Source organism: Fundulus heteroclitus, chromosome 23 (genome assembly GCF_011125445.2).
Source record: "Fundulus heteroclitus isolate FHET01 chromosome 23, MU-UCD_Fhet_4.1, whole genome shotgun sequence".
Classification (NCBI taxonomy): Eukaryota; Metazoa; Chordata; class Actinopteri; order Cyprinodontiformes; family Fundulidae; genus Fundulus; species Fundulus heteroclitus.
The window spans coordinates 22,527,234-22,599,322 of NC_046383.1; the positions used below are offsets into that span (position 1 = coordinate 22,527,234).

Genomic DNA, 72,089 nt, shown 5'->3' on the forward strand with positions numbered 1-72,089 from the left:
CAAACTGTCTTACAAGTTTATGAAAAGAAGAGGAAGGCATCAGTAGAACTAAATAAGACCAGATTGTATTTTGGAGATTTTTTTCATGTGATCAACCCTGAGAGCAGGAGAAATGGTCTTGGGCTTGCACAGTTATTCAAAAGGGACTTGGTCGTTTCTGGAACAGTCATTCGCTCTACCGTTAAAGTAAGCAAACTTCAAACATCTAATGTAAATTCTCTTTTAGTGATCCGTACCCTCTGTTTGTGTACAAATTAGTTTGGCTGTATAAAAAAGTATATTTTATTCTTCCGTTTTTGTCACCTTTCAGAAATTAAAACTTATTTAAATGGTTGTGGAGAACTTAATGGCCTTTGTGACACCCAAAAAAATGGTGAGTATCTTATTCATTAAATGCCCAAAACAGTCTTGTTTGTAAGTTTTACACATGTTTTATGTATAGAAAATTAGAGTTCAGGGTTACAAGGGTGCACTTTTGTCATGGACACAAATTTGCGAAAAAGAGGTCTTGTCCTTAAATAAATTGCTACATGTAGTGGCTGCAAAACAGCACCAGGCACTATCAAATAGTCTTTGGACTGAGTTTACCATTATTTCTCTGTGTCTGATTTGTGTGTGTTTTTCCACATTTTTACTGGTTATTTTTCTATTTTCTTTGTGAATGGCCACCTTCCAGCAAGGCCTGGTATTTTCTAACTGAGCTCATGGCCTAATTGCCCAGATGAAAGTGATGGACTCAGTTTTGACTGACATGTTTAAGGGGATTCTTTAAGCTTAGGGTAAGTTCCTGAAAAGGCTGCTTATACTGCTATGTGGGTTACCGTGTTACTTTTGGTTTTAAAAGAGGAGTATTATATCTCCTTGCCATCCATTAATGCAGTAGCCATTCTTTTGAGTTCAAGCGGACACACGGTTCCATTGGTGTTTAAGTGCTTCTGCTGCTAGTCCTGTCATTGAGCATTTTTTTTTTACAATTTTTCACTGCAACTGGGAGGTCACAGAGCCAATTGGTGGCATGTGTATCATTGTGTCGCCTGCCGTTTTCTTTCACCTTACAGCACAGCACCAACTGGCAATTCGAATACCACAAAACTACGGGACAAAGGTGTCTTGTTTTTTTGCCAGTATATCACAACTGAAGCACTGTCATTGTAAGATAAAGTGAGTCATTCTGACACACTGCAAGCAACACATAGGCAGAGTTTTATGTAACAGATTTGAGGGAATAAAATCCTAAATATTTTTTTATTCAAAATGTTTTTTTCTGTTAATCAGTTTACTCAAAGCAGTAGAGCTTACTGCTTTACAACACATGTCTGCAAATAAACCTGGAATATTCTGGTTCTGGGATGACATCTTGCAGAAGGCTAACTGTTCGGTAGGTGATTTTTCGTTTTTTCTTTGCTGCCTCAATCCTCTTACCTTCCTGTCTTGTCTTTTCTCTTCCAAAGGAAGCTGTTTGGCTGGATGTGAACTGAACCCACTGCTGCCTTATGTAAGGTTCCAGGAATAAACGGCCTGCGGTGGTGTGTGGAAACCTCAGCTCAGCTTCCAGGTGATCTGTTATTGTAAACAATTTCCCTTTTAGGTGATCCAGCTGACAGAATTCACCCAGACCTAAAATGGTGACTTACACACTGTGAATCCATCTTTATTTGCATGTGGGATTTAAAAGGTTCTTGGCTCGTATTTTTCTGTATGCATATTGGAGTGGGAAGGAATCTGTGCCGCAGCTACGCTGTGATTCCTTTTTCCGTGATCGCACACCTTCAGCATCTCTCACCTTCTCCCACCGCTGCTCTCGCCGTTAGTGGACTTGGCAGGTCAAAATAAAAAACATGGCATGACCTTTATTGTGCCCCAAACAAACAAGATCATCTTCAGATGTTTGTCACATCTTGGGACCAAAGTACACTGGAATGCAAACGTGTGACCGGATTAATAAATCCTTAAAGGTCAGATCATAGTTTTTGGTACAATTTGGTAAATAAAATAGTTTCAAGCACAAAACTAACTGAATGCATCAAAAATTATATTATACTAATGATATAATATAACTATAATAATATAATGCAACAAAATGATGCATCATCTTTCAATTTAAATATCAAAAGCAAACATAAACAGAAATTAAAGCTGCCCTGGGAGCTCCTCTCGCTCTGTGCCTGAACTGTTTGTTTTTGCTAATAGATTAAAAGGTTTAAAACATGAAAACTGTATTCTAACAAATCTGTGCACTACACAAGATATCAGCCTTGCCAGCTGAGAACAGGGGAAAAATGTGCATCGACTTGCAATGCTTGGACAATGACAGATTGTGAAAGGTTGCCTGGCCCAATATATTTCAACCATTATATTTAGATGATTGGGTCAGAATTTGGCTAAGACAGCATGAATCTATCCTGACTTGTATCAGACAGGTGGAGGTTATGTAACGTATTCAGGATGTTTTCTTGGCACACATTGGATCCCTTAGATTCACCTGAGCTTTGGTTAAACCCCCGCTCACAGGGAAACAAAATTAGGTGCATGTGCAAAGCTATTTTGTTACGTCTGCTGGGCTGTGTGTCGACACGGTGATCCGGCGCTTTGGGAGACCGTAAACGATCGTTTTTGAAAACGGGTCCCAGAGGGAAAACATTTCAAAACTGCTGTTTTGTGTTTCGTGTGTGAACATGCGAGACGCATGCATAACCAATTACGTCATAAAATATGTCCCTCTCTCCGTAACCCGCATGTGCCTTACTCTAACAAATAACAACAAGATGGCACTGTCCAGTGTTGTGCTCATACTAAGGCAAACATCGTCTTTGCTGTGGCTGTTAGTAGCGTCCTCGGACTCTCTCTTTCTAACAGCCCGCTCTACACGGCCTGTGACCTGCTAACCTACAGAAAAATCATGTTTAGGTAGTTTTTGCATGTTTTTGTTGCAGTTTCACAGTGCCACCGATGGGCCTTGCATACCTACTAGCAGCGTTAGCAGTGATGCTGCATCCTCTCTGGGATACGAGCATTTTTTTTCTTAATTGCTTATGAAAATTTACTGTGCTCGTCTTCATTTGGACGAGGCCTTATTACCACAGCCTACCTTTGCATCCATCTTCATTATTAGGTTCACCTTGGATGTGTTTAAAATGTGGAACTTAATCTTGTTTTTTTTTTTTTAGCAGATGCTAATTAGGCTAATTAGTTGGAAAATATCTGTCAAGTTGTCAAAATAGCTCTATTAAGACAGCACTAATGTACTTTCTGTTTTGAGATTCCTACATTTTTGGCTGTCTAGAGTTGTGTAATTTTTAGAGTATTTTGTGATGTGGATAATGTGTAGAGGCCTCCTTGAGTTGCCTTAATTAACAACATGGATGTAAAATAAGAATAAACTAGAATGAAAGAGGATGAAGCAAAATGAGAGTTCAGCTGTTGGATCAATTTATGCAGGACGTGGCATGATAATTGACCCCCCCCCCCCCCCCCCCCCACACACACACACACACCTTAAAAATATATCTACTGGTTCACTATAAAGGCACTGAAGGGTTAAAGTAATATTCAGTATTCAAAGATAACTCAAGCTGATTATGATGCCCTCATTTCACAATTATAAGACAAAGATCAAAGGGATAATTAGTTAGAATTACTAATCTAATGGGATTTAATTGCATTCCTTTTCAGATGGAGCATGACAACTTGAATGTGATCATTTTAGTATGGAAAGATTTATAAATTGAGGAAAATTTAAAAACAATACCCTTTCTTTAAAGTTGGTTCCCACACTAAGATCTTTAAACCTGTAAAATAGGAATCATTTTTTACAAAAATCCAATTTGTACTTTTTCAAAGATTAGTTTACAAATTAAAGACAGGCCAAGCATAACTTTTAGCTAGAGGGGCCAGAGGACAGAGGAGCAACAAATCATATCCTTACAATACATCTGTGACTGATGACTAACATGCCTGCCAGCAGCATGACTAGGAAATATCACAGCTCTAATGTGATTTGCTGAAGAGCAATAGCAAGATTCTCTGATTAAAAATTGCAAAGCGCAAATCATGTTGCGGGTCAGATAACAGATGACTGCATGCAGACAGATACTGACATATTTAACGATAAGGGGAAAGCTGGATGATCCAAAGGCTAGTGGTAAGCCCTTACTGCATAACTGATCCTTAATTCTCTTAAACAAAAGCTAAACAACTTTAAATTAATTACTTTAAACAAGCATTTTATTGATGAATGCAAGGGCACTGGAGATGTTCCGATTCACCCCCAGAAATGAACCATTTCTAAAAGGGTCAAAAATAAAACCACTTTGCATGTTTTTAATCAAGATCTAATATAAAAATATGCTTTCACCAGCATGGTAGTGCCAATACGTTGAAGTATATATATATATATATATATATATATATATATATATATTAAAATATATGAATGCTTCAAACTTTTTATGCAATTAAAATTACATTTTAAAATAGTGTAAGCCAACATAAATGCATTGAAAAACATCTTTACATAAGATTCAACCGCCATCAAACATTAATTACATGCTGACGTACAAATGAAACGGGTAACATACTACACTATACTACACCCATTCTTATAATTTGATATATGGCATTTTGATTGTTCTATCAAAGGAAAAATATTTAGAGATAAGAGAGGCTGCATTTCTTGTTGTTCTTTGCTCCTTCTGTTTATTATTTTAGCCAAAGTTTGCATATTTCTCTTTCTCTCTCTTTCTTGGTCTATAAATATTCACAACTTGACTAAAAAAAAAGGAGGAGGGTGTTCTCAGCTTCAAAATGAATCTTCTTCGGTAAGCTTTGTCAGCACTGTCAGTGTACAGAATGATGACATCTAAAAGAGATGATGTAAGGACTGAGAGCAAATGGATCACCCAGATGTGGAAAGCATAGGCTGCATGTCGGTGGAGGACTTTGTCACACACCTTTAATGTAAAGTTTGCCTAATTTCCCCACATTCGGTGTGTATGAATTAGTTTTCTGTGGCCCATGTCCTCTAGTGACAGCTGTAGCTGAAAGAGAAGTAATTTCTCTCCAAACATCTGCTGTCGAGTCTTAATCTCCACAGTCTTCTGGCTGCTGTAAGACCAACTTTAAAAAGACTACTTAGTATTCGAGCACGCTCTCTAAATCCTGCTGGCAACTCAAGCATGAAGCTCTGATTCTTGAGTGTGACTTTGGTCCCGGTCCATGTTAATTGTTAAAACAGACGGAGTTAGCTTCAGATCCATACGTTCACCTGCGTGACTACAGTAGACTGCAGCTTTCTTTGAGTTACTGTTAGAGCGTTTTGTAGCCCGTAGCTGTTCTGTAAAGGATCCTGGTATGACACTCGTCACCCTCTGGGGTCACAGATTGCAGAATGAGTCACTGGGCACTGGTCCACAATTAGTCCCCCCTGTCTGCCAAACTGGCATGCTCTGCCATTCAAATAAACCCTATTAGGTGTACTGAGCTGCTGCACAGGCACCTAAAATGGGCCATAGTGACACACTTCTGGATTTGTGTGGCAAGCATGCTCTAAGAGCTCAACAGCATGATGTGGCTCCCGGTAACAATGCAGGAATGTGAGAATGTGGCTGCTGGATCGTATCACCGGTGTTTTTTGCTTCACAACAGCTGGCACCTGATGCCTCGGGAAGTTGCTATTCCACTTCACCTCTCTACCTGCAGATTTATCTCACTATCTTACTTGTGTTTTTTTTGCTTTTCTTCCTCACATCCCTGACCATCTGTTGGGGTTTTGTGGGATGCTCTGCCAGTCCTTCGCCCTGTGGCAACAAACAACAGCTACACATAATTCACCAGACAGCCCAGGAATGCACCATGAGCCTCCATGTGCAAACAAGCCAACTGTGCCTTTTGGCATCAGAATTGCTTTAATACTTGTTGTAAGGAGTTGTGTTTTTTTATTGTATTGCTTTTTTTTTTTTTTTTGGTTTGTATGTTTTACCATAATGTCTGATCAAGCATCAGAAAGGCTTTAGGAAATTTAATGAAATGGAAACCAAACGCGGGCAAAAAAAAAAAAAAAACACATCACAACATTGACTGATTAAATGCATCAAGCTTAAATGCTTTACTGAAGCATTAACACAACTGAAGCACCACGCAATCAACATGATGTGTTTGTTTAAACCGGAACAAACAGTCTAATATACCTATCTGAGCCAGAACTAGCTTCATGCAGGCCGATGCTGCTATCAGACCATTAAATTCAAAACATCCAACAAGCTCTTTGTGGGCCCAAACGGGGAGTCCATCAATTTGCTCTGTTTTAACAAACAGAGGAATGCAAAGAAGGCATGACGAATAGGGGGGTTTTGTGGCATAATGATGCTGCGGAGGGTCCAAAGTCTGTCTGCGACAGGGCGGGACAAACACAATTAATCCTGTTTGGTATTGTCACTTTTTAAACAATTTTCTGTCTTACTTGCTCATCCCTTTATCTTATGTAGAGTGAAACAAATCCTCATTAAGTTCATTGGCCACCTCATCCACTGATGTGAAACCTGCTTTTTTTTTTGCTCTAGAGTTTATTCTACACTACATACAAACAGAGGCAGTTCTTGACACTGGTCGCAGTCTGCTGATGCCAAGAAAGCCCTGACTCTTTAGATGTTTATAATCAAATCACAAGCTTTAAATCAGGCAAAAACTTTGTCACAACAAATATTTCCTTATATGCAAGAGCACAGGCGATCGCCCAGTCCGATTGATAGACAAAATAAAAATTGACACTAGATAAAAATAAAATGACAACCAATAGTATGGTACATTTTCAAAAATAAACACAGCTGTATATCATACATCTTGTCAGGTTTTGTGTTCATATTTGGACCAAACTGCAGACGGGCACTTGGGATAAACATTGTGGCAGTTTAATGAGAATTAAACAGAAACAGCTACAGATGGTATGGCAAATGGAAACCGATAAAATGTGGCACAGATGAAGGAATGGAACACTGGGCATGGTGCACTGTAACAAAAGAAACCATCAATGGACAATGACAACCAGACAGCTTGTGTACACGGGGGAAGAGTGGAGAAAGCTGGGAGTAGTCAGGTGGAAAATGAGGAATAATGAAGGCCGAGGGAACTGAGGGTAGTAGAGTAAAACCTCACACACACAGACTCCTTCCTCCATGCGTTTTTTTTTCTCTATCCCAAATAGAAGTCATTTAAACCAATGCAGTACCCCCCACTGGCTCCGTGGTGCTGCAGCATGACTCCTCCTTTGACCGTCCGAAATACGGATCAGGTCTATTTTTTATGGCTGATGGAGGCGTACATTTCTAAACACCAGAGGAGCCAGATAGGAAGTCAGGCAAGGGAATAGTAAAGCATATTCAGAATATTCAGAGGGGAGGCGGTCTGCATGAACGGATCCAGTGTGGATTGCTGCATGGCACATTTTGGGACGATGATGGAGCAGACACAGAACATAGTCAGTGCGAAGCCGACTGGATGAGCAGGATCTGAGCACAGAGAAACGCAGAGATGTCAAACAGAAATGGGCTAATGCAAAATATACAAACAACGACAATGAAATAAGAACCTAACCACAAACAAATGATCTAAAACAGTCGCATAAACATGAACAGCATGGAAGAAACAGAGACCTAAAACAAACTCCAAAACTGAAACAGCTAGGAATGAAGACCTTTTTTTCAAACACTCCCTAAGATAAGACCCTTTGTGGGGGGGGGGGGGGGGGGTTGTAGAACTTAAAGGTTGTAGAACTTAAAGTGTGGTTGCATGTAAGGAACACTTATTTTTTTAAGAATTTTAAAAGAAAGGAAAAAGGAAGGAATGTTGAAACTACATGAACATGTGCAACTTAAATTACGTCCAGTGACCTTATGTGCTAAATGTTAACAAAGCATAAGAATGAGTTTTTTTATGAAATATGGACAGAACAAATAATTTTCAATGTGATGGTACTTTTTACTATAAAGTATTCTGCTTTTGCTGTACCACAGAGAGGAGAAGTAAAGGTTGTGCTTTGCTAAGAACATAATTTATCAAGAGTCAAGGCTGAACTTATATTCAGAAAGAAATTAGCTGATAGGACCCTTTTTTTTTACTCCATGCTAATGATTTGTTCTTGACATTGTTTTTTTATAGTGGCAGGGAATAGAGCCAGAATATGACAGGGAAACTTATTGTCTAATAACAAAACATAACAGATTACAATAGAAACATAAAAAGGAATAAGAGCAAAAGTCTCAACACGTGTTAAAAGCCAAAGAATAAAAATGTGTCTTGAGGCAAGTTTTAAAAGTGGACAATAAAGGGGCCCTTCTAATAAGTAACGGCAAATCGTTTAAAAGTTTAATTTAGCGGGGTCAGTTAAACAGAGGCTATGGATGCAGCCCCTGAATTGGGACACTGCAATGAAATTGTGTCTAAAAGATGGATTGCTTACTATCCCTGTCATAACTGCATACTTTAATAAGTGTTTTTATTTGAAAAATAACTGTTTTTCTAACAGTTTACTAATTGTGAGACTGTCGGTTTGCTGTGCTTTATCTATTGTGAAATGTCAGTATGAATACTACATTACACAACACTCTCCAAAAACACATGACCTCCGGAGGACGGGGAGAGAAGTGGAGTCTAGTGGTGTCGTGACACCTCGTAAAAGCACCTGTAAATGAGATACCTCTAATATCGGCCCCATAAGTGCTTGATTCTGTAATCCTGTCATGTTTCAGCTGTTTCATATTTCCTTATTAGAATATTTCATCTTGTGAGAAGGAGGGAAGGTATGTTTCCTTCAAACGACCTGCATTTTATCCTGTTTATGGATTTTCAGAAACCTTTCGAAATCTATCTTTTTCATCGGAAACAATGGCGTTTCATGTTGCAACAAATCACTGATGGGTTCCAGCACACCTTGGTTTACCCTCTAGAACAATACGCTCTGTTGCTGATTAGGGATTCCATCTTCAATTTGTTTCCATGATGGATAACAGATCATTTTTAACAGGTCCTAAGGCTGCAGTCACACAGTTTCTTAGCTCAACATGCTGGTAGGCGTATCTAAACGCAAGTATTACAATGATATAAACAAAGACATTTTGTGAAAGGTTGGGTCTTTTGATGTATATGTAGTATTATGTGTCAGTGATGATGAGCCCACGAGTTGTATAGTACATGTGGAATGGAGCAAAGGGCTTGAAATTTTCAGTGTGTCGCTTTGTCTCGAATGAGTTACTTTTGCAATGATGTCACTTTTTTTTTATCCACATATAGCGATTGCCTGACCATCTGTGTATGAAAGTTCCTTGCTATATACCTGAGGTGTCCAAAGTGCAGCCCGGGGTTTGTTTCCTGTCCCTCGACTGGATTACTATGGCCCTCAACTGCAAGTCAAGAATGAGTTGGCCCTCCAGCACAGCTGGTAGATGCAAACATAGTCTTTTTTTTTTTTTTTTAAGTCAGGACAAAATTATTACAGACATGTTAAAATCTTGAAACAGTTTAAAGGTTTAGGTATGGCACAAGTTATTTGTCTTTTATTAATCGCACTTTTAACATTCACTTTAATTTTATAATGTAAATAGAACCACAGCTATCCAATGACGTTTACCCAAATCATTTAGTAAAGTAGGCTAAGAAACAGCAAGCGTTTTGAAAGAAAGGCTGACCACAATCTTGTTCTTACTGCTGAGAATAGACAATATACTTATATATATATATGATATTATATATATATATATATCGATATATATAATATATATATATATATAAGCTATATATAATATATTTATATATATATATATATTTATATATATTATATATATCTATTATATCAAGCCCAAAAAGTTAGCAAACTGGATTATCATTGGGCATCAGGGCAATGTGTAAAACCCTTTTATATGTTGATGATTTCTACATCCCTTTCCGACAGAAAAATAAAATGTTGCATGCTCATATTTTGTGGAGTAGGTAAAAAGATTTCAATATAAAGCAAAATTTGGAAATTTTATTATTCTTTTCTTTTCTTTTATTTTTGGCCCTCAAGTAATTGAACTACGATAAGTGTGTCAAAAATGCAACTTTAGATCATATTTTGAGCCAAGGGTTTATTCCTACCCTTTATTTAAATTCACTCTGCGGGAGGACACAGCCTACTTTGTTGGTAGAGTGCGATGAGCTGAGGGGTTGTAATTTGTTTGCATTAGGATCCATAAATACATGTTTTGTGTTTGCATGGCACTTTGTTTTGTTGGAATATGTCACAAATTTGTGTTGCTTATTTTTTTGTGGGAACAATAAAGAATAGTGTGCATCTAAACAAACCGACCCTCCACTTCTGTAGTTGATATTGAGATTACCTCACAGATGTGCTATGAATCCATGTTTTGCAAAAAATAAAAATATGCAAGCATTTCTGCAGGTGTAAATGTAAATGTGTTCGTTATCCATGGAATGAACATTAAGTAGTAATGGCTAAAAAGGTGAGTTACACAGAGCTGCATCACACAGAACAAGACCACCACTATGTCAATTATATTATACAGTAAATTTTGTTTACAATCACTTTATTAAGTCTTATTATAATGCATGACAATGGACAATTATCATTCTCAGCAAGGACGGAGTTTAAGAGCAGGCTTTAAATACCGCTGCCCTGGGAGACTTTATCGTGTTTGCATACATTAATATGCGCTGATAAAAACAACCAATTAAAAAGGATACTGAAGCCTCGAAACATAAAATAAACGAATTTCTTTGCAAAACACCAACAAAATTCTCGTCTCACATAATAACCAAAATGACAGCAGATGACAACATACTAATCTGGGTTGCCCAGGCTTCAGCTGCTCAGTCAGCTCAGCCTTGCCATTGTTATGGCTCATGAACATATCACTCCGACCAGTAATGTGTCCAGTCAAAAGGCTTTTAACAGTCCTGGTCTGTCTCCAAAAGAATCATCTCAGTATTCTGCCTGTAATGGTCTTCCCTTCCATCTTTAAAGCAGAAAGCCTATTATGCAGCCTTATTAACAGCAGGACTGCCTTCCTCCTGCTGCGTGGCTCTGTTGGCCATTTCCCTGTCTGTGTCATATTTTTGCCGTTGTTGATTTTCAAAACCAATAGACTAACAGGTTCAAGTTGGAAAATATTATTCTTAGGTCAGAAATACAAAAAAATAATAATAGAAAGAAAGATTGAAAAGAGGTGCATAGGGTTGGGGTAAGGCCTTTTAAGGAATGTTGGTATCAGGTGACTCCCTCACCATTTCCATATCATTTGCATAAGATCTGTATCTGTAGCATGAATGAGCAGCATGCATGGAATCTCAAAGTAGTGTGGCTCCGGCTGGAAATCAAATTACATATGCTACAGTCTGAGATGCATGGAACGGTGGTGCTGGAGTGAATTTCTTTACACCCATTAAAAAAACAAAAACAAGGATGTAGTATCAGATTTCAGTCTTCTCCACAATTCACAATTCAAGCACATTTGGTGTGAACACTTATTCCCAGCTGAGTTGGATTTAGATATTCTGATTGTCTTTGTGGTCTCATGCGAAATAAACTCATCGCAACAAGTGACTCGGGATCCAAAACACTGCTCTACCTTAAGTAGATTTCCTTAAGTTACGGCCTGCTGCTACACTAGTCTGAAATGTTTAGTCTAGGCTACTTTCAAAAGTAAAAAAAATCCACAGCATCCCATGGATAGCAGCATTTATGGGCTAAAAGACTACAGATGGTTCCCAAGGCACAGACAACATTCAGACGGAAACACAGCCTTTATGTATTAACCGGCCTAATAAAGTCCTCACACTGCTGAATGGATGTCAGGAGGCTGCATGTGTCTGACTGCAGTGACTCATCCCGCCTGATTTTTCCTCACAGCGTGAAATGGTTGGAGACATTTGAGGTTAATAACCCTTTTCATCCAATTACATGAGACGTTGAAATCAAAATGTAAATTTCCTTGAAAAAAAAAAAACACACGAACAAAAAAAAAAAAACAAGCCCGACATGGGAAATTACGGTGTTCCTAGAAACCAAGTGGGGATTTAACAGAGCATGTGATGAAAAGAAATAGAATTGAAATAATGGTTCCATATCAAATTTGAGGAAAAACACACACACACAAACAAAAAAACATGACGCCACATGAAACCTCTAAGGCAGCAGTTACTGAGTTAGCACATTGCATGAGTTTAGCTTCTCCTTATAGTAGGCTGACAATTACATAGATGCTAATCAGTTGTCAAATAGCCTTTGTCAATTAGAGAAACAGAAAAGAGTCTCTTCTTACTGCATTTCCTAATTGTTAGAGAAGAATTAATTAAAGGAGCAAATTCCCTGATGTGCTTAGGAAAATTTAGAAAGACAAGGAGCAAGAAAAGCGGAAAAGCCTGTTTTGAAAAATTGTTTTACTCTTGAGCTGGATATTTCTGAAAACACGCACCAGCGTGGGAGCGTTGAAGTCTACAGCCATGCTTTTTGAACATCATGAGCGCCTCCCAGTGGTGACAGATGAGACCACACATTCAGTCAGTGGATTCAATAGAATAGAAATATCCTTTGTTGCCCCTCATCGTGGAAATTCAGATGTGTTTGCAAGCCTATGGAAAAACTGTGCAAATTAAATGGAGGATGGTTATGAAGTCTAACAGCTGCTGGGAGGAAGGAGCTGCACTTACGCTCCTTTGTGAACCTAGGGTGCATCGGGTGTGCCACTGAAGGAGCTCTCCAGTTCTGCAACAGCTTCATGTGTAGGGTGGGAGACATTGCCTAAGATTGATGTGTTGTTTTGTTTTTGTTTTTTTGCCAGTCATTATCTGTCTCCCACCTACTGCACTGGCCTTCCTGATGAGTTTATCCAATCAACAGTTGATAAGCTGCAGCCCCAACATGCTACATTATAGAAGATAGCTGATGCCAGAACAGATTGTGTTCATATGATGTTCAGTCTAACTTAGGGGTAAACGGGGATCTCATCCATTATTCAAATCCATCCATTATTCAAACAATTTGATCTGACATATGTCTCCAAACTTCCTAATTTCCATACAAACTATACAATATATTGTACAAACCCACTTCTCTGAAGGTGGTGAAAATTTATTTTGTACCAATAAAATAAACACCATTTTATTCATCGTGTAGCCAGTAAAGTGTGAAACTGTAACTAAAACGAAACAAGATGTGAAATGAAAGATGGGTTTGTGAAATCTATCAGCAAATGGCCTTCTTTTGTCACAATAATAAATCAAGTAGGCTATTAACAAATTTGGATATTAGACTTTACTTGTGCATCATTTTTAATACTTTAAGGTTGCTGGTAAATATTTTTGCATAGTGTAAATTTCTAGAGATGTTTAACTGATAATTGCTACATACTGATTCATTGATTATACAATATAGAAAGAAGCTTAGTTATTTTTTCAAAACATAATTAGGGACATTAGTTTGAATTTATTGTGGATTTTTCTTTTCATGTGTGTTTATAGTTTCCAGTCATGTGCAGCACCTTTTATCAGCTATGGTTGTTTCAAAGTGCATTAAAAATAAAATTGGTATTTTATGGTATGGTAATAGTCAGACGAGGCATAAGTTATGCTGTTTGCCCGCTGGAACAAATTCCCAGTATGCAAATCAGGAGCATCCATTTACAGTCTTTATTCTGAGAATCCCAGTGTTTAAACCACTATATGGGCAAAACTGGGCTGCAAGTAGAAGTTGCAGGATCAGGGTACAACCTTCAGTGAAGCGATATCCAGATCCGTCTTCTGGGGATATTCTCCCAAATCTGATATTACAAATACCCCAGTATCTACTGGCATCGCAAACGGAGGCCTGAAACGAGACCTGTGCATGGATCCGACTGGGACTACAGGAACTGTTTGCAACCTGAATCCAATGATGTTGTGGAAGTTAGATTAAGCCAGAGGTAGCATAATTCTTTATGCTAGTCAGAGAAAGAATAACAGCAGTGGTTGACTCTGACCCCTCACTTTTTTTGAGACCATGTTTGACTCTCCATAAATAATCTTTTAAGCATTGCTATTCTGATTTTCCTAGGGTTTTAAAAACTAAAGAATCTGTAACTGCTTTATTGAAATAGTTTTAACAGTTTTATTCACAAATCTCTAAATCCAGTCACTTTTGTTTGGTAAGTGTCCTCCATTCAAATCATAAAACTCTTTTTTTGAGAGAGTAAATATTAAAAAAACATCCTAAGGTTTGATAGTGAACTAATTTTGCAGGTCCACCAGAGTTAGTCAAAAAGGAGGTGGGAGTTGTTTTGTAAAGACATCAGAGTGTATTAGTGGAAGAGCATGGGTTAGGCTGTTACTCCTAAACCAAATCACAATGCCTCAGTACGAGATAATTATATCTGACTTTGTTTCAGTGTACTTTAATGTGTCAGGGTTATTATGAAAGATAAAACTGGGTGTGACTAGGGTTAGACAAGTGGGCGTCAGTTCCTTTGCCTTTCAGAAGGTGCAGAGTTACCATGGAGCTCACTGGAAACAAATTCTACAACAGAAAACATTGAAAGAAGAAAGGTGGCGACTGATTATCTGCTGCAATGACGCAGTGCATTTGGAGGAGTCAAGGTAAAACCTTCAAACCTGAGAACACTGCTGCAGCTTACAAACGTGGTGGTGGCAGCTTCATACTGAGGGTTTGTTTTTGTATAAGTGGAACTACTAATAGGAACAAAAAAGGGGAGTATTGCCATTCACTTTTACTTCACCTAAAATCAAGAGTGCCTGGACCTCTCAGGAAAAGTTTACCATTAACTCTTCAAACAGTGCTGCTCATGCTGCTGGGGCAGCCTCAGCCACCTCTGCAAAACACGCCAACCCTCCTCTCAAAGTCTTCCACCAGTGGACGGCGCCAGAGGATCTGCGAGAAAATCCCATGTTGGTAAATCCAAGCCTTGAATTTCCCAGGAAAGACAGACTTGACCACTGTAGCTAACCAGCTCTTCAAATTTTGATTGGTCGCTTGTGTGGAGGAAGCATCCTTCAGGCTGCAGTTAAAACACCTTTCCCAAGGTTTGCCTGTTAGAGATGGCGTCTTGGCCGTGCCGATTGAGAAACGGAAGTTGTCAATAACCTTTCCTCCCTTCAGCGGCAGGGACCTTGACTCTGCAGGCTTAAATCTCACACGAATCCAGGAGATAAGCTCCTCCAGGCCGCTTAGGAGCCATCTGCAGCCTGGGACAGATGTAGTTGTCACTGTTAGGTTGTCCATGAAGGCTCAGATGGGCGGCTCTCTGCAATTAATGTTTTTATAGGTTTCGTTATCAGTGCAACACACGAAAAAGAATAATTATCTACTGTATTGCCCATGATGAGTCCCCGTAACCATCTGACTGGCCTACATCCTGTTCAGGGTCATTTTTATAGGCTGACTTTCCATAGTAGTACCTGGAATTAGTTTTACAGTCTGCTGCACAATGAGGTCCTTTGACCATACAGTAGTAAAACAGGAAGTTACCAAAACAAATGTAATAACCCCTTTAGCAATACGAGGCAGGATAGATGTAAGCCTCCGACAACACATCGCCTTACTATAGCAGACATTGTGATTATACAAAGCTAAATGTCTTGTATTAAAAAGCTATCTGTGAGGCAGTGAAAAAAAATGTGGGTAAAAGTTTAGTGATTATGAATAAAGTCCTGGATAAGTCATCGCTGCGTTACCTAACAGAGCTAAAGCATGTCCAAAAGTAGAGAATTTATGATGTTTCAATAAAAAAAACACGATTATTAATAGGATCCCTTCAATTTATGTTATTTCAATTTGAAATATGTCTAAGCACATGCTCTAGTTCAGTTGTTCCAAAGCTTTTCAGCTTTCAACATCCAAAATAACAGTGGATAAGACTTGTGATCCTGATATAGGCTGTAAACAGTGCTTTCAAGTAAGTTAAATAGAGGTATAATGATAATAATAGGAGCGTTAGCAGGCAAGGTATTGCTTTTGTCTCTGTTGTATAATGTATGTACCATTTATATGCCTTTATATGACAATTGTTGTTAGTCTGATTTCAGATGAGGATCTCAAGATCTACTCTTTGTATTACCTGTCACCCAACTTCAACTATAGTCCAAACAAAACAAAAACATAATTGTCTATTTAGGCCTATTGTTATGCATGACTCAGCTGCACAGATTTGACCTGGAAGGTGTCTATTCTGCTAGTCTTTTTTTTCTTCTTGCATGCATCAGTATTTAAAAATAAAACTTACCCATTTTGTCATCAATTCCGTCCAGAAAGGTTTTGTATATATCAATGATCTATGTTGATAATTGGTAATGGTATATTATTATCCTGCTCCTTTTGCCTCAGTAGAGAGACCTTGCCTCCCTTTGTTAATTAGTTTAATTGTATTGGGAATACTGGATGCTTTATTTTTTTCGGAGCGTAATATTTTTAATGATTAGTTAATAAATAGTTTGGTTATTAAAAAAACATGCAAAATATGATCTTGTTCTGCCTATTGTTATTATTATTATATCTATTTCATCATTTGAGTGACCCTATTTGATTAGACTTGTGTCAACAACAATAAGTATGTAAGTTAAATATATAATTTTATTTTATTAATTACTTTGGCAATGGATGGCCTTTTTCTTCTTCTTTTGCCTTGAGCACGTGCCTGCATGGTTTGAAGTCATGACTGCAGGTATCATAGACATAATATAAGATCTTTATCTTTATACATGTCTATGGCAGGTATTGCTCTTGCACCTCCGTACAGCAGATGGCGACGCTTGCAGCTGTAAATCTTTTCATTTGCTGCGCCACACAGCAGAGGGAAAAAATGACAGGAGGAAAACAAGGAAGCGGTAAAACAAAACCTAACCTTTCAGTGCTGTTATTAAGATGGTCTAGCCTGTAAAGCGTTTGTAATGCCGTCTGCTTAAAGCGTCTGACCATTCGCAATGGCGGACACCGTGTATGGGTGGTGCGTGGGATTCCAACCAGGAAATGTTGCGTGTTTGAAGCCTCGGCAGAGGAGCGGACATGTGTTTTCTTGGGAAACATGACTGGCAGTTTTTCCCCATTCGTAGGTAAACCGTCTTGGTTGAGAACTGTGCCCGCCACCGTGGCTCTGCACGATTAGGGCAACGCTTGCGTGAGCGGCGGCCCTCCTGCTTTGCCGCAGACGCGCTGAAGTGGCACGCGCCGTGCGTGGCCGGGGAGCGATGGATGAAGTGATCTGCCTCAGCTCGGACGACTCCGATCTAGAGATCGTCGGATCCTACGATGCCTTCGCCAGGTCCGAGCCGCCGCCGCCGCTGTCGGAGGTGCGGGTCGACGTCGACGCGGTGAACGTCAACATCCCGCGGGTAAGCTAACACAGAACGTTGCTATATAACCTGGCGCGAGGACCCCCCTCCCCGCCAGGACGCACTGCGCAGGTGCCAGTCTGGGGGAGAGAGAGAAAAAAAAGCCGGTGCTGTACAGGTAAGGACGGGTCTGTAATTCCATGTTTGTGTCTTAATTGCGTTAAAATATGCCGACTTGTTAAAACCGAATCGCTAAAACGTTAGGCGGTGAGCGTTTCCTGGCAACCCAAGTCAGATTCCGAGATTGTGCGCGCAAAGGTGGCAAAATAAAGCTGTTTCTGATTAAAGTTGTGTCGTTGTGCGAACAGCGACACGCAAAGCAATATAAACGAACCGTTTAACGTTCAAACAGCTAATTCGTTGTACGATAAAGTACCTAAGGGGGCACATAATTATATGTTTTAGGGCGGAATATTAGCCAGGATCCGATAAAGCTATCATGCTTTAATGTATTGTGATGAATTACAAATTATGAAGTGTGTGTGGAGACATACAACTGAATCCAGTTTGTAAACTATAATATAGAACAGGGGTTCCCGAACGTATCAGCCGACGAACACCTTTTGGCGGAGTGTTTTTTTTTTCTTTTAGAAAATATGAGAAAAAAGTCAAATTATGAGAGTATAGTAGTAATTTTATGACAACTCCTACTGAAGACTACAGTCTTTCCCCTGTAATTATTCTGATATTCTTGTACACCTATTATTACAACTTTATTCTCATGTAAAAATAAATAAAAATAAAAGTATTATGGCCGTTGTTGATTTAAAGAAAATAAATTATTAGCCACAGAGAGCAACATTTCCACGGAAAAACCTAAAAAGATATGAGACCAGTTTCACATATTTGAGAGAAACCCTTTAAATAATTTCCTATGATTAAAGGCATAAATTTGCTATATTAAAAAAAAGTATGTATTTAACATTGTAAAGTCAGAATTTTGGATCATCTCGCGGTTTCTCTGCCGGCCCGTAGGGTGTCAGAAACAGCTTCTGCAGCCCACAGGGCCGCTGATGGGGTTGCATTCTTCTCTGCATTTCAGTGAACGCGTGTTCGCTGTGAATGTGTAAAGTTTCTCAACCAAATTGAAAATGTGACAAAACAAATACTCGATGTGGCACTTTGAGCCCGGCAGTGTGCAGAGCCCTGGGATTGTGTCTGAGAAGCCTCGACTGAGCCCCCCTTGTAGTGCCCACCCGTGTTGGCGGCTCCATCTCATCCCTGACCCCTGATGCCGTCTACGTACGTTTTAGCTGATTTTCTCTCAGAACCTGAATTCCAAGAGCTTCTTTGCTAGTGGAGTGGATATCGTGCACCTGGATCAGGCGCTCCTTAAATTTGCATGCCGTGCAAATATCTGAACACAAGTTCCACACCTGCTGCGTGTGAAACGTCCGTGGTTTCGTTAAAAAGTATGGAATAGCATTCGCTAGCTTTTCTTTCTGTTTGGGCGGCACGTCTAAAGCTTTGGTTCGCTCGTTTTGGGTTCTGTCTGATGGTGACACAGCGGGTCTTTGGTGACTTTCCTGCCTTTCAATTACAAAAAGGGGTCTCTGAATCAAAGCTTTACCCCTAATGTCTCACAGGTAAATTCTTTAACAAACAGCTGTAGATAAATATGAGAAACGGCTGAAAAGTAACCTACTGGAATACATCAAAGTCTAATTATAACACAACATAGACCATGTCAATATAAACAATATAGTCTCATTTTATATCTCTTTTTTAAAAAAATCTCACTGTTTTTAAAATCTCGATATGTTTCCCAGCCCTAACTTCATCTTTGCTGGAAACGAGAGCACTGATTGGTCGGGTCCATGGTTTACACCCCACAGCAACTCAACATATTTACAGCTGTCTTTATTTTTCAGCTCAGATAACTTAAAGCCGCGTCTAGACGGCTGCTGGCGCTTCGGATAGTTTCTCGGTGTTTCTGGTGGTGTATTTTGCGAGGCATCAGCAGCGTTACAGCGTCGGCACATCGTTCAGACTTGGACAGGGTTTTTTTTTTTTTTTTTCCCACAGTTTCCCTGAATCAGGTAGTGCAGCTTTAATATGTCGTCCTTTTGGAGACACAGAGATGCATCCTTTTTAATCGACGCACTGACGAGACGAGAAGTTTTGAAATTTACCCATTATTAATCTAATAAAGTTCCCCAGAAATGACTCATTCTAAATGATAAAAAAAGTGAACAGTCAGATAAAAATAGATTCTCCAGCTCAGGCCTTTTCTCCTCCTGCCTTTGTGTGTGTGTGTGTGTGTGTGTGTGTGTGTGTGTGTGTGTGTGTGTGTGTGTGTGGTATTTCAGCCCCTTCCTCTATGTGGACCGACAAATACACATATCTTCTAATTTCACTCGCTTACCGACCTATTGACCAACGACTGTTCTGAAACCAACAGGGTTTCAGGCGAGTCATTTCTCTATTGAAAAAAACATAATAAATAATTAAAATATCATTACACGCTTCCATCAGTTGTCAGATTATGGCTCCTGGCACCTAACCAAGCCATTCCTGCCAGCAGTGCGGCCCTCTCAGGGGTCAGCCATGCACCCCTCCGTCCCAACAAGCTGCTCACCGTGTAAAGACCTGCAGATGATCAAGAATCTATCAGGGCTGCTGTGGAACCATGTTCAGGTCATTCTGAGCGCGTTGCTCCGAGCATGGCAGACGTTTGAGAGGAATCGCCAACAGACAACTAGTTATTTTCTAGGGATGGATGTTTTTTTTCATAATGGCCCAGTTCTACTTATCAGACTTACACCAATATGTTAAAATTGACTTTTGTCGTCTGATAGAGATGTTAACGCCTTTATATCGCTATTACCGTCTAATGTAGAACAGATTACTAGATCAATGTGTGCTTCTATGCTTTTTTGTCTCTCTTGTTGTGTCTCTGCTCTGTCTTCTGTAACCCCAGTCGGTCGAGGCAGATGACCGTTCATACTGAGCTCGGTTCTGCTGGAGGTTTTCCTTCCCGCTAATGGGTGATTTTTCTTTCCACTTTCGCTTCATGCTTGCTCAGTATGAGGGATTGCAGCAAAGCCATGTACAATGCAGATGACTCTCCCTGTGGCTCTACGCTTCTCCAGGAGTGAATGCTGCTTGTCGGGACTTTGAAGCAATCAACTGGTTCCCTGATATAGGACATTTTTGACCAATCTGCATAATATGATTGAATTTGATTTTTCAAGTGCCTCGAGATGACATGCTTCATGAATTGGCGCTAAATAAATAAAACTGAATTGAATTGAATTGAATCTTGCGTACTGTTATTTTCTGTGCTTAAATCCGAGGCTTTCTTGACTAAACGGGCAGACCTTCAGTCTCCCTAAAACAGGGTTCTTTTCTGAAAAACAACCCTGTATTACCTGACTTCAACTCATCGAAGATGGTCTATAGTCAGGCACGAAAACCAGCACTGCTGCCATGGGGTGGATGTCTTCACCAGGGTCGGTTCCATTCTCTTCATGGCTTAGGGTGCAACTCTCTAGGCTGTAGCCAGAGTCCGTCCATTTGTTCATCCCTCTATCACCCATCTGTTCTTCCTCCGTGTCCGTTTGGTGACGTCTCCCCTCTTCCTCCCCAGCATTACATTGACCTCACCGATCCAAGGTGGGCCTGTCCAGAGCTCAAGGTGCACCTGAGGCTAAAGCTCCCAGACATCCCTGCGGCGGACGCGACTGCGACCGGGGACAAGGAGACGGCACCGGAGACCAAAGGCTGCCTTCCGAACGGCGACCGTCGCTTTGACGGCATTTTGAGTATGAGCAACGTCTTAAACGAACAAGGTTTTAAACGCCCCGAAAAGACCTCAGGAGTCTCCCGCGCTTCCCCTCTACAGCAGGACTGTGGGCCCCAATGCGCAAAGAAGAGACGTTTGAGCTCCCCGCCGCCAGCGCAGAAGCAGAACCTCGCGACGCCACCCTCTCAGGACGCTGCGGGGGAGAGACCGGATGGATCGGCTTCCCCCGGATCCCGCGCCGAGAGTCCGACAGCACGTGTTCAGCCGAGCAAAGACTCCCCACGGACGCCGCTGGCTTTCAAACACAGCCATAACGGCGAGGCGGAGAGATGTTCAACTGGTTTAGAAGCAGCCCCATCTTCGCTAAACCTCTCTCGCCTAAAATGCGCGGAACCTGCGATAGCGGGAAATGAAACGCCCCAGGAGCAAACCAAAGAGCTGCTGCGGGATGAAGCCACACAGCGCCTACAAATTCCCGCCGACTGTCCTAAAGTGACAGAGGGACACGATGACGATGCTACTTCAGGGCAGCGCAGGACTACGCAAAACGAGCCAGATGGCTTTCATTCGTCTGACGTGAGTCCATCACCAGCTTCTACGTCTTCGTCTCGAGATAAAACACAAGAGGAGGACGTTCGCTCCAGCTCTGAACAGCTGGATGCAGAGAACGCCGAACCCGCACAACAATGTCGTTCCCCACGCAGCCTTAAAGCCGACTCGGACTCCCTCGTGAGCTTCCCTCCGCTGAATCATACGAGCCCAGGCGGCGAATCGCCCGGCGACAGTCCGTCCGACTGGCACCTGGAGACGGCCAGCTACAGCGAGGAGGCCGGGGCTGACAGTCTGACGTGGCTGCCCTGGCAGGGAGAGGCCGACGGAGAGGACAGGCTCTGCAGAGACTTCAGAGCAGTCAGCAGAGAGGAGCGCAGATACGTGTGCCCAGTCGCCCTCAAGAAACTCATGGCCGGGCACCGACGGGTTCTGGTGAGAGAGTCTAACCTTTTTGCTCCTATAGCTGTTAAAGCGTCTTCATAAAGACGCAGAGAAATGATTTGTCTGCCCTGTTAAAGATGGAGAAAGTGTTAAAATCATTTATTCTATAATGTGGTACCACGTTCTCACGATATATATATATATATATATATATATATATATATATATATATATATATATATATATATATATATATATATATATATATATATATATATATATATATATATATATATTCTTGCAATTCAACCTTTTTAATTTGAGTTCATTAATTCAGTAGGAGCCAAATTGAATGTTTTAGGAACAAAATATCTAACTGTGGGGTTTCTTTAATGTACGCCTTTTAAGCTTATCTGTGTTTCTAAGACTTTTCCACCTGACTTTCTGCTTCCTCTGGGTGTAAGACGGACATGACAAACAAAGGCCCGTGTCTCTCTGCCTCCGACCTCCAGGCTGGTCCAGGACCCAAGTTTGTCTTGCTGCCACACACAGTCAACAGGGCGGCTTCAAAAGAAAACCCAAAGCTTTCGGAGGACATTGAGTCATGCCAGAAGCCCCACATTGCAAAAGTAAACGTGGGATTTGTACCCGAGCCGTGTACTTCGGTCAGATGAGACCAAAACGCTGCTCTTCAGCACTAAAGCCTCTTAATGGGGGCGTTTTTGCATATGGGCATTGTGTTTTATGCCAAACCTAACACCCATTGTTGTTATGTATGGAGGAGACTTTGTCTTCATGCTGGTCGCTCGTTGGAGTGCAAGGCGTCAACAGCTCTTTACAAGACGTGCAGATTATGAATAAAAATCTAGTGAAGTTTATAGAAAACCCTAATGCGGTGGGCTAAAGCAAGAAAGGGTCCATACTGGAGGATCCAGAAAGGTTCAAACAGGAATGGTCTAACATCACTTTCAACCTGTCCCAAGGTGCTGTCCTGTTTTCATAACGGGGTTGGACACCGTCTGTCCCAAAAACTCACCCCCCAGAGTTAACAAAGCTGATTGGATAATTACTTCACGGGGGATAACGTTTCAGCTGGTTACACGTTAATTATCCGTGACCGATGCTTCTCATTTCTGAAGCAACCGTGTCAGAAGAGCCGTCCCGCGGTCCGGGAAGAGAAGCTCATCTGTTTCAGAAAGGTCACATTTTTGGCGTGCGTCACACGGAGAAAACACCCGAGGCGATGGGGTTAGGGTGTGATCGTCTCTGTGGAGGAAACATGGTTGAATAAAGCCTGTTTTATTTTTAGTTTTGGGGGGGTCGATAGTTGATCACATCCGGATTGAGTGGCGTTTTGTGCACGAAGAAAGAGGTCAGCTGACTACCTGAATACAGTCAGTCACCAGGTTATTCCAGCTGGGACTTTCTGTTCCCCTGATGGCGCCGGCTTATTCCAAGGCAATATTGCCAGGATACATTGGGCTAAAAATTGTGCAAGAGGGACAAGGACTATGAGCCATGCTTTTCACACATTGATCGTCCACCAGGAAGTTCCAGGCGTGCGGAGCAGTCCAGCTCTCCCATCATCTCATAAAACAGCCACTCTCTCTCCACCAGTCCTGGTAGCATCAGCGGTCCAGTGACAAAACAAGTGACTTTTTTTATTTTAGATGGGCAGTGTATTACCAGCAGGAGTATTTACAGCAAATTAGTGCCACCAGAGATTATGATGCTGCATTTAATTAAAGGCTTTTAACACATCTTTACCAGTGGTGTTAATACGGTGCTATCTGTTCCATCTACTTGGGATTTTACTGCAGCCACGATGCAAAGCATTATTTTTTTTATTTTTTTTTTTTACATGTACACGTGTGTTTTCCTAGATTGACAGAGACGACGAAAACCCCAAAGCATGCGAGGTCCTGTGTCCTCAGAGCCTGAGTCAGGTTTATAGTACGATCGAGGAGAACTACCCAGAAGCGACGTTGCAGCAGCTGTCTGACCTCCTGCAGCCGGGTTACTATCCTCCCAAAGATATAACCAGCCACCTTCTCCAGGGGATTCTGCTCGACCCGCACTGTCCCTATCACCTCTGCGTACAGGCCTTCAACCTGCTAATGAGGACTCAGAGGTTAGAGGAAAACCCAAAGTAACATCGTCTCCCTGAACAATTCCCAGCTTTATGTCTCGTTTTTCACTCCCAGCCTTAGAAGCTTTGAGCTCAAACGTTCGATGTGCTTTCTCGTTCCAGGCACCACCGGGTTAATAGATCCTTGGTTCCATGGGATTGGGAGCTGCTTAGCTCGGTCCTGTCCACCCATCTGGAGCACAGCAGCGAACAAAATGTGAGCATATGCACTGTGTGTTAAACAAGTGCACTTTTTTTTTTTTTACCATAAATATTATTGACCAAAAAGGTGTCTAATGATCCATAAATAAATATGTTCATTTCAAGTTTAAATCTTTTTAAAGGCATAAATGATAAATGAGCAGGTATCTTTGTCGCCCTCTTTCACTCTTAGGGAGGCAAACCGAAGCACCGATGGGAGGTTGTACACATGTTCCTGGAGTACTGTATGCAGACATTAGAGGACGACTTCATCGCCAGAAGCGCTTCGCTTATCCCTCGGCCACTCGCTCGCAAAGGCTTCTCTGTCATGCGATCGGCAGTTTTCTCGGGTCAGGTGAGAAGGATAACCCGGGGTCTGCATTTTAAAGAAGGGGAACTCCTGACTTGTAGTCATGCTGCCGTTTTCACACGTTAGCATCTGAATTTTCTCCTGTACGGTAAGAACTGCCCAGAGGGCACTGAGCCACCAGGCTGCAGTAGTTAAGACAGTGGCTGCTATCATCCCAAAGATGCAACCCGTCCACCTACTCAGCGTTTCACTTAACACCGAGTCCACATCATCTTAGCCTTGGAGATCTGGTCATCTGAGCTGCCAAAACATTTTTTTTAGCCCATATTTTCAGTAGCTGAGCGACGCTTTGTTTTGTTATCTATTAAACAATCTTGTTTCCCCGTTGCAAGATGGATATATTCAAATTTTTTTGTACATCAAATTCAGCGTTGCACAAAATCTTGAATTGCATCATTGTTGTCATAATAGCAAAGAACTGCCTAGATACAATATTAGGTTAGATGTGATTTTATTGTATTTTTTTTTTTTCCCAGTGTCCTGTCTAGCAATGTGGCAATAGGAATTGATGTCTCAATGCCAGATAGAGCTCGACAGATTTTGCTTTTACAAGTGGAGCAAACAGCTTTCGCCATAGTGCTCCACTTGATTTATGCTTGTAAATAGCTTTGTTGTGATTCCTGCAGGGAGAATTTCAAATTATATGGACATTACAATGGGAGAGTAAAGGAAGAACAAGAAGTGAAAGAGAAAGGGGAAAAAAAAGAGTAGAGGTGAAAGAAAGAAGAGATAAAAGGGAGAGAATGATAAAACCTTCTCCGTCTGCTCCGTCACCTGGAAAGAGAGATGCAAAAAGAACAGCACAACCAACAGACATAAAGCAACAGATACAATCGAATAACACCTAGATGTCATTGCTAAATCATATATATTATTATGTAAGCTTGTATTTTTATTTTTTACCATTAAAAGCTAAATAAACTAACTGAATGCTAAGCCAATAAATCACTAACCTGAAAACTGATAGGACTACAGAACTCGCTATTCAAACATTGCCTCGTTTTATATATATATATATATATATATATATATATATATATATATATATATATATATATATATATATATATATGAAAGAGTATGAAAATATATATATGAAAGAGTATTAAAATTATGTTTTTCTAAATTTGATGCAATACAACATTTTCTGTTGTTTCAATGTAAATGACCAAATATTGGAACTTTGTTTTTTCTTTCTGCTTTTTATGAATACATAATAATATATATGACACCTTTTTATATATAAAATCTGAATGAGAAACACAGTAAACGACAGGAAGTGAAGAATGTAAGTCTGCAATATTTCCACTTTATTTAAAAAACAATCATGTGATTAAGGTGGAACAATGATTATTTTTTAACAAACTTTAAAATTGTTGTGATGATCTTAATATGTGTATTTTGGCTTTTCTTTTTCTTTTTCTTTATAGAGATGTCATCAAGTGGCTGTTTTGTGTCATAATGAAAACAACTGAAAATGAAGACAGCAAAGAAGGAATTAAAATGAAAGATAACCAAATAAGGTGAAAATAAATTAAAAAAAAATTGTTTTTACACCTTGGTTTTTTAGAGCTTTCTGTGGTCTAATGTTTGTGCTGGATTTTGTCCCTGGCAGAATAGTGTCCGTCTTCCAAAGGATGCTGTCTCTGGCTCTGGAGGTGGACCGTTCCCCTACGCTGACCTCTGCCAAGCTGTCCCAGGAGCTCTTCCATATGGTCCTCAGCCACATGCCTCTAAGGGCACACAGGTGACCAGCAGGCTGGCATTTATTAGGATTTTTAGCATAAATTCATTCCTACAAAAATGCTCAAATGGAAAGAAATTAGGCTTTTTTTTATTTTATTTATTTTGTCTTGTTCTTTTACATTATCATTGCTCAGGAAAATATGTATTATTCATGCAGTTGTCTCAAACTAAAAATAATTGCAAAGCCTTTAATGAGTATGAATGCACTTTGTAGTATCACAACCTTACTTGCACAATGGCTAGACCGCTTTTTTTTCTTTTTTTTAAGAGCTTTTCTGTTTGTGATGAGCAGGATGTTGTTGCTGGAGACCCTGCAGAGTAAGCTGCTGAGATGTAAGCTGTTGGAGCAGTTGTTGGACTATGCATGCCCACAGAAAGTCTCTCTGCCCATGTCCCTTAGCCTGCTGCTGCACTTTCTGAGGACCTGCACTCTGGCAGCAGACCCAACGGTGAATATCATGCTTGTGTAAATTCTCGTTTTATCATAATGCCTCAACCTGCTTACAAACGTGGTAATAGTAAAACTTTATTTCAAAGATGTGGTCAGACTACACAAGCCTCTGAAGGCTTCACAGATCTGGGCAAGACTCGGCGGTCACGCCAGCAGATTGGGTTTAACAAGTTTGGGTTTCACAGCCGACAGACTGGGGAACACGCACCTAAACGCAACACCTGCTAAGGGGTCACAGAGTACAGGGTTTTCCAGATCGGCTTAAGCCACCTGAAAGCATCAAACTCTGGTGGGAACTCTCCAGAGGGAACAGATTAAGGTGTAAACAAGCAGAGCAGCTGGTGGCAGTAATAGGGGGTATTCTCAGAATCCAGACAGGCTATGTTTCTTCTCTGTAACCCCTTTAGAAAGAAAGAGATGCAGTATTAACTACTTAATGGACTAGAATTTGGCCCACAGTTGAATTTGTCAAATTGTGATTTAGGTAAAACTGACTGTGTAATACTATGTAATACTCATGTTGAGAGTTTGAAGTATTTATTATTTTTTGTTAGCTTTTTTTGGGATTTATTCTTAAACTGTTCTTGTTCCTACCTTAACAGACAACAATATATTGCTTGGGCTGAAAAAAACTTTGTTAAAAAACAACAACCTGATTCTAAGTGGAAATCATTTTTTTTTTTTTTTATCTAAGCGCCATCTAAACTACTGGCACAGTTACCTGGTTTTGTTCTAGAAGTTAAGTTTGTGTGTCTTTTAAAAAGAGTATTTTCACATATTTGAAATATTTGGTTTATTTTAATAAACCTTCAATGTTATTTTTAGATTGATATACACTATATTGCCAAAAGTCTTCGCTCACCCGCCCAAATAATGGAAATCAGGTGTTCCACCCACTTCTATGGCCACAGGTGTATAAAATCCAGACTTTCTGCAAGCACTTTTTGAAAGTGCGGGGCGCTCAGCGGAGCTCTTTGATTGTCAGCGTGGCTCTCTGATAGGATGCCATCTGTGCAATTGGGAAATCCCCCCCCCCTTCCTAAATATTCCAGTAAACTGTCAGTGATATTATAACAAAGTGGAAGCGACTGGGAACGACTGCAACTCAGTCACAAAGAGGTGGGACACGTAAACCGACGAGGAGGATGCGGCAGTGCGCAGAGGTCGGCAACTTTCTGCAGAGTCAGTTGCTACAGACCTCCCAACTTCATGTGGTCTTCAGATCAGCTCAACCCTGCGTAGAGAGCTTCAGGGAATAGGTCTCCATGGCTGAGCAGCTGCATCCAAGCCGTACATCACCAAGTGTAACGCAAAGCGTCGGATGCAGGGGCGTAAAGCACGCTGCCTCTGGACTCCAGAGAAGTGGAGGCATGTTCTCTAAAGTGACGAAACAATGTTTTTCATCTGGCAATCTGATGGACGAGTCTGGGTTCGGTGGTGGCCAGGACCCCAGTACTTGTCTGACTGTATAGCACCAAGTGTAAACTTTGGTGGAGATGGCCCCTTCCTCATCCAACATGACTGCGCACCAGCGCACAAAGCAAGGTCCATACAGACATGGATGAGAGTCCTGACCTCAGCCCAACAGAACACCTTTGGGATGAATTAGAGCGGACCTTCTCGTCCAACATCGGTGTCTGACCTCACAAATGAGCTTCTGGAAAAACGATAAAAAATTCCCATAAACACGCCAGAACCTTGCTGGCAGAATAGCTGAGGGCGTTATGGCTGCAAAGAGCGGAGCAACGTCATGTTGAACTATATGGATTGAAAATGAGATGTTCAAGGTTAGGGTAAATGTGAGTGGAGGCAGGTGACCGAATACATTTGGCAGCATAGTGCATCTTAGTGTCTTTTAGTTTGTGTTAATTTGTTTTTTGTTCATTTCCTTTTTGTTTTTTTTGCTATTTTTTTCCCCCAGTTTCCCCCTGTGGTTTTTGGGGTTTGTATTTGTTGTATGTTAAAAGCAGAGGTTAAAAAAATCTCCTTGAGTCTATTTTTCGTTTGCTGTCGGCGAGACGTGTTGGCTGGTGGGTTGGCGTTCAGTCTACATAACCCGACTGCATCAAGATACGGCGCAAAATGTTTGACTGGAACTGAGGTCGGGTTTGTCCTCCAACAAGCGCAGACTGATGCAGACTTTTCCCGACTAGGAATCGTGGGAATAAATCGGGCCAAAGTTACGTGTAGGGTGTTCCCAGGTCAAGTTTTATAGATGCTACAAACCAGTTTGTCCGGATTGTGCCCTTCTTATGAAGGGAGTTGTGATATTTTTTGGGGTAAAAAAACAACAACAACAACATCCAAGTAAAGATGGCCAAACAAGTAAATAATCTCTATAGAGCTAAACAGTGAATGTGCTTTCCAGGACGGCTTGGAACGCTGGCAGAGGTGGGAAGAGTTGATCAATCTCCTCTGGATGTTGCTGGTCAGCTACAGCAAAGCAATGAAAGGTGAGCAGGTAGAAAAAGGCATTTGTTGGTGTAAGTATACGGCATTGCTTAGCAGGACGATCTCTAAATTAAAAAAGGACTTATTTTTTATTGCTGAAGAGGAATTTGATTCTGAGTGGTGAATTTTCTTTCCAAAACGCAGAAATTTGCTATCATTTCAAATATTAAAAAAACATGAATATTTATAGTAAGCCAGTGTTTTAAAAATTATTCAAAAGTACAGTTTCATTATGTCCTGCTGTTCAGAAACAATGTTTGAAACTTGGGAAAACCTGATTTGCTCCAACGTGTGGTTGTCATTCTTTATAACATAACACATTCTGTTGGAATCACATTTTTTCCTCAAAGGATAATTTCATATTTAAATGTGTCAACAAAAGCATTAAACAGCCGTCAGACGTTTTGGATCACATGGTGAAACACAAATGACCTCTGTTACGTTAAGTAACATTATCTCTAACCGTGTCACCTATCAGTCTGGAAGATTTATCAGGCAGCGTTGATGTGATGACAAGGGCCAGATCTTCACGGTCAGTCGACTAGTTCAGAGGATCTCAAAAACAGTGGCTTTTCCTTTTTTTAAAGTGGTCCAAGGCTGCAATATTCAGTATCTATCGAAACAGTTCCAAGGAAGGAACCGTGGTTCCCCAGCTTCTGGATCATGGCTCGTCTGTGAGGAGCGAACCTGTCCTGTCTGGTCTGAGTCATAAGTGAGCGGCTGCAGCTCAGATGCCCAGAGAGGTTTATGCTGATCGTGACAGGAAGGTGTCAGAATACCCGGTCATCATGGTTTGTTGTGGATAGAGCTGCAAAGCCCCAGACCAGTTAGGATAAAATTTACCAGATGGCTTTGGTCTCTTTCAGCAGGATAATTTGCCTCTGCCATCAAGCAAATATGGTTTAGGAAGTCCACTTGTTTTTTTTTTTTGTTTGTTTACCTTTGCATCAAATAAATGTTATGGACTTATGCTTTGAATAAGGATAATGTGACAGTTACTTATCTTTTGGATTCAAAACTCTCCCTTCTATCAAATAAAGTACAGCACTTTTTTTTTGTCTTTTTAAAAATCATAATCAGTGAAAACTGGAATGGGCGGGTCTAAGAAAACCTGGAAATCGGTATCAGACATGAAAAGCCAGATCTGTGTATCGCTGCCTATCATCCTGGCAATCAAGCATTAGATTTTTGCTCTTTGAAGTACATTTTTAGGCTATTTTTTATAATTATTTAACTTCAGGAAATTTCCAAAAACCTCTACCTCAATAATTGTGAATCTTCTGAACATGTCCTACAAGACACTGACTGCTGATAAGTGGTCAAATAGCCACTCGCGCATAGATTAGTTATAGAATTTTATGCGTCCAGTTCTTCAAACTGTTGCTTTACTTTATTCCCAACTCACAGTTTGCCGTCTGTCCTCTACAGGCCATCTGACCAGCTCTACCTCTGAACAGATATGCAAAGGGGGCACGTTAGTTTACAAGCCGGCCGACATGCTGACGAAGTCTGCCGTCAATGAAGCGATGGACGCTTTCCTGTCCAGATCCCAGGCGGACATCGGCAGAGCCCTGCCTCTTCACGTGGAAGAGTCCCTAACTTATCTGCAGGATCACCTGCTGGATGTCTGTCAGAGTTGATTTTTGGGAAGCGAAGGAAATCCTTTTAGCACCGTTTTCTGTATTCACAAGATGCAATAAGAAGCGTTTTGCTGTTCATATTTGTGTATTTTTTTTTTTTTTTTTTGTTTGTGTTCATTTGCACAGCTATTTGTTGTAAAGCTGGGACTTAGTGTCTCACAGAAATTTTAAATATACCAAAAAAAATTTATTTTATTTCTAAATCCATTCCATCAGAAAAAGTAATATTATTGTATTGGTTTATTATTGAGCCCGTTTTTTCCTGTAAGACGGTCACTCTGAAAACCCTCCCGGACTGCAGCGCGTCTGAATAAAGTGTTGCTTCCGGCATGTGTGTAAGTTTATTACACAACTCTGTGTCTGTCCATCCATCACAAAACAGCCGTCTAAAAGCAGAGGTTCTTTATTTATTGTGGCTCAACAGCTGGTTTGGACCTTCCAGGCGACAGCCAATAGGACGCGGCGGTGCTAGAGCGAGAGAGAGAGAGAGAGAGAGGGAGGGGGGAGAGAGAGAGGAAAAAAAAGCCCTCACAGTCGCCATGATACAGCAGCGGAAACGGGGAAGAAGTGGCTAGAAAACAAAAGAGAACACGCAGTCGTCCTCGCGATTTGGTATGCTCTTGCAGGTAAAAAAAAACGAAGCCCTGTGTGTTAGACCCTCACATACATATAAATATAGCCCTGATCGCAGTAAAGCCTCCGTGTCTCCGGTGCACAAAGCGCTCCTTTTCGTCTAGCAAAGTATTTGAATAGGAACTCGGTCAGGTTCAAATAATTGAGATGTTAGCTTTCGGGCTAGCAAGGCTAAGCTAAGTAGCTCGCAATTGCTTGCAACTTCGTCGTTTTTTTGGGGGGTGCTGTTTTTAAGAGCTTGGGTGCTCGTCTTTTTTTTTTTTTTTTTTTTTTGGTAGCGATTATGAGATTTTTAAGAGGCGATAGCGGCGTTTGGCGTTTATCCGTGGCCTTGTGTTTATGCGCAATTAAGTGCTTAGCCATTATGTAAACAACAAGTGCACTCTGTGTTTTCAAAATATGGCTGCTTATTTTTGACCGTGTTTTTTTTTTTTCTTTTCCAGAAGGTCATCAGGCCGTGTTAACTAGGGGATGCTACTCGTGTAAATTAGGCTTTTCAACCCAATGCTAGCGGGTGAGGTAGTTGGGGATCTGGCTTTGTTATGTAGTCCGATAGCTACCAATTTAGGTTAAGCTAGGCTAATCAGCTAGCGTCACCGAGGAGAACAATCGGCGAGGCTAGCTTTGTTGATCTGGGCTTTTTAACTCTGCGCTTTCCTATTTAAAGCAGCATATAAAACCTTGCCTGGTTGTAAGCTTGCTGTTTTTCCCCCACCAAATCTGGCGGGAAGCTTATCTCGTTTATACGCTGAATGTTCAGCTTTTAACTTATGTAACAACAAAGAAATAACTCTTCAACGCAAACTGTGGCATGTTTGACTCGGGAGGGAATATTGCTTCTGATTCCTAGTTGGATCGTGACTTTAATAACATGTCTGAATGTTGATGTTTTTTTTTTTTTTTTAATAAGTTTTAATATCTGACCGCAGATCTGTTGGTTAATGAAAGTGGCCGTCACATCATCTCGTAGGGGTGCTGAACTGTGGCTTCAGGCCGAAACCGCGATATGTCTTTGCAGTTTATTGAATATCGGCGGGCGTTTTCTATTCACCACTGACAGTTTTATTACAAATGATCTCTGTAGTGTTATAGGAATGCCCAAGGAAAAATATGACCCGCCGGATCCCAGGCGGATGTACACAATTATGTCCAGCGAGGAGGCAGCAAACGGGAAGAAGTCATACTGGGCTGAGCTGGAAATCAGTGGTGAGTATTTGCTCATACAGGTAAAAATCAGCAGGGGAAATGTTGCTCTGGTGTGTTTTTGCTTCTGATTAGAAAAGCTTTATTCTCTCTGGAACCTTTATGATCAAACACTAATTGTCGGCTAATGTTAATGTTCAAGAGTTGCAGCTCAAAACAAATTATTTTGAGTGAAAGAAAGGTTGCAATGACTTAAATAATGTCAGTATTGTGTCTATGAGTTAGTGACAACTTCAGAATCTGAAAGGATTAAATCCTGGGTTTATGTGACTTAATTTAGATTTAAGGGTCTTCTTAGTAGAGCTGGGCTGTAATAGCCATTTTATTCAAAGTAAGCAATCCAACAAACCCATAAAATTGAGTTCTAAAGAACTTAAGACCTGTTGCTCCTAATTAAGATGAGGCTGATGTATCACATCAGCTGTTTTTATTTTATATTTTCATAGGGAGGTGCTTGCAAACATTAGCTAGCTCATTGGTTGGTTCATTCCAAAAGTCCCACGTCGTTTTCTCAAACCATAACTTAAAGGAAGTTTGTGTCAATAACACAAATGGAAAAATAACTGAAAACACCAAAGAAAAAAACACAATTATTGTCTTTCTTTTCTATCATTGTTGGGAAATTTCACAACTTCAAGTCACATTAGCAAATAAAAAGCTGTTTCTGTGGGGAAGACATGGTCAGATTGTAATCCACGATCAAGACATTGGAAAAGGCAGCTTCGAACTCAGTTGAGGGTTCCTAGGGTTTTCATTAATTTTATTTATTTTATTTTATAAACTGGTTATCTCATTGCGACCCAACACCTAATTTACAAGAAACCTATTTTGATAAAACAATGTCAATACTAGATTGTGTATATAAACCTCTTAGTTTGTGATGTTAATTATTATAGAATCACATGAAATTGGCAAAAAAAAAAAACACTGAACTGCTGCTGTTGGAGGATGTTTAGTCAGTTGTTTTACTTTCTTTCAGTAAAAACAAATGTGTTTAAGAGTTTATATAAGCACATGAAATCATTTGTAGTTAAATAGAAAAAGTGAAATCCTTAACCATAAATGTCACATTTAAGTTCTTTTTTGCACCTCCTCCGGTTTTTATCACAGCTTAAATTGTACTACGATATTGGTATAAACAAAATAAAAGCCTCTGTAAGACTGCCAAGAATGCCCACAACAGATAGCCGTTGTGGGCCTAATCGATTATTTTACCATGTTTATAAAACTTCTCCAATATAGCGTTTTATAAATATTTGCTTGAAACGCATAAAACTACATAAAACCCAGAACATCTGTCAGTGACAAATGCTGTAACCGTAGACTGTAATGTATATTGAAATATCAGAAACTGTCACATCGCCTTTATGGAATAAAGTTATTTCACGATCTATATATTGAATTATTGCTAACCCTATGAGTTCATTAAAAACGATATTCTTCATCAGTCAGGTTCCAGCACTCTCATATAGCAGTTGGAGCAGCTCTAAGATTTGGAAACAGTCGTTTTTAACCACAGGGTTGTTGCATGAGGCGTCTTGTTTTCCTATTTTAGACTATGTAACATTAATATATTAATTAGCATGTGTGTGTGGCTACATCCCTGTGTATCTGAAAAATACAGCCTTATTAAAGTTGGTGAACAAATACAGTATTTTGTAAAATGCTGCTTTCTGTTGGATTTATGAAATTTCTGGTATTAATAACGCATCAAAGACTAATGAACAAGTTGGTCTGAACACAATCGCTTTATATCATTAACCAGTCTGCAATGGAGTACATTTTTTTCTTTTTAGTGCTCATAATTGTTTTAGAAAGATTTTCACAAATTTTATTCAGTACAAACATCATGACCTGCTTTATGCTCACCCATTGGGCTGTTTTTTACAGAAACTTAAAAACATAAAAGATTTAAAACAAGGATTGTTAGAGGGAGAGTTTAGGCTGTCTGAAAAAAAAAAAGGTTAAATTGGAAATTAGAAACTAATTGTTTAACATTGCTTGGGTGCTAAAAACACTTAATTACATTTATATTTTCGGGCCCCGTCACACCGTGACGTTCATCAGTAGTGAGTTTTATTTCTTTAGGGTGTCATGTAGGTCAATACACCAATTTTATCGATTAATTCAAATTTGCAATTTATGAGGATTTCATTTTTGGAAAATCTGGGGAATGTGTTTTGGTAATGAAATGCAACGTTGTCAAAACACTCTAAGGAAGGACTTTATTTATTTACTTATTTTAAGTTTATTTAAAGTGACACAAGTGAAGTGACGGCTGCTCTTAGATGTATAGTCAAAACTATCTCATAGTGTAATACCGCCTGCAGCAAACGTGCTAAATTTACATTGTTTACAGTAGCAGGGCCGCCATCTTGTTTTACGAGCATGTTTCACAGCTTGGATTTAGTTTCACTTTGAATACAGGTCAGCTTCAAGACCAAGTGACAGAAATAAAAGCAAGTTTTTTAAAAATTATTTCTGTAATTTGTTTTTACTAAACGAGTGGGGGTAAAAAAAAAGATTAATTGGATTTGTTAAAATAAAATCTGATGTTTTACTTTTAAGCTATATCGCCCAGTCCTAGTGTCGCGGTGAAAATAAAAATGGTAGTTTTATTACACACACAAAAGAAGCAGATCCATAACATATATCACACGTGATGATATAGGATGATACCATTATTCATTTTCTAAAAACTGCAGATGCACCCTTTGCAACAAACGTTCCAAATGTCTACAAAAGACATGCTATGTTATTGCATCTTAAACAATAAAATTTTGATTTTTCTTTTTTTTTTTTAAAGAAATTGTTTATTTTTATTTTACTTACATGTTCTGCATGTATTTCTGTAACTCAGGAAATAGGATTAAATAGTTAAATTAGGTATCTGCAGAATGTGCCAATTTTGTACCCGATTAATCATCATAATTGATTAATAATAATTGAATAATGGATAGAATATCCGATTACTGAAATCATTGTTCGCTGCAGCCCTATTGCTTTCAGAACCGTCATAGAGTTAATGTGGAAGTATGACCTGATTTTAAAATAGCTTTGATGACTGAAAACTGTATTTATTGCCAATTTTCTTGGCGCTCCATAATAACTAAATTACGTCGGAGAGTTGCCTTAAGCGGCAAGCTGCTTCCTTGCCAGCAACATCAACTTTTAATTCAGTTACAAGAACTATAAGAACGTTTTTTTGTTTTTTTATCGATTCTATATATAATGAAGCTAGATCTGTTTGTTTTGGGCCACTTATAATGTTTGCATTATGTTATAGTAATTTAAAATGATTGATTGGTTGAAAATCCCTTGCTTTTTATATAATTTTATTTATTTATTTTTTTACCAGTTTCTAATCAGTGTATCCAAAAAGTGTTAAAAACAACATTAAAGGTGTTAATTTTCGCCCCTCCCATTTCCGCCAGGCCGAGTAAGGAGTCTCAGCACAGCCCTGTGGTCTCTCACCCACCTCACTGCCCTGCACCTCAGTGACAACTCGCTGTCACGCATCCCGCCAGACATTGCCAAACTACACAACCTGGTGTACCTGGACCTCTCATCCAACAAGATCAGGAGCCTGCCGGCGGAGCTCGGCAACATGGTGTCTCTCAGGTCAGCCATGCCGCCTCGCATAATGCAATTAGCGCAGAGATAAAGAAAGCGGTCGCCTCAAGCTGCCGGCGCTTTAGCTTTTGGCTTCTGCGTTTACAATTAAGGCAGCTTGCTAACTATTTTCCAAGATAGCGACAATGTTTTTCTTTTAATCTAATACATCTGTCATTTGCAGGGAATTGCTTTTAAATAACAACCAGTTGCGAGTTCTCCCATTTGAGTTGGGAAAACTTTTTCAGTTACAGACACTGGGGTTAAAAGGTGAGTGGCTTGCCAATGATTTTTTTTTTTTTTTAAGGCTTGAAGTCTTGTTGTTTTCTTGGCAGTTTATTCAGGCTGATTATCTCTTCCAGGAAACCCACTTGCACAAGAAATTATGAGCCTCTATCAGGAACCTGATGGCACACGGAGACTGCTCAGCTACTTGTTGGACAATCTGGCAGGGGCTATCAAGCGCAGTGAGTATTGATCATCCTCTGCTCAGCCAGAAGCCTGTTTTTTGGTTATTTTTATCTGTGATATTATGCACATAAAAATATAGGTTGATTGGTTTATGTATAAGCACTCTCCAAATTTCAACAGTGATTTGACAAAGTTCTGATGAATTGTTTTTTGACGCTTGTTTTATTCTCATACTGACCAGCTTTTCTGGTTTGCTCAGTACCAACAGAGCAGCCACCTGCCAGGTCATGGATCTCACTCCAGGAACCAGACCGAGCACATCCAGCGAGTAAGTCTGACCTGCACACATCGTAGCTTTTGAAATATGTTGAAAATGTGTTTATTATTCTTTTGTTCCTCGTTTCATGTTTTTTTTTTTTTTTTTTTTTTTTCTCCTTTTTTACATGTAATTGTTGAGGCAAGATTGGGTTTATTTGCATCTGCAAGAAGTTGATGCAGTTTGCTGCTGCTGGTTAAAGTCCAGCACTAAATTAAGACGAGCATGTATATAAATGTAGGACTGAAACGTGATATACATTTTTTTATTTGATGTAGTTCAATTTTAAACAGCAAAATAACCAAGTCACTTAGTTAAAGTGCTGATGATGAAGCAATATTGGTCTAATCTTCCATATATTTTGGTCATTTGGGCAACTCCTGGTTCCATGACTAAGTTTAGAGCAACTAATGTCACAGAGTTTTTTATTTTCTTATTTTTTTTTTCTTTCCTGTTTAAGTCTGTCACATGTAAGGATCAGGCCCATTTTGCTCTGTTAAACTAACTGTTTTTTTTCTGTTTCCCTTTCATAGCACTATTCTCGGTTATGTGTTACAATGTGCTGTGCGATAAGTATGCCACACGACAACTATATGGCTACTGCCCCACCTGGGCTCTAAACTGGGAGTACAGGAAGAAATCTATAATGCAGGAAATCATGGGCTGCAATGCAGACATCATCAGTTTGCAGGTAAGACATGAAGTATTTTAAAGTAGTTTTTTTTTCATACCCTGCTCGAAGTTAAAGGAACACTTTGAAAACACGTAAGCTCTCAGTTGCAAATGAAATTGTGCTGATATCCATACTGCTGTGGGATGGGTAATGTGTTGGTAACGATCGGGTGCCTCATCATTTGATGAAAATGATCCAACAACTAAAGGCTGAATCCGAAGTTACAGGGAACGTGAAACTGAACAAAACGACGCGGCATGCTGGTCCAATTTGCTGAAATGTCATTGCGGCAACTCAAAATGGTCCTCAGTAGTTTGGATTGGCCTCCAGGTGTATGCTTGTCTGACAACGTCGGGACATGCGCCTTATGAGATGAAGGACGGTGTCCTGGGGTATCTCCTCCCAGATCCTGACCGGACATCACCACTGAGCTCCTGGACAGTCTGAGGTGCAACGTGGTGGCATCAGATGGACCTAAAGTGATTTAGATTTAGTGATTTAGTCCCAGATTTGTTGTGTTGGATTCAGGTTAGGGGAACATGGAGGCCAGCCATTAGTATCAATTCCTTCATCCCCCCAGGAGCTGCCTGCATACTCTTGCTTCATAAGGCCGGGCATTATAGTCCATCTGGAGCAGTGAGCAGAGGGTCTATTAGAGGACGCTGGGCCCTCAGACCGGTCTGAGGGCCCAGTTTGTCCACAGACATTCACACCAGTGGCCTGCTGGAGGTCACTTTGCAGGACTCTGGCAGTAACCGTCCTGTTCCTCTTTGCACAAACGTCACGATACTGGTCCTGCTGACGGGTTAGGAATAGCTCTGTCCTGTAGAATCTCCTCCATGCTGTTAAAGGGGACATATCATGCCCTTCAATTCTTCCTTTTCATATTAAAATTATGCTCCAGGTCGCAGAGCATTCGACTCCACCTCGTTCGGCCATTTTTGTAGTCTGCTGGGGGACGGTGTAATGAATTGTGTGGGTTCATAACCCAACAACCGAACATTTCCACTTGTAGCTCCCGCGTCCTTCAGCGTGGGTTACAAAATCACAGCAAGAAATAAAAATGTCAGATTCACAAAATTGGTAAGCAGGAAATCCATGTCTTTGTTTAGCAGTTTTGCAGCTAAAACTGATGTAATTGTTCAAAAAACAGAATACAGACCAGAGAAAGCTGAACAGCTTAAAAAAAATAGGACCCAAACAGAATATAAAGATATCTACGCATCAAGTTTTGTGCATTCTAGAGACTCCAAGTCCACAACAAAACGTATCTAAGGGCTAAAACGGTGTATTTTGCATGGTACGCCTCCTTTAAGATTGTGCTGGGAGACAGTGACCTTGACCCTGGTCAGATGCAAAGCTACTGAAAAGAGGTAAATAAATGTGGAGGGGAAAATGTCTGTGGCTTCAAGCTGCAAAACCATTTCTGTTTTTGGATCATCTCATTATTGACCCTTTAGTGGACCTGTTGTTCATTTCATGAACGCCGGAAAAGCCGACTCTGATTAACAACCCTCTTTATCACTGATCTGACCAGATTTAACTGACTTGATATTATAATCAATTTTCTTTAGTATTTTGTTTTTTTTTTTTAGCAGTGTACATATATTTGTTTAGTTTGTATACAACTTTTTGTGAAAAGCTGAAATTTTCTCCCCTTGAGGTGATGCTGTATGCAAAGCCTTCACTCAAAAAGCTCCCTTTGCGAGACATATATAAACGGGTCAGGGTAATAAATATCACTGACGTTTAACAGGACAGTAGGCAATAAACGGGGGAAGAATGATCATTGTTGTTATTTTCATCCTGTTCAATTATGTAGGAAGCTGGATTGCTTGATGCTTGTTGCTCAGCTGTGTTGGTTGAAAGCTTTCCCTTTCTTTTTATGTCCGAGAAGCCAATTTAACAAGGAGCGTACTGCTACGCTCACCTGCCCATAAACCAATAAACGTTTGCTAAAGGCAGTTCTGGCAGCACGTAGGCGGCTCTCACCTTCCTGGTGAAATTCTTTGTTTTGTGCGGTTCTTCTGAAGGAGCCAGTTTGCAAAGTTCATAATCTTTCTGTTGAACGTCTTATAAGTTTGAATACAGTTTCAACCAAATGTTTCTTTTATCATTGTTTACAAAACGTTAACAGCTAAAAACAGGGAAAAAATGGATATAAGGTCATAGGAAAGTTTATTCTTTACAGTTCATAAATGTAGGTAGACAGTATCAGATTAAATGTGAAGCAAGTCTATGAAATCAGTAGTTTTTAGCTGCGGTAACATTATGTAACAGTCTTTTATGTGACCTAACTGGTTTTTCACGTCGTCTTTCTAATATAATTGAGGATTTTTTCTAAACTGTTTTATAGACAAACCCCACTAAGCCTATTTTTTTATTTTTTTTGACATGGTGAAATGTCATCAAAACTATGAAATCTTGTCTTCATTCCCATAAAGGCAGTTAAACGGGATCGTTCCTTTTTTTCCTTTCAAATTATTATTATTATTATTATTAAAAGTGAAGGATAACATTTTGTGTCGTGATGTGGCAAGAATTTCGGACCATTGTGGTTTCCCTTTGCAGGCAGCGAGGATAAAATGAATCTTCAAAAAGCCTTTCTTGTGCGGCTATAAACTCCGACGTGCGGCTACATTTTAAAGTCTATGCTCTTTGAATGTTGAAACGTCCCTGCTGTGCTTTCACTGCCTTCTGCTGCCGTCTGAGACGACGTGTTCAACAGGCAGTCGAAAAACGGAGCTTTTAATTGTGCTTTTACCAAATAGGGTTTCATTTCATTTTAAACTTTAATACTAACTAAATATGAATACATTTTACCAAGTTAATCATTAGGACAAGAAATTTTGGCTTATCTGCACCATTAAAGTTAATTCAGAGATCCTCCATCTCTCTGCTTTGGCAGATCAGGACACATATATCTAATGCTCCACTATCTAATATCGTCATATCAGCGAGCCGATCGCCTGAGATTTCATTCCCCAATTTCACCTGAGAGAACCAAGTTAGTTATTACGCTATAGAAATGAAGGTTTAAAACTCATGTGTGTAAACTTTGCCGTTAATTTAAGAACTACATGATTATCGACCGTAAAGAGAAAACAATCAGCTGCCAAGACAAGGACAATGAAGGGATTATGAAATTATTCATATTTATGCATCAAACAAACAATTCCACACTTTTTATTCCATTGAAAACAAAGTCCAGTAAAGAATGTGCTGTTTGATGCAGTAATCAAATGATAAAAGTGAGCTTTCTAAAATGGGTGGAAAAAAAAACATTTTGTTTTTAGTTCCCTCATATGCTAATAGATATTGGAGTGTTTGTACAATCATGGAAATTGCCAAATTTCTACATTGTTCTGTCTTTTATTAATTCTTTTTTTTTTATTTGAACAATTTTATCAGATGCCGAGGACTATTTGCACACTTTTTAGCTTCTCAGTGAGTGTCAGTCTAGTACATTCACTTTATCTGAATATGCCTTATTATTTATGAATAAACACACAGTAATTTCCCACTTCTGGTAAGTCTGCTCTGCAGGTTAACTTTAAATGTAATTTTTTTTTTGCCTTTTGCATTATAAGGGTCTACTCCAGGAATGCTCATTCTTCGTTTTTTCCATGCATGTCTTTGGTTTGTGTCTGTGTGCTATATGTGAATCCTGAGCTGGATTCTCACCAAAATTTCATTATGGTTACATAATGACAATAAAGGCTCTTCTTTCTTTAAATTTCATTGCGTTGTCATTTAGATTATCCTTGATCTGCCGTCTGTTCCAGACATGTGCGACTTTCCATCAGTAATTATTTTTAATCTTTGTCGGTTTTCCAGGAAGTTGAAACGGAGCAGTACTACAGTTTCTTCTTGCCGGAGTTGAAAGAGCAGGGATACGACGGGTTCTTCAGTCCAAAGTCACGAGCCAGAACGATGTCGGAGTCGGATCGTAAACACGTGGACGGATGTGCAATCTTCTTCAAAACGGAAAAGTAAGTGGTGGCAACATTACTCCTTCAAGGACCTCGGAATCTTTTTTTTAAAAACTAATACTTTTGAAATAAATACTTAAAATGTTCTTTAGCCAGAATTGAAATAAGGTTCCTCCTATGAGTATTTCCACCAAAACAAGCCTTGAAACTTTTGGCTACGATTTTTGTGAATCCAAACTTGGGCGGCCACAGAAAATTATTTTTCTTTTTTAAAGATGTCCATGGACAGATGTCTTTTTAATAATTCCAAATATTTTATGATTTTTCTTTCCTCCAAAACAGATGTTTCATTTATTTCTTCAATAAATGTTTTCATGACCTACATCATGCAGAACAAAATGTGAACAGTTTTTCCTTATAAAGTATGAATTATATGCACTGCACCACTTCTATCATGGCAGAATAATTCAAATTAAGCTCATATTATCTTTGCACCTACAAATAAAACAAAATGGTGACAAACCTGAATGTAAAATATAATGCTTGTAAATTATTAGACTGAAGTGGAAATAAACAAAAAAATTGTCCTTGAACGAAACCTTTAACTTTAAACAGACTAGTTTATTAGATGGGCGTGTTATTTAGGGATTTTCTTGTTAAGACTTGATTCATTTAGATTTTCACATGATCTACATGATTAAATGTGGTTAAAGCAGGATGAAGTGAAAGTAATTTGGGCTTCTGCTTAACGTCTGCGCATTTGGCTGCCTGCTGTGTTAATCAGACGTGTATGATGAACAGGAAGACTCAGCAGACGGACAACGTGTCCAACCTCACCGCATTCAGCAGTCTTTAAAAAAGAAAAATCATTAAACGTTCAGTCTCTGTAGCTCATGCTGCAGTCTGCCGCTGCGGTCCGCAACTAAACTCAGAGAGAACCCAGACCGCCATTTATAATCTCTTAATCTGACGTTATTCCATACTTGAGACCATTTCAGCCTTTAGAAAACTTTGGAAAACGTTTGTATCCAGTTTAAATCTACTTGATTAGTGAGTAATCAGACGCTCTGTCGTGTTTGGTTTGAAATGCTCACGCAGAGAGAGCCGAACCCGGCTTACTTAAAGGCACAGACACTCGAGTACTGCTGCGTTCTGCAGAGAGAGGACTTTTCTTTTTTGTTCTTTAATTACCTGAATTCAGCACGTCACAAAAGATGTTCCTGGTTTTAAAAGTATTTATCATCCTATTTCCTTGAAAATGTTCTCTAACTTTTCCTTTTGACGCTCTAGGTTCAGCGCGGTGCAAAAGCATACAGTGGAGTTCAACCAGCTGGCCATGGCTAACTCCGAGGGCTCAGAGGCCATGCTGAACAGGGTGATGACGAAGGACAACATCGGAGTAGCTGTACTACTTGAAGTCCGCAAAGAGATGTTGGAAATTTCTTGTGAGTAGCCCTGTTTTTTTTTTTTTCCCCCCTAATGTTAATGATTCTTGCACCATCTGCATCTTAGCCTTGCTTTTATTATTGATCCTTACGAGGCTCTTGTTTCTGACGCCCAATGTTGTCGTTTATGGAGGTCCTTGATGCATAAATAACTTTTCTGCCTAAAGAACATGCTTTGTACATATGCTTGTGATCTTTCCAGCTGGTAAGTCACTCCACGGCCTTGACAAGCAGCTGCTGCTGGTTGCAAATGCCCACATGCACTGGGATCCTGAGTACTCGGACGTCAAGTTGGTCCAGACCATGATGTTCCTGTCGGAGGTGAAGAACATCGTGGACAAGGCGACGCGCAGCTTCAAGCTGTCCACCTCTGGTGAGACCAGCGCTATTCCGCTGGTGCTGTGTGCTGACCTCAACTCCTTACCTGACTCTGGTGAGTAAATATCACCGTTAACTAGTTACTTCCATTGTGTCCAGTTGGTCTTAAGGCAAGGGCATAATCTACGGTTTCTGATGCATGTTCAGGAGCTTTACTGACTTTTCTGTGTTGCACTGTTCCGTGTCGTGCTGACCGTTACTCATAAAAAATGAGTGTAACAGAGTAATTTCATTGTAAATTTGGCAACTTTCGGCGTAATGGTCCATTACGCTGAAATGCACCGGCGAGAATCCTGAGAAAACAAAAAATGCCAATAAAATTCAAATTTGTGAATCATGAATACAGGCTGTAAAGATGCAGGGTTCCACAGTTTGAGGTTGAACTGAGAAATGCTTAAGTAGACTGAAATTAAACCTGGAACATTAACCAGATGGGATACCATCATTTGCTCATCTTAAAAGGTTAACGTTTGATTCTGTCATGCAAGACGATACATTTTGTGACAATAAAAAAATACAGTATAATATTTTAACCTTTTGAAATCAATGTTTGTGTGAGGCAATTTTTAAAGAAGCTATAGGTAACATATTTACTGTAAAATCAACCTGAATCATTCTCATTTGTCACCTGGGATGGAAGTAACATTCCCTATGAACAATCGGTCCTCTGCATCAACAAAGTCTCAGTTTTTCTCCTTTCAAACCTAGAGGTACGATCCGTAGCTACTTCGGTTCAGAGTGTAGCCAGTGTTTACTTCCTGGTTCCTGAGCCAATCATATGAGAGTTCCCAGGGTTTCCAAAACAGAGCGCAGCATTTGGTATTTTATGGTGGCTAAAGAGCAGCAGCCTGCTAACAGAATACAACATCATATACCTGTCCTGTGTAAGTAAAAATTCAGTGGAGTTTTACAGCCGCAAGACCACTGAGTAAATGGCGGGTCTCTGTGAAAGGCATCGTGTATGTGTTGATCTGATTTTAACCATCTGATTTTACCCAATAACCGTCATTATTACTTATAGTTCCTTTAAATTCAGTACTAATCATTAATGTGAAGGTGTCTTAAGTTTGACATGAGTCTGTTATTGTCCAGTTCTGGCTACGTTATGTAAGCACTAAGGCTGCATGATGCCAGGAAAACACTTAATCGCAACATGGTTGCTGAAAATTGTGATATTTCAATGGTTAATCCTAATATTTTAGACGGGTCTTTTTCCATTATAAAATGTCTCCAAAACACTCCATGTTGGTTAACATCTAAACCTGTAAAGAAATACTCAGTGGGCATTAAGAGACTGAACAGGTTTGCTGTGTTAGCTGACTAGCCTGGCCAGCCAGACTAACTTTTACTGCTCTCATAGAGGGCTTTTCCTGGGGCGCGGTTAACAGGCGCAAAGTAAACCGATCAGAGAAACTGCGGACGTGATGTAAAAAAGGCACAACCAGACTTCCACTGTCAACGTTTCACAATATAATTCAACATGGCGGCCGCGCTGCTGTTTTAAGGACATTCCCAGGTCTTTTAAAACAGAAGAAAGCGCACTAGCAAACGAACGCTGCGTAGCGGCGGCCATCTTGTTTGTTTTGGCTGAAGGATTCTCTGGTGCTGCACGTCACTCAACAAATAAAGCCCTCCCACGCATGTGATTGGTCGGTATCAGGACAGAGGGCTCTATGGGAGCAGTTCCAGACTTGGTTCGCTGTGTAGCAAAGCAAAAGCGAAACCAAGTCTGGCTGGCGGCTATTAGCTGACATCAGACCCATACGCTTTTATCTTAGTTTTGCAGCAGCAAGAAATTGTTGATATTGAAGATTACACCATGAAACCTCTCCTGCTGGCCTAATTAGAGGAATCCATTTAAATTGTTGGAAGGGGTAAAATGTTTTCTTTAAACTGACTCAAGGTGCATTTCAACTGTAAGAACCTTTTCAAAGAACAGTTGTTTTCTGGAGGCATTTCCTCCAATCGACTGCATCTACCAGGGTTAAAACAGAAGAGTAGATTAGAAGGTGAAAAGAGTTTAGCCAATTTAAACTGGTTGTAGGGCACCAACCCGTCCATCAAGGTCTTGTACAGGTCAAGGGTCAGGAAACTGGCCACAGATATCTTTGCAGCGCCCACACATCCTGGACACAGACTGTTTAGACTTTTGCCTTCAGATCGGCGCATAGAGACCCATGAAGACAATGAACACTCTGCAGCCTAAAACATTTGTGTGTATATGCACGTATGTACATATTGTTCTTTTTTTTATCCTCTAAGGTTTATATGTTTAAGGGCTGCCGCTACTGATTATTTTAGTATTCGCTAATGTTTTGAATTAATCAATTAATTTAAAAAGAGATATTCTTAGTAAATGAACTTACCACAATAAACAAGCATTTTGAACTTTAAGAAAACATTTATTACACATTTTAAATACAATGTAAATGACACACATAAACAAATTAAGGCTGCAACTAAATTATGTTTCCGTGGACAATTTTTTGGGTTAATGGATGAAAAATCCATTAACCCAAAAAATTTTCTTTATTTTTTTTTCTACAGAATTTAAAACAGGTGAAGCTAAAACTGCCACATGAGTTCTTAATAGAGCATATTTACAGACAAAGAAGGTTTTTTATCTTAAATGCAAAATGTATTTCTTTGTACAGCTCTGCCTCATTTAATGGTCTAAGCGGGATGTTCTTTTAGCAAAGGCCGCGTTTTAGAGTCAATCCTCCAGTTAATGATTACTAAATTAGCTGACGGTTATTTCATGTTATAATCTTATTGTTTCAGTCGTATTTATATATGCTTGGTGCCTGTATGCTGTCGGCGTGTGGAACTGAACTTGTTTGTGCACGCCATCTTGGCCAGTAAAGCTGACTCTGATTCAACATGTTGTCCTGTTTGAAGCATCAACACTAATGAAGTCTGTGGTTTTTAGGAGGTGTTAGTCTCCGGGTTAGTGGAAGTAAATCACATAAACTGATAATTTTGTGTGTCTGTGGAAACACGCATGATAAACCAACAACTCAAAAGGTTTTCAAAATCTTAAATTAAAAAAAAAAATCCTGTTTGTTGACCATTAAAGTAATCACAATGATTTGTGTTTTTATTTAACTTGCCAACCTCTAGAGTTGGCCGTTTCTATTTATCTGTCATAATACGAATCCCGGCTGCTCTTCTTAGCGTTCATACAGTTAATCGGCTGATTTCCTCTGACTGCCGCCTCCTTTCTGCTTTTCTGCAGGTGTGGTGGAGTATCTGAGTAGTGGTGGAGTGGACTGCACCCACAAGGACTTCAAGGAGCTTCGCTACAGTGACAGCCTGACCAAATTCAACTGCAACGGCAAGAGCAGCACATCTAATGGCAGGATCACCCATGGCTTCAAGCTGAAGAGCGCCTATGAGAACGGCCTAATGCCTTACACCAATTACACCTTTGACTTTAAGGTAATTAGATAAAGGAAACACAAACTGGTTCGTTTTTTCACCCTTTAGTCCTTTTCCAGAATGGGATGATAATACAGCATAAAAACTAAATGATTGGAAGTAGGGAAAAATTAATAATTTCTTATGCATTTTAGAATTTATTGTGGATTTTCTTTAATCTTAATTGGGTCAGAATAATGCACACATGCTCCAAAAAATGCAGATATTCTCACTAGAGCTTGACGACATATAGAAAAAAAGTCTTATTGATCAATATTGATACTTTTCAAAACGTGTATCTTTAGTGCAGCCCTAGCTGTTTTATGCTGTTGCTTAATGACGTATTCTTAGATAAAGATCACACAGACACCGAGTTCAAACTCAACCCTTTATTCAACCAACATTTTTTTATCAAAACTGTAGATTTTTTTTTTTTTTTTTTTTTTAATAAAAAAGATTGTGTGCTCTCTGAACTCTTTAAAAGGGGACGGAGCATTCCTGGGTCTGTGTTGTGATTGGTTGGGAGAACGTAACGCCTGTAATATTAAAGTACAGGGCTTGAATGCAAAAGGAAGGAAAACTTATTCTATTGAACTTTAAATTTTTTCCTATCCCATCACATGTCTATCTATATATATATATATATATATATATATATATATATATATATATATATATATATATATATATATATATATATATATATATATATATATTGTTATTGAATAATCGTTAAGCCCTAATCTGCAATAATATTTGGACTAATTGTCACCTTGTAAATTGGAGCAAAAATAGCAATCAACAAGGTCGATGTTTGACTACCTTTCCTACCAGAATTGCTAGATGTTAAGAGGTTATTTCCTTGATTAAATTATTTTTTTCTCCTAACACAGACTCTGCTTTTCAGCATAGTCAATGTATTTTCGACAGAGTTGAAGTTCTTGCCATTTCAGGAACCTAACGTTTGCCTGCATGTTTTTAAAACCTTGCATTTGTCCGAGATTTAAGCAGCTAGCTTGTTTTGTGGTGAGGTTGGATGACTTGGATCCAAAACAGACCTTTAGCATCACCATACTTCACCGTTGATACAGTATTAAGTTTAAAAGCCTTAACTTTTCTCATCCAGGGAGTCTTCGTGTCCTTGTGCCCTAAAAGCTAAATCCTTCTCATCTCACCGTCAAAGTCTCCTGACCGTATTCAGCCTGTTCCTGTGAGCAGCTGGGCTCTTTGAGGTGTTTTCTTTGGAACAATGTTTCTTTTTTTTTTTTTAGTTGCCGTCCTCAGTTCATGTCGACGGTAAACTGCCTTCACTGCGGATGGTGACTCTGTTGTTCCTGCATCGTCCAGTTATAGACAGGCTTGATCCTTGCTGTGTCCTGGGATCACAGTTACGCTGCAAGCTTGACAATGGCTACAAAAAGTTCTCTGCAACTTGCTACAAGACATTTTCTCTGTATCATTGCTGACGTACGCCTTTAAGGGAAAGGGGTTAAATTTGTGGTTAAAAGCTGAACAGTTTAGCAGCACTTGTGTCTTTTGCTCACTCAAAGTTTTTCCGTCTCACAGGGTGTCATCGACTATATTTTCTACTCCAAGCCTCACCTGAACGTGCTGGGCATCTTGGGCCCCCTGGACCCTCACTGGCTCGTAGAGAACAATGTCAGCGGCTGCCCACACCCCCACATCCCCTCTGACCACTTCTCCCTCTATGCTCAGCTGGAGTTGCTCCTGCCCAGTGTGCCCTCCCAGGTCAATGGGCTTCACCTGCCGGCGCGCAGGTAGTGAGACCCTGCCACGCCACCAGGGGGAGCTGCAGCCACAGCTTCTCCCCTCTACCAGCTCTTCCCTCCGCCACCTCTGGAAGACCGGAAAAAAACAACAACAACACGACCTGTAAAAATACTCGTACAGTGAGGTTTGGCTGACAGGGATTTCGTATAAAAATGTTATAGATATTCTATATTTTTCTTTCTGTTTTTCTTTTTACGTCCTTTTTTTAACTGCTTGGGTTCAGTCCTGTTTATGTATCACATGTTTTGGACTCCCTTCCCTTTCCTTCCCATCCGGTTCACAAACCCCCTGCATACTTAATTTTTCTGTCTTTAAAACTCGGGGGGGATGGTAGCTCATTCAGACCACTCACGCCAGGCTGCGTGTGTGTGTGTGTGTGTGTGTTAATGGGGGAAGCTTAAAAGCGGCTGAGTGGGTGACATTTAGCTGAGGAGCTGCAGAGCTGTCTGTCTGTCCCTGTATAAATCTTAAAACCAGCAAAGACAGCAGACGTGTCAAGCCTCGGCCCTCCCGCGTTCGGCTCGCGCTCGTTATCCATCCGCACTTCCGGGCAGCCGGCGTAAATCCTCAGCCCCCGTAAGACGCGCGCACACTTGCGAGTCGGGTCGAAGCAGCTTTTTATGGCTGGATAAGCATCCCAGCGAGCGGGGCGCCAGCAGCTGATCCGAGGGGATATAAATATATATTTTTTCCTGCTGTCATTCTGTGGTGCTCAGGCCTTTTTTTTTGTGTGGTCACGGCCTCCCGCGGTGCTACAAGACAGTCCACACCTCTGACCCCTGGTCCTGGTGCATTAGAAGCAGAATTGTGGTACGTCGGCGGCTCAGAGACGACCGTGAGAACCTGAGAGCAGCTACCATCCCCTTTTTGCAGACAGTTGCACCCCGGCTTGTATAGTTGTTACGCTAGTCATGTGCTTAAGAGCTCACGTGGCCCAAATGTCACCCTCTTTTTTTTTTTTTAAAGTAAGGAGTGAGGGAGTTAGTCCAATCGGTAAAGCGGTGGGATGAAGGGGGGGCTTTCACAAACCCATTCGACTAACGAGTAAAACCAGCATTCCTCTCACTATCAGGAGAACGACCTCCAACTTCACTCATGCAAGCTGTCTCTCACACACTGAGGTAATTTTCAGGCAGATGTGTAGCACTGTCTAAAAGGCCAGTAGTGACCCCCCCCCCCCCCCCCCCCAGCCATAGTTCACACACACAGAAGCAGTGATTTTTCACGAGTGTTTGTACAGAATAGAAATCTAGACTCAGTCTTTACATGATTGTATATGAACCACAAAAAAAGACCTGTTTTCTGGCATTTTTTTTGTACGAAGAGTAAATTATGGTCAGATTAAGAGGAAGAAAGGAAGAAAAAGAAAAAAAAAGATTGTATTGTAAACTATGGCTAAATTTTTATCCAGTTAATGTTAAGAAGAATTAATATTACCAGCTTGTACAAAAGACGTCGGAGGAGGCTGCTCGCCCGCGTTCGCCGTCGCTCCCTTGCACTCCCCAGAGCTCACCTGTAATGCATCAGTATTGCTTTTTTTTGGTTGATTTGCTACGATGTAAATAGACGGCCAATTTCTACCCGTTGCTTTCGGCCCATTAACAAGAGCCAGCGATGCGGATCCGCAGCGCGCCGTTCGCATCTGTTCACCCGGCTCCAAAGCGTAAGTGTAAACGACACAACACGGAGGAGTCCCCGCGCGTACGCCTCGTACTCACTGTAGCAGTTGATGTTGTCTTGCACTATTTACACGCGCCGAACGCCCCGAGCAGCCTCCTCGGCTTTTTATTTTTAAATACTGTCGAGACATTTGTGAAGATTTTAATGTCCTTTTTCTTTTTTTTTTTTTTTTTTTTTTTTTTTTTGTTAATGTTAATTTTTTTTTAATGAGATGTGACGATGTAATGATGATGTGTATATCCTTCCTATTCATTGAGCTCTCTAGTAATCAGGTATGCTCCATCAACTCCCCCACTCCTCCGCTGTAAGGAACACGAGCGGGGTCTTTATAAATTCACTCAGATTGTTTGCCCCCCCCCAAAAGCCCCTCCAGCTTCCTTCTTGGCCACAAGTAACCCTGAGCTTATCCATCACCCCCCCATCATAAAACCACCCAACCTCAGAGCTTTTCTGCTACACTTCCCAAACTCTTGTTGTTTTTTTTTAATCTCTTTGTCCCACTTTTTTTTGTATAGATTTTCTACCCTTGTCATTGCAGCTATAGTGCCATTTGTGGACCACCCCTGCACCATGCCTTTGCACTGGAAAGGGTGAAGGAGCCCATTTGTTCTCTTTGTACTGCCGTTTCCGTCTGAAAGGCCAGGCTGTCAAGTTTCTCTTAATCAGATTTTTTTTGTTTTTGTTCCATCTCAAAAGCACGTTGAAATCGTTTAAATGTGAGATTATTATTATTATTATTTGAAATGCACTTAAGCTATTCAGATGCAGCTCATGTGATTCTCCGACAAGAACTCTTTACATGTTGAAAAAGCAAGAAGATGGGAAATATCACCTTAGTCCCCGCGTCTTGTTCCTGCCGTCTTTCCCCGCTCCTGCAGTGAAAATCAATGTGTCCAAATTGATTTCTTTCCTGAATGGCATTAGTATTGTGGTAGATTTAAAGGGTAGCTTCTTCCTTTTTTTTTTTTTCTTTTTTTGTCTGATTTTTATTTCTTTTTTGTAAAGTGTGAATAAAAGATGTATTTCTTGTTTCCTTTCTAAAAAAGAAAGTCAGTTTTTGGTGTTGATGTGTAAATCATAATTTCTACAACGACGACGATGATCTGCTGCATTGTTTTTTACCTTTCTTTGACCTTTCTCATCCCTTCCACCACAAACCAAATCCTCTTGTCGAAATCATGACACACGTCTCGATGGGTTGATCGGAGAGGTCGAACGTTCCCTGAAGATGCGTAGCGAGAAGGAAGTAACGGTCGGCGCCAGTGGGGGAAAAAAAAACAAAAACGAAACACACACAAAAAAAAGCCACAAATTTCCGCTTTACTTTGGATGTTTCTTTGCACTTTGCTGGAGAGTGCTGGTGTCTTTAGGTCAGGACAGCAGAGCTGTCCCACTAGTGGCTCCAGTTCAGCACTAGCGAATACTTTTTGACGGGTGTTTTAAAAAAAACAAAAAAAATTAATAAAAAAATAAAACCGTGTTCATACGGAAAAGCTAATGATGTGCCGCTAGACCGGTCCTGTGATTAAATCTTTTTTTCTTTGTACTACTAGTCCCATCTCACTCTGATCACGTGCTTTCAAGTGGCTCGATCTGTTAAAATAGTGATAGTTCTCATTCACAAACCTGTTTCTGTTGCTTTTCTTGTTTCCTCTAAATATTTGTCAGATTAGAGCTGAATTTTGTCGCCATTGCAAGCTTTCTATTTGTTCAGGATTAATCAACTTGGTGATTTATGTAGTTATTTTTTTTTTTTTTTCCCACCTCCTGGCTGCATCTTTTTGTAACGGTGCAAACCAAAGCTGTTCTGTTGTAGACGCAACTCTTACACCTTTCGGCTCTTTTTTATTTTTATTTTTTTTAATTTTTTTAATTCCTCTCACTTTGAAAACCCGAACAGCCGTGTTCATGGAAAGTAAGGCTTTAATAAAAGCAAAGTCGTTTTTTCCCCCCTCTCTGATCCCATTGAGTTTGTCTTTCGATCAACTAAACCTTGCAATAATAACCAGAAACATTCATTCACACGTTTTGTTTTAATCTTTAAAATGTAGCTGTTTCATCCTTCAAACTGTTTTCCCCCCCATCCTAAACCTTGCCTACCTGCGTTGTTACCTGGATCACCCCTCCACTCCTCCTCTCTGTTTTATCACCCATTTTGTATATTTGCTCATCTCCTTGCCAATTTTAGTGGTAGTTGTTCAATGATCAGGATTGTCTATCTGTAGTCAGCTGAGTACATATATTGATCTGTGTCACTGTGTTTATGCACTGGACCAACTATTGTTTACCATTCATAAAATACCAGCAAAAAAAAAAAAGGAAAAAAAGACACTTGCACAATGTTGTAGAATGTCCATTAACCCAGATGAGAAATCAAGGCAGCTGTTTTCAAATCAACACATACTGTTTAAAACTGAAACTGAATGGTAAACAATGCTTTCTGTTGTATCCCTTAGCCGTCCTTTTTATTCTCTTTGGACTAGTTTTATTCTTTTATTATATATATTTTTTTCTTCTGACTACAGGTTCTGCTTGTTTCCTTTACACCTACCTATGTATTTTCCTACTTCTGGTTGAAAAATAAATTCTGTATTATCTGTTTCAAGCTGTGTCACCTCCAATTCTTTGCAATGGATATTGAAAATAAATTCTATATCTGTTCTTGTCTTGCCTGTGTTTTCATCCTCGATCTGTTTCCTCCAAGGCTCGCTTTGTCAATGGAGGCATTATGCTTTCATTGCAGAACTTTTTTTTTTTTTTGTAACATTATGGCACTTTTTAATCCCAAAGACCTTCAATTTTTGCTTGACACAATTTTAGGAAATACTCGATTACCATCTCAGGATACTTGCAAAAGTATCCGTCACCCCTTGAACTTTCTCAGGATATGCCAGAAAAATAATTTTTCTTTTTATTGCTGGGAATTAATTTGACAAATTAACATGATGTAGTGCATCCTTGTGAATAATGGACCTTAGGGACTTCTGTTAGATCTCAGTGCAGCATTAGATGGAGTTGCCCACAATATTCTCTTAGAAAAGCTTGAATGTGCTGTAGGGATAAAGGGAACAGCACTAGGCTGGTGTGAAGATTTTTTGTCTGACAGATTCCAGTTTGTTAATGTAAATAATAAATCACACTGCAGGGTTACTAGTGGAGTACCACAGGGTTCAGTGCTTGGGTCAGTTCTACACTATCTATCTATATATATATATATATATATATATATATATATATATATATATATATATATATATATATATATATATATATATATATATATATATATATATATATATATATATATATATATATATATATACTTCCAATTGGTAAAACTGTCAGACAGCATGGACTGACTTTAAATTTTATTCTATCAAGTTCAGACAGGACAGAAGTCTTTGGAAAAAGAAACTGCGTAGTCGATCCTTTATTTTGGTTAACATTAAATTGTCCTCGGGTAATAAAGTAAAAAATAAACCTGGTGTTTTTAACCAGGACATGTTATTTAAATTCCATATTAAACAGGTTTCTAGGGTAAGATTGTCAAATTTTGAAACATTCTGTCCAGGAGTGACACTGAAAAACTAGTCGATGCATTTGTCACTTCAAGGCTGGACTATTGCAATTTTATTTTTACAATTAAGGAAGCCAACAAAATGCAGTTAAAGGGATCCATGATTAGTTGAGCATAAATATGGTGTAATTTTCCTAATAACTTAAAAATTGCGGCTTGTGATACGTAAAAACTCATAATTACTTCAAACAAATTGTTTATCCTTTGCAAGCCACCAGAATTGACAAAGACCCCTGGATAGGTGTTGAAACGTCTTCAGAAAGAACTGAAGGACCCACGTTTTTGCTCTCAACACTTCTCTCCAGAAGACTTTGTCATTTGTACGAACAAATTGATCAATTGTCTGACAGATTCCAGTTTGTTGATGTAAATAATAAATCACACTGCAGGGTTCAGTGCTTGGGTCAGTTCTACACTATATATATATTAGTAACCAAGCAAGCTAAAAACAACTGCCGTGCAAACTATCTTTATCCATAAAGCCTCTAAACCCCGCCGCCTTGCAAGCAAAAGATGCAGGGAGAAAGAGATAGGCAACACTGGAAGCTCTTTTAAATAACAAAGCTGCTACTGCCACTGCCGCCGGTAATCACAGAATCAACACTGGACCGAAGACCAGACCCTAAACAGGTGTTAAAGGTCCAAAGGCCGGACCCATCAGATCCGTGCTTCTCTCTTAGATAAAGCCACTAAAGGAACTACTTCTTTTAGTAATTCTTGTATTCATTCAGTACTCCTGGATCAGTGTCACTGTCACTGCATGCATGCTGCACATGAGGGATTGCTGCAAAGTCAACAGCACAATGCAGACGACAGTCAGTGTCACTACGTACTTGTCCAGATTGAGTGAATGCTGCAAACAAGTGACTTAATGCAACCTGCTGGGTTTCCTTTGACAACTTTTTAACTGCTTTCAATAATAAACTGAACTTGACTAAGTTGTTTGGTAACTTGAATCAACTAGGGGTTGACTTGGAGTCTTCAGTGTGTTTGAAGTAAATGTATTTTTTGTATGGTGCCTTAAGATGTGATGTGAATTTGCACTATATAAATGTACTCAACTTAACTAAATAGTCCTATTTTGATTAATTTATTGAATTGTTGAATGATTAATCGAGACATGTTGATTGAGAACCTATTCTCTCTTACAACAATCTACAATCCCTACATATTCATAACAACAAAACATAAAAACTTACAAGGATGTGCAGAACTACATCCCTGTATTGAAACGCCCTGCTTTCATTTTCTGGCCAAAAAGCAGACTCCCCCAGTTTTCGAGCTATAATTTGCGCACACAGTCCCTGCTGTGTCTTAAAGTCTTAGTAAAATACAAAATATCAACAGAGATTGACCTTAATTTTTTTTCCCTGCACTCTGGTGAAAAATACATGTTTTTGCTGAAGTCCAACATGTTGCACATTTAGCAGGCTGGGGATGATTTCTTTGTGATATTTGTTGTCACTTGGGGGAGCCAGAAGATCAGCTTTGGATGAGCAGCAGGATCTGGTCAGCATACACGTCCGCCCTCTGACAGAGCTGACCTTTTCACACTGCCAGGTATGAAACAGCGGGGACTTTTCACCTTTAACAACTTAAAAAAAAATGTTTTCCATCAGACTACAATAATTATATCTCAAGGCTTGCATTAAAGGAGAACTGATGCCGACATCTAAGTTAAACAAAGCATAACCAGGAGGTTAGCTCCTCACGCATAACGTAGAATACAGTTTCATGTGCACAATATAACATTTAATCAAGATTTTTGTTTTTGCTCATTGCTTGTTTTAGCTTGTCAGGTGTGAAGCAGTGCTATTTTTTTTCCCTCTGCTTTGCATCCTTGCAGAGAAAATGCTCACTTCCAGCCTAATGTTCAAACAAAACAAACTATTAAAATGTCACGCTGAGCTCTTAAAAGTTATCCTCTTTAATTAACAAATAGACCCCCTGATCCTATGCTGCCTGGATTTTTAGCTTTTCACCTCCAATGTTTTTTGTTTTTTTGTGTGTGTGTGTGTGTGTATGCGTGTGTGTGCCATAGCGACTGAGTGTGTATTGTGTGTATTCAACTGTGTAATTCAGTCAGTGTTTGGCCCACCTTACACACTTATTATTCAGGTGGAACAGGAGATGGACAGCTAGATTGAAGTTTCCTCCGCGGTAATATTTGTTGCTGCTGCGGTCTGTTGTGAAGAAAGAGCTCAGCCGAAAAGCAAAGCTGTGGATTTACTGTCTGTACTCCCACCCCTGCTCATGGTCATGAGACAGGCAGCGAGATCCCATATTCCAGGGGGAGACATGAGTTTTCTTTGTAGGGTGGGGAAGAGAGGGATGTCTGCTTTCTTCCTGGACTTGTTGCTCCCATGACCTCATCTCAGATAAGCTAAAGTTGGTTGGTTACGCTTGGTTGTGAATGGATGCTAGTGTTCCCAAAGTCTTAAACATGTAACTCTCCAGAAAGCTTCAACCTGCTGCAGATAGATTCTGTCTCATCGTAGGTGATTTTTGCAGCTCTCCACAAAACAATTTGACTGAACGTCAACCCTAAGCAGCCTTTTCGAAGTCTTGGTTTTGTTCTGCCTGATGTTTGCGTCACATCAACAAAACACCAAAGACTTTCACATTTCAACCCGCTGTTCTTTCCTATTCTGTGCTGCTTTAAGAAAATTCAAGCACCGCAGCATCATACACACTCCACCGTGTTGCTAAGCTGACACTGCCTTACGAAGAGCTCTACATTGGTTCCTGTGTTCACATAATCATGATAAAGAAAAAGCAGTGCTGCTCTCATATATGCAAGTTTTTCTCATGAAATTATTAAATATTAATGTCTATTGGGCTTTGCATTCAGAGACATTTTGCAGGATATGTTCAGTTTTTAAATATTTCACAAAGGTTCTGACGATTATCCTTGTTTATTTTAAACAAATAAATTGCACATTGGTACAAATGATTACGTCTCTTTAGCAGATGTATGAAGCCCGAGGGCCATGGCTCACACTAAAGTTCAATGTCGCTGTTTTATCAGAGGCAGCGTTTTAGAAATGATGAGAGGAACAACGATAAAGCAAAACCCATTTCATCCTATTGAGCCGTCCCTGTTCTCTTTCTCACCCACAGCCTGAACTCTATAACAGGATTTTCTCCATAATAACTGTGAAATAATAAGCCCCTCTCTTGATGTCCAAGCATTCCCTTTTATGGTCGTCTTCTTTCTTTTGGAAAAAAAACTAATGCCAGAAAAGCCTCTTTTAGTTTTAGTTTAAAGCGGAAGTTAAATTGAAATAATCTGATTATATCAAATTACTGTGTGAAAGAATGTAGACTGTCTCTATATAAATATATCTTAACAGCTCGAAACTTTATGGGATTTGGTTTCTTATACACTAAAGACAATATCATGACACTATCAGTTTGTATGAGACAGACATCATAGCAAAACATTTATCAGAAAAAAAAACGTGAGCTAGTGTTGGTTTATGTTTTAGCAGAGGAGGTCCTATATCATTTAAAATTGAAATAAGCCTAAACTTTTCCCATTTCAGGTGCGTCGGGATAACCAAAATTGTTTCTGCTTGTTGAAAGCGACGCCTCAAACACACGGCTTGCCTGTGTGACATCATGGGACGATCGAAGGAAATCAGTGGGTACCAGGAAGACACCCATTGTCCTCAGAAGTCTTGTTGACATGCCTGCATGTTACAGTTTTAACTAGTCAAACAATTACACTCACCGGCCACTTTATTAGGTACACCTGTCCAACTGCTCGTTAACGAAAATCTCTAATCAGCATATCACATGGCAGCAACTCAATGCATTTAGGGCATGTGGACATGGTCAAGACGATCCGCCGCAGTTCACACCGAGCATCAGAACGGGGAAGAAAGGTGATTTGAGTGACTTTGAACGTGGCGTGGTTGTTGGTGCCAGACGGGCTGGTCTGAGTATTTACGAAACTGGTGATCTGCTGGGAGTTTCACGCACAACCAATCTCGAAAACCAGAGAATATCCAGTGAGCGGCAGTTCTGAGGGCGCAAATGCCTTGATGATGCTAGAGGTCAGAGGAGAATGGCCAGACTGGCTGGAGCAGATAGAACGGCAACAGTGACTCAAATAACCACACTTTACAACCAAGGTATGCAGAAGAGCATCTCCGAACATTCTCCTTTTTAATTTTTCTTTCAAACCTCAGTGAGAAGAACATTTTGTAGACGTAAACTCCGAGTGTTGCAGCTGAGCCTTTGGCGCTGGTTAGCAGACCTTGAGGGAAGTGAGCCACCATCTCTCCTCCGTCGGGGATGTGCGTGATGAAGAAGAAAAGAAACTAATCCAAGAAATGCAAGCAGACCTTTACCAGATGCCCACAGGAGAGACACAAAATCATAATGAGACTGCAATCACTCTGCGGAGCAATAGCTATAGCTGTTAGTGTTGCATTCTGGTTTTAGCTCTTTACCCAGTGTAAATGAAACCTTATTTAACAGAGCCTGTGTTCAGAGGGCCACGTTGTTTAGCGTGATTCCCCTGAAATGGACTGTGGCAGTGCGTGCAGTTCTCACCTGACTCTGCTCAGACGGAAACAAGGGAGTTTAAAAACATGCTGTTTTTATTCTGTGGAGCTAATCTGTTTTAAATTGGAGCTCGGAAGTTGGAAGGCGACATCAAGGGCTTTCCAAGAGGCAGCTGTTCTTATGAGGCCGTGAACTGGTTCTCGTTTTAAATACACTTTTGTTTTTTTTTGTTTTTTTGTTTTTTATGATGAGCAGAGTGTTCTCCTGTGTCAGTGTGTAAGGCTTGCAGACAGTTTAAAAAAAAACCAAAAACAAAAACAGATCTTTCTGTACCATGTTGCTACAGGCTCTTCTGTCTGGAGTAGACGTGGCGTCAGAAACTAAAGTTCTTTACGCTCTCTCTCGCTCTCGTGATTCTTTTCTTGGATCTCCTTTTGTCACTCCTCCCTTCTTCAACCATTGTTTTTAAAGTAAATTCCTCTAAAAGTCCAGCAGAAGTTTTTTTTTTCCTGCAGTGTGTGTGTGTGTGAGTGTGTGTGTGGGTGTGCTGTGATGATGACTGCTAGGCCTGTTTCCCGTGTGATGTTCAGCCAGTTCCTCCCAACACTCCCTCCATAAACTACTTAGGGCTCCATGCTTGCGTATTCAAGCCGTAAAGACTCAGAAACAAGCACATAAACTCTAGCTATGCATGCCTAACCGGGCCGAGGATGAGCCAGACCAGACGCACCACTGACACAGAGGGATTCTGACTGGAAAGGGTTGGAGATTTTTTTAAAATTTTTTTTTACTGAGTGAATTTGACCTCTCTGAGCTCCGAACAGAGAGGGAGAGACTGATGCAATCTGAAGCAAATCTGACCAAAAGGTTTTACTGCGGATAGCATAACACCTGCTGATTTGTATCCCTGCAAGTACCACATGTTTTCACTTATGTGTGAATGTTTTTCTTCCTTTTACCCTGTTAAGGTTTTGCAGCAAGGCTTTGTGCTATGGCAGAAAAAGGAAAACTTAACAGCTAGCATAAGAAGCTTTGCATGCAGGGTTGCAATTTGAAAACAATAGTTTGACACATAATAATCCCACAAAATATCTTACGTGAAATTGTATAATTAAGAAGCCTTATTGTAAACTGTTTTCTGTATGAGCTTAGTCCTCCAGAGGTTAAAAGGTAAGAGTTGGGGTACCCTGGATGAACCGACGGTTCCAGGACAGCTTGGAGACAAAAAGGAAAAGAACACACAGACGTTTTTAAAAAGATTTATAAAAATTGAATAGGTTCATCAGTTAAGGAAACAAAATATAAGATTTATATTCAGATGTTATAAGATATTCTGGAGATACAGTTAAATTGTTACTTATCTTCACATTATGTTAACATGCTGTGCTTTTTCACAGTGCCTTACAAAAGTATTCACCCCCCCCCCCAATACTTTATTGATTTTATCTTATTTTATGTTTTGGATCTGCACAAAACAATCCAGGTTTTAAAAGTGAAAAGGGAAAAATATATACAGTGCTTTATAGAAAATACAAAGAAACCAAAACACAATCGGCATATTCTTATTTATTCAACCCTTTTGCTATGAAGCCCCTAAAAGGTTCTGGTGTAACCAATTACCTTCAAAAGTCCCATAATTAGTTAGAAGAAGTTCACCTATGGGCAATCTACGTGTCACATGATCTGTCAGTATAAACACACCTTTCCTGAAAGGCCCCAGAGGAAGCAGCACCACTAAGCAGGAGGCATCACTCCATGAAGAACAAGGAGCTTTCCAATAAGTCAAGTTGTTCAAAAGTACAGGTCAGGGAGGGGTTATCAAAAATATCCAAGCTTTGATGTTCCCCAAGAGCATCATCAACTCAATCATCTTCAAATGAAAAGCACATAGTACCACGACAAACCTGCCAAGATAGGGTCGCCCAGCCAAACTCAGGCCAGGAGGGCGTTAGTCAGAGAGGCAGCACAGAGACGTAAGGTAACTCTGCAGATCTGCAGATCTCCACAGCACGGACTGGAGGATCGGCCCAAATGAGCACAACAAGCCGTATTCTCCACAGAGCTGGGCTTCATGGAAGAGCGGCCATAACAAAGCCATTTCTTGGTGTTAAAATTAGGAAGGTATATTTTGAGTGACCAAAAGAGCATGTGTGCTACTTCCCAAATGTATGGAAGGGGCGCTCCGATCAGATGTAGCTAAAACTTTACTTTTCGGCCACCAAGGAAAACACTATGTCTGGAGCAAAAAAACAGGCAAACAAACAAAAAAAAAAAAACACACATCCATTCATTCCAAGAACACCACTTCCACAGTGAAATATGGTGGTGGCAGTATCATGGTGTGGGGATGGTTTTCAGCAACAGGGACTGAGAAAGAGAGCGGGACAGAGGTTCACCTTCCAGCAGGACAATGACCCGAAGCATTCGGCTAAAGCGACAGTCGATGGGTTAAAGAGGAGACATTTAAATTTCTTGGGATGGCCTAGTCAAAGTCCAGACCTCAATCCAATAGAGAATTTGTGATTAGGCTTGAAGATAGTTGTTCACAGGCAAAAACCATCCAACAAGAAGGAACTGGCGGATACTTTCTCAAGGTACTGTATGTCGCTATAACTGCCAATCAGCGGCTAGCAGGTGACATTTCATTTATGTTTGACTTGTCTGGAGTAACATTTGCGCATTAAAAACTTACCGGAGACACATCTGTTTGATTCATTTGAGCTTCAATTGCACCAAATACACCAGAACTTTAGCATTATTAGGTATAAACGAGCTTGCTCAGGATAGTCATGTTGTAATCATCACCTACTGGTCGAGTTTCCCAGTTTTTGGGTGGTTTGTTTTCTTTTGTTGTTACTGGACACATATTTGGATTTTGACAGAAAAATGTGAGACAAATTAAATCTAAAATGTATGGAGTTCCAAAGTCCAAGCCTAAAAATACTTTATGTGTTCAACATGTGCGCTGATGAAAATAGATTAGTAGAAATTTTGTGAATTTCTCCAATGTGAGATCAATAAAGCCTATCTTTTTGTGAAAGTTTGCCGGGTAATGTTTTACGACATGTCTTTTTGTGTTTTAAGACAGAGAGCAGGCCGACCAGGTGGCACTCTGAGCTGCTGTGAGGAGCGGCTGTCAGAGTAGCGTGCTTGTCCTCGCCAAACCAGGACACTGAATAAAAAGGAAAACTCAAATTGGAGCATCAAATTGGTCATGTGTGAATACTTTACTGCTTAATGAGAAGTAATACTAACTTCTAGCGTTATAGTTAGGTTGTTTTTTCCAGTTCCTTTATTTTGACTCCTCCAAAGGATGTTTTTTTTTTTTTCATCCTCTAAGTTTTATCCTTCTGATTTTGGATGAACATTCTTCAATATATTCACGAAGACATGTGCTGTTTATGACAGAGGCCATAAAACATCCGAAAATGTCTGCACGAACCTCACAGACAGCTTAAGTGTCTTTCCTGCAGGCCAGTTTTGCTGCCTGGTAATGAAGAAGTTCATGTTTTCAGCTGTTAGTTCTGATGAAACTTATGCCATTCGGCTAAATTTACCATCTTAAGCTGGTGACTCTTTCTTGCAGTCAATATCCATTACAGAAAGACCCTGACATGTTCTGTGCACTAAATCAGAACAGCTAAGAGATCCCACTTTGTTTGTTGTTGTTTTTTTTTAAGGAAAAAAAAAAGTAACTTAACCTTGGCCTCCAGTGCGCATTTTGCAGGAGAACATTGAGGAACTGACGAGACACGTAGAGCCGACAGATGTAACGAAGATGGAGGATGCGGCAACCAAACAACCTCACCGCCTCGCAAACTGCAGACAGGAGGAACCTTTTTTGAGCAGCAACAACTGTGGCGCCGACACACCAACACACCGCAGAAAGAGAGAAAACAAGGCCGTTTATCTGTGAAGTCATGCCAGGAATTGACAGCATGAACTTTGTGGAAAAACAAACCAGAATACTTGCCCTGATTTTTGTGTAAACAAGGCGATATGATGTTGCCGTGGTTCCACGGTTTGTTTGTCCTGAAGTGTGAGAGATCAACAAGGAAACGCCTGTTTGTCATTATGCTAATTGACCGTATATGCCAAATATTAAAGAAAGGTTTGCCAGATTTCTTTTTGGGAGTAATGTTAAAAATGTGTTAATGATAGCCTTTAAATGCTAGGAAGGAACATGTGCTGATAAAATTATCCTAGGGCTCTGACTCTTTGGTGCTAGTATGAAACACGAGAAACGGGCATGGCCTCTTTTATTTCTCTATCTCTTCCAGTCCTTATCAATGTGTTTTAAAACTTAGATCTTCTGAGAAACTATGCTTTGGAGCGAGATAAAATGTCATCATCATTTCACAGTGAACTTCCACCATATATGACTGCATCACCTCTTCGTCTGTCTCCAGCGGTGTGAGGAGGCACGAGGATGAAAAGATATTCTCATGAGAACATTTATACCCTTGGAAATTGATCACATTTTGATTATGTCACGAACCTCAACGTATTTTATTGGCAATTCTTGGTGATAGACCATCACAAAGTCAGATAAAATTGTAAAATGGAAGAAAATTGAGACATTATTTTCAAAGTGTTTTTTTAAGTCTCAATTGTGCGCCATTGACCTACACTCTCAAGTCTTCTCAAGTCTCTAACAGGTTTCCTCTCGATTTTGTACCTCTATTTAAATCCATCCTTCTTCCCATCAACTCTGACCAACGTCATTGCCCCTGTTGCAAAGCATTTGGAGCGCAGGTCTGGTTGTCATGTCAGCATGAGATGTTAAATGCTTGGAATCTTGTTTCATCGGCAAACCTGCTTTACACTTTAACCCCGACCTGTCTGCTGTGTTCCTGGGTCTTCATAAAATTGATAAGAAATGTTATTTGACAAAATCTCTGAAGCTTTCACCAACAAACATTGTTCGTCTTGAGCTTAAATAACACTCAAATAGAATCTATTTACAAATTAGGTGACTTGCAAAGATATTTAGGGGTATCAAAGTAAAGGGGATGCTACACTTTTTACATTTGTATTTGTAAAATTGTTTGAAAACCATGTGTCAGTTTTCCTTTATGGTTTCTTATGGTGTGAGGAAGCCAATATTGGCAGCCATTGTGTACAAGTTTGTGCACAATGGCTTTAATCAATCCGCATTTTTCTCACTTTTGTCTTTCATAGAAACTGTCATGATTTCCTAGCCACAGCTAATTAGCTTTAGCATCTCATTTATAAGAACCTAAGTCAGGGTTGGCCATCAAGGCCACTGTGAGTCCACCCGACTGGCTTAATATTTTATTAGCAAATGGAAAGTGAGTGCATGGCGCTTGAAATATAATTGCCAACCAAGTTTTGTATCCGAGCCATCCTTTGCTCTGGCAATATCACAGATAATGATACTGAAATGGTGATTGTAATTCAATATGATGTGCAGCTGACCATTTTCTCACAGGTTAGTGTGGAGCAGACTGTCATTGGTGACTCTCTAGGGATCTGTTAGCAACATAAATTTGTTACTTCTTTGGTAGAAACTGTAATTTATTATTATTATTCATCTAAAACAGTGTTTTTTCCCCTCCATTGTCTAATTCAAATTTCTTTTGTCAGTGTTGTTTGAAACTGCTCTGAAAACTAAAACTTTTCTTTGCGAAATATCATAATTAAATACCATAAATTTAAAAAAGGTGTTTTGTTTCCAATATTTCATGCAGTAACAAGAACATTTAATTCACAGCAGGTTTTTGTAAAATGATTAAACCTGTTAATTGCGTTCAGTAAGAAAGTTGTCAAGTCAAGTTTATTTGTGTAGCACATTTCTGCAGCAGGGCGGTTCAAAGTGCTTTAGATCATGAAAACATAAAAAACATCATAAACACATCGAAACATTCGCCGGTTGTGAGACCAGTAACAAATATTAAATTGTATCAAGTGAAAACATCAATATACATCAAATACGTTGGTCAGTGTTCATGTTATTATGGGTTGAAAGCAACTCTAAACAAATGGGGTTTCAGTTTTGATTTAAAGGATCAGTGTTTCAGCTGATTTGCATTTCACAGAAGTTTGTTCCAAATTTGTGGAGCATAGGAACTAAATGCTGCTTTTCCATGTTTGGTTCTGGTTCTGGGTATGCAGAGTAGACCAGAACCAGAAGATCTCATTGGTCTGCAGAGTTTATAAAGCAACAACAGGTCCTTAATGTAATTTGGTGCTAAGCCGTTCAGTGATTTATAAACTAACAGAAGTATTTTAAAGTCTATTATCTGAGTAACAGGGAGCCAGTGTAAGGACTCGGGTGATGTTCTTTATCTTCCTGGTTTTAGGGAGTTGTGTTTTTGTTATACAGAAAGCCCTTCGTGATTTGTATCTATTTTTATTTTGTTGTTGTTTGTGTTAATAGAAATGGTTCAGTGGAAATGTAAAGAATCTGGCATGGAGATTGGTGAGATAATGAGACTCATTGAGTTTTGCTAGATCATCAGAATGATGGGTTTATGAACCTGAATATGCTTTAATGTGTCCTAATCGAGACAGAAGAGTGTTACCTAACACCTGGTCTCCATCTACTGCTGAGGAGCGGGTAAACGTGACAATAAACATGAAGTGCAATTGAGATTTTTTGCAGAAGCCTAGTAACAATTATAATATATAGTTTGCCTACATTTTCACAATGTGAGTACTTTTAAAGAAACTCTATTTACTCTTTGCACCATATATGTGTCATTTGTAACTTCAGGTTTTCCCGACAATTGTGATAAACCTGTTCGTTGTGCAGTTCAGCCCATAATTATTCATACCCCTGGGAGAGCAATCTAACCTGCGAAGAACTCGACGTGTTGGGAAAGCAGCCGACCTCATCCGTGGCAAAGAGTTCTGTGGAGCGAGGTAAGTTTAAGCCAAGCTTAATTGTGTGGATCCGGCTGCTGAGTTAGCTTCCGCTCCTGTCACCGCTGTCACCGTTACTGCTGATGCTGCTGCTGTTTGGGTTTGTGGGAGAGGGCTGAAGGCTGATGCGAGAAGAAGCGCCTGTTTGCGGTTGTCCCTTTGTTTACTGTTGTTTAGTCTCTCGTATTTATAGATCCACTGCTGCCGGCTTCAGCTAATTATACCATGGATGCCATAGGGATAATTGCTGTAATGACTGGTTGGCTTTCCAAAGAATTCAAGGCTTTTTTTCCCCCTTCTCTGTTCATTTTGCTTTGGGACACAATAAGCTACACCCTCAGCAACCCATTTTGCATTTCGACTTTCCTGCATACATACATATGCCTGCGTGCATGCAGCCACATATGTTTTTGCCTTAATGCACGCCAACCTCAACCTGAATACTTCATAGAGCCGCCTTTCGGCATTTCTTCCTGAGAACGCATAATTCATGCTCCGCTTTGAAATTTCCCATTTGATAGGGGCACAGGTCTCCCACTACCTCCACAGCTCACTTAACATGCAGAAACAGAAGCCAGGAATGTTCTTTAATCAACCTTAATTATAGTTTCCCAGACTCTGCTGCTCTAAGGTCAGCCGTTAATCCACGTTCCGGGTTCACAAGTTCAAAGTGTCATTAGCTTAGACAGTGAGGGTCTCTAAACACACCATCTGCAAAATACTAAATAATATCTGCGCCCACAGAACTTGCATTTATCACAACCTCCCCGTCTGCGCACCGACATAATAATGCCCCATTAGCCTGATGGCAGAGTTGAAGAATGGGGAGGTCTATTTCTTCGTGGATGTCTAATTTCTGCAGTTTTCCTCGGTGCCTGTTCTTGTAACGCCAGCTGCTGCTTATTGGGCAACGCAGGCAGCCACAGGTACTGTACGTTCTGACAAACGCACCCGTCCCGGTGTGTCAGGGCTGTCTGTGTTGTCGTCTTGCAAGTAAACAGCAAAGATTTCTGATCTGCTCCCACACACAGAGGACCATGGGGAGGCCGTCCGATAACGCTGCACGATAATCCAGGCCAGATCCAGTCAGAAAGGCACACGTGGAGCTCGAATGTTCCCGACGTAGTTTTGGAAGAACAGCTGACACGTTTTCAAAACACGGCGAGCCTGGCTGAGAGCGTCCTGAAGGGGTCAGTAAGGTTTGACAGGAGAAAAACAGTCTGGTGGGAGCTGAAGATTTACATCTCTGTCTGGCTTCAAACGCACAACCTCAAGAGGCTCCATATTTACACACGAACAACTGAGCTGGAAATTGTTTGGAGGCGGGGAACGATATGAGCTCGAGCATTTGTGAAAAATCTGACTTAAACTGCTGTTAAAAATGGAAGATGTCTCATTTTTATATTTTAATAAATTTCACAGAAGTATTTATGAGCGTGATTTAAATATTCGATCTGAAAAACAACAATTTACCAGTGAGAATCTCTTAAAGTGAGTCTGAACTCTAACAAATTGACTTGTGGAAAATCTGGGAGGTGAAAACATAAATGAATCACAATCTGAGATTATTGTACTTAAAATAAAACATGCATATATGTAATAGCTTGTATAAGCAACTTGGTGGCAGTGTTAGGAGCATTCTAGTGTGAGCTACACCTAGTTTCACTGACTTTTTTTCTATGTTGTTTTGGTGATCTTACATCTTATCTGGTGTTCAGTTTGTTAGCTCTCAGACCAAAACCTGACGTCACACAAAATCGAATTGTCTTTCAGATGCAAGTCAGAAAACTGCTGAGGTTTGCTAGCTGCTGACTTCTGTTACCAGGCAGTTATCAGTGTACTTTTCTCCACTTTAGGCATTCATACAATCAAGGACATCTCAATATAGAGGTTTAGAGTACTATGTGAGCCACTTGTTCTATATGATACTATATGATAAGTGCAAATAGAATTGAAATACAAAGTCTTTCAACTTTCTCTTAGTTTACTGTATGCAACAACCACGTTGAATCCTTAGGTGCTGATTTTCTTAGTCATCATTCAAGGTTCAAGTTTTTCTCGTTCATTTTCTGACTTAAAAGTCAAACATGTTTTACAGTTCCAATTACAAACTGAACGCACCATTTTAACCTTTTCTTTTTAAATCGATTATAAATCAACCTTTAAGTAGTGAGATCTTTAAAGACTGTATTTAGTGGTCAGCTTTACTGTAGCTCTTGAATATGTTTGCAGTGAAGGAAAACTCACAATCCTAAATTCTGCATCACAAACATCTTTATAGTAACTCTGCTCAAAAGCAACTTAAAGTCCTCCTGATGTTCGCCCTTCTCCCTGCGCTTTGCTCCTGTAATTTATTTTTTATTTTTTTTGGCCTTCATGCTATATCTAACATTGATGTTCGTCCCAAATATTTGGCGGGGTCATTGTTGATCAAACTAAACAAAAAAGTTTGCAAGTGTCTAGTTCTTTAGCAGTTTGTGTGATTCCACATTAACCGAATGATTATTCTGTGAAAATGGTGTTGAGCTGGAAACAGTGCTGTAAAATTCAGTTACTGGAGCACTGAACTTAGCGAGCAGAAGTCATACACATGAAAGTTTGTCGCCTCCAAACACCACGCGGCCTTCAGAGTAGCTCAACAACAGTATAGAGAGCTTTACAGAAAGGCGTGACTGAGTAGCTTCATCCAAGCCAATGCGTGGTGCTAGACGGCAGTGGTGTACCGCAGAGATGAGTTCTCTGTGTTGATACATCCTGCCTCCATGTCTGGTAACCCAGTGGAAATAGCACCTGTCTGACTGTGCTGTGTCAAGCATAAAGTTTGCTGAAGATGGGTTATAGTGTGGGGTGGTTTTTCAGAAGCTCAGTCCCTTAGTTCCAGTGAATATAACTGTGAATGCTTCAGCATACCAAGTGATTTTGGAAAATTTCATGCTTCCAACTTTGCAGGAACCGTTTGGGGATGGACCCTTCTTGTTTCAACACCACTGTGTACCAGTGCATAAAAGAACGTCAAAAAAAGCACGGATGAAACTTAGCTGGCCTGCGCCGAGTCCTGAAATCAACCTGACCGAATTCCTCTGGGATGGAGTAGACTATGGGCCAGGCCTTCTCGCCCAGCATCAGTGTCTGACCTCACAAATATGCTTCTGGAAGAATGGTAAAAATCATATTAAATCATATTAAACCCTCTTGATAAAAAATTGGGGGTCACTCAAGCTCCTATGTTTCTGAAGGCAAATGAGGAAATACTGTTCGTAATATAGTGTATAAATAAGCTGGTCTCTTTACCAGCTAATTTCTTTTTTAAGTTTAACCTGAAATATTAAAAAAATGCCCACTGTAGAGTTCACCATATCATGTATACTAGTCCAATATGAAAAGGTTTGTGAAGAATTTCAGAGATGCCATGGAGACAATGTAGAGTGCAGAAGCTTTCCGGTAGGAATATTTGTTTCAAAGAAAAAAAATAAAAAAGAAGTTCAAGAAAAGTTTGTGATGCTCAAAAGCAAGATCAATGTTTGGGAGCACAAATAAGAGCCAGACCCAGAAAGCAATCAATACTAAGTGCAAGCATTGATTGTCAAAACACAGATGTACTGCTCTGAGGAGAATTTGCTACCTGGTGATCATGAACAGCCAGAGTATGTTTGTGACCCGTAGGTTCTCCAGGAACTATGTGATGTGAGGTTATTTAGCCATTATGGATCCGTTTAGTGTCAGTAATGTCTCTCTGATGATTGATAAAACCCAAATCCAATAACACCTACTCAGGTAGGCTGTCTGGCATGTTGAACGGTGTGTGTTATGCAACAAAGTACACACTATGTTAGGTCGGCACTGGTGTTGCTCATTTTGTAAAAGCAAACTCTGTTCCTCCTCAGATAGGTTCTGTTACATAAGTAAAGAGCAGGCTTTGCTTCTGTTTTGCTCTGGTTAAGTGACAGTTCAGTAAACATCTCCTGGAAGCATAATAAATCAATCCGTTTTGCAGACCATTGTTTCCTTTGGGGAGTAAGTGCATAAATCAGTGGGTAGCTGGGATACAAGACAGTTCACAACAAAACTTACTGGAAACTCTTTTACTAGCTTTACGTCACTTTTTACCACAGCGGGAAAAAGAGGCTAAACTTCTGGCCGGCATATTAACCTCATTTAATCATTCGATCAAGCAGCGTGCATCTGTTAGTTCGATTATGTCTCTCATGCAGGCATGCTTGTTTGCAGCATTTGTAGAGGAACGTTGTAGACGTTGTGGTGGGAAGAATTACTGTGAAATAAAGTTCACTGGTTGAAGCATAAAAAAAATACTTGCCCTTATTAGGGGCAGACGAAATGGGAGTTTTGATCCAGCAAATGGATAATAAGGTACGATAATTTACTAAGATAAGTTGCACAGGTATAGGTTAGTATCATCAAGGGTGAGCTAAAAGGGGCTTTTCACAGAGACTGGACTGTTACTGGACATTGCAGGACAGTTTTCCATCATTTCTATTTTATCAGCACATTTTATGTTTCTTTCAACAAGAGTAGAGTGTCGTCTACATTTGTTGGCACTCGGGAAGGAATGAGCAAAAGCCATAACATTTATTGGTAGTGGCCTAATTTCTCACTGAACTGTTGTTTTTTTTTTTTTTTTTTTTTTATAAAATTCGGCATTTGATTTGAGTACATTTATTGAGCAGGGAAGACATCTCTCTTTAATACATAATAATATATGTTTTTATTCTTCATAACTTTGTCATAAAATGTGATGTTTTTCTTTGTTCAAAAACTCAGAATTAGATAAAAAAAAATTGCTAATGGTCAATTTACCCAGAAAACATCTATTTATAAACTGGGGGTTCAAACACTTGCCATTTATGGGGGATCATGTATGTTTTGTGGCTCTGAACAAATTATGTTGAGTAGAAGCGAGGAGAAAAATGGCTCTTTGAATGGAAATGGAAACATTACTGTCTCATGTTCTGGTGAATATTCAAGAAGGAGCTAAACATTTTTTTTATTAACTTTTGAGTTGTGACTCTGTTAAGGGGGAGTGGTGGCCTAGTGGTTAGAGCAGCATGCTTGCACTCAGAGAAGGATGCAAGTACCCGGTTCGATCCCCAGCGCCTGCCCTCTGGGTCCCTGAGCAAGACCCTTAACCCCAGAACGCTTCCCAGGCGCCACACATGGCAGCCCACTGCTCCCCAAGGGCGATGGGTTAAAAGCAGAGAACAAATTTAGTTCTAATGTATGTTGCAATGACAATAAAGATGATATTATTATATTAATAGAACATTTTCAACTTGTTTTGTTAAAATTTAAGATGTCGTTTGGCCCCCAGGACAACAGGGGCCCCTAAGCCATTGCAAAGTCCACTTATACCTCGGGCTGGGCCTGAGCACCAGAGTAAATAATACCGTACTGGCTTACATCGAATACTCACTGTAAAATAACAGCAGGAATTTGTTTGGCTTTACTCTTGGTTGCGCTGAGGTTTTTTTGTGTGTGATTTAATAAAGTTCTGTTTCTGGATCAGAGTTGGCTTGTGTTGATGTCTCTGTTGAGATGAGGCTAAAACATTCCCCCTTTTCGGGACTCTGATGCTGTGCTGTTAGCTCCAAGCCCCAAATCTTCTACCTGATCTTTAGTTTTGAAACGACGATCACGTCATCTTCACAGTCAGACCACATGCAGCCTGTAATTCACTTCACTTCCCTTGACTTGTGCTGCCGTGGAAAACAAAGGCAGTTGTTGTTGGTGTATTTTTCATCACACTAAGTAAAGCAAAGTATATTTTCATGATGATGAGCCTGAGTTGGTTTTTCCAAGTTGTTTGCTGAGATGGTGAACTGCAGTGGGACAAAAAAAAAGGAGTAGGAGCACTGAAATGACAAGAAATAATGATGCAGCTGGTGTGCGTGAGCCCCTGAGATTTCTGAGCAACAGCACCTCTGAGTTGAGGCAGAAATCACATCATTGTCATGAGAGCAGGTAAAGGGCTTTGACACTGCAAAAAAAATGTCAGCATTGATTAGTTATTCTGACTTGAGCAACCTTATTCTAGCATCTGACATTATTTTTCATTCAGTGCTGAGCTCATATGCTCAATGTAGATGTCTCCGTTTGTTACCCAGCTGCTGGGGGGTTGTCTGTGTGAGTACTGGCATTTTTTGAGTTCTCTAAAACTCGAACTGATGCTGGTTGTTATAACTTATTACAACTTACCATTATGTTGCACATTGTGTGAGACTGAATTTCTCTGGTATGAACACCCTTTTAAGTAAATATTAATCTCTACATAAAAAAAACTCCTTAACCCCCTTTGATAGGCATTGTGAATATTATGTAAATGTACCCTTCTGCTGTTTCCAGCTCTTAGCTAGCTGCAGATGCTCAACCTTGACTCTTTTCAAGAGCACTTTTGAAGATGGCCACAATTTGTTAGGCACCAAGAAAGCTGCTTCAGTGAGAGGTTAGTTTCATCACCGCCAAAGCAGGGATTTAAATATAAGGAGTTTACGAAGCTGTAATGCAGTTAGATTCAGTTAGATTATTTTAATCTTCACACACTGATCAGTGAAATGTAAGCAAATCAGTCTGAGAAGCAAAT

At 40.0% G+C, this 72,089-nt stretch overlaps 1 protein-coding gene across 7 annotated transcripts; it reads left to right on the top strand.

Annotated features, from left to right (window-relative positions):
* The first annotated feature begins 14,596 nt into the window (after positions 1 to 14,596).
* cnot6a (CCR4-NOT transcription complex, subunit 6a) lies at positions 14,597 to 53,125 on the top strand. Of its 7 annotated transcripts, none has more exons than XM_036127579.1 (15): positions 26,361 to 26,488; positions 26,780 to 26,936; positions 29,307 to 29,391; positions 30,818 to 31,655; positions 32,747 to 32,868; positions 36,300 to 36,486; positions 36,662 to 36,747; positions 36,840 to 36,944; positions 37,130 to 37,216; positions 37,738 to 37,895; positions 41,715 to 41,869; positions 43,100 to 43,254; positions 43,457 to 43,687; positions 46,868 to 47,070; positions 48,616 to 53,125. In XM_036127579.1, the coding sequence occupies exons 5-15, from the start codon at positions 32,757 to 32,759 to the stop codon at positions 48,829 to 48,831; spliced, it is 1,695 nt and encodes a 564-aa protein (XP_035983472.1). In that variant the 5' UTR covers positions 26,361 to 26,488; positions 26,780 to 26,936; positions 29,307 to 29,391; positions 30,818 to 31,655; positions 32,747 to 32,756; the 3' UTR covers positions 48,832 to 53,125. The 7 variants fall into 7 exon arrangements, 2 of the variants coding, with proteins under 2 accessions (XP_035983472.1, XP_035983473.1); XM_036127580.1 differs by having other exon boundaries at positions 37,148 to 37,216; XR_004927901.1 differs by lacking the exons at positions 32,747 to 32,868; positions 36,300 to 36,486; positions 36,662 to 36,747; ... (6 more) ...; positions 46,868 to 47,070; positions 48,616 to 53,125 and adding exons at positions 14,597 to 14,616; positions 17,086 to 17,364; positions 20,954 to 22,093; ... (2 more) ...; positions 24,565 to 24,726; positions 26,172 to 26,264 and having other exon boundaries at positions 26,357 to 26,488; positions 30,818 to 31,373.
* The last annotated feature ends 18,964 nt before the right edge of the window (positions 53,126 to 72,089 follow it).

Coding starts and splice junctions, on each gene's coding strand:
- cnot6a (XM_036127579.1), top strand. CDS start 32,757: ATGCCCAAGGAAAAATATGACCCGCCGGATCCCAGGCGGATGTACACA. Junction 36,487..36,661: donor GGCAACATGGTGTCTCTCAG/GTCAGCCATGCC, acceptor TGTCATTTGCAG/GGAATTGCTTTTAAATAACA. Junction 43,688..46,867: donor CAACTCCTTACCTGACTCTG/GTGAGTAAATAT, acceptor GCTTTTCTGCAG/GTGTGGTGGAGTATCTGAGT.